The sequence below is a fragment of the Eucalyptus grandis genome, chromosome 8 (genome assembly GCF_016545825.1).
Source record: "Eucalyptus grandis isolate ANBG69807.140 chromosome 8, ASM1654582v1, whole genome shotgun sequence".
In the NCBI taxonomy this organism is placed as follows: Eukaryota; Viridiplantae; Streptophyta; class Magnoliopsida; order Myrtales; family Myrtaceae; genus Eucalyptus; species Eucalyptus grandis.
The window spans coordinates 8,905,132-8,966,079 of record NC_052619.1 but is presented as its reverse complement, the minus strand read 5'-3'; the positions used below and the strand labels follow the sequence as shown (position 1 = coordinate 8,966,079).

The window sequence follows — 60,948 nt, the reverse complement described above, 5'->3', positions numbered from 1 at the left end:
GCAACCTTTAGTTTTTGGCCTAAAGAACATTGCATAACAGAGAAGCCTTGACCTACTTCAAAGTTATAGAAAAGAACGAGTGAGAGCAAGAGCTCTGCCATACGCAACACGATTCATTTCGGCGAGGACAAGTAGGATGCACCAATCCCCCACTGCGTGAAGGGTGCGTTTGGAGATATGTCGACGACCAAAGTTACTTGCACTCTATCTCCTTATTATTCTGCATTGATTTATGTAGTTCACGTTTTGCTCTCGCGTTCTCTATCTCCAACAACTTTTGCAATGTTCAGTTGATTTCATGTGCTTGATTGCTCATTGACAGAAGCGGACATTCATGGACTTTGGAGATGTTGTTTTCCACAAGTTGGGCATACGAAGTTGTTATACAAACCCGTGCGGCAACGATCATTCATCACGTGCTACAAGGTCAACATCAAGCTGTACCAGTCATTGTCTGTTTTGCATTCACACGAAAACTCCTGAAGTTTTCTATCACCAGCATCATGATAACCTTTTATTTGACTTGAGTAATTGACTGTTGGTTTGGAATATAGCGAATCCTAATCCGAATAGGATTGTCTTCCTTTCATATTAAACTTGTGGACCATGCCTAGCATCCTATGGATGAAACCTTAATTGATACATGTGGAAGTGGGTAGTTTGCCTAAATTTGTAGGGATTATTAATCCACCTATGAGCTAAGGATAGTTCGTGTCCAAAGAAATATATACATTTGATACATTGCTGATGCTTTGAGGCAAACTAATAACTTTTAGGGTTAATACTACAAAAAAACTTTAAATTTGTGTATTTGTGATAATTTTTGGATCGATAGAAACTCCAAACTGGTACGCTAGCGACATATTTATCCTTTGTTAGCTTCCATAAAAATTTAATCAAGAAATGTTGAGTTAGATAACATGTAATAATAACTCAATTCACATGAAAATCCATATTAGTTTGGGATAATGACAAGTGTATTATTTTGAGATTTTTTTATGATAGGTGTATCAATTTGGGGCTTTCGGTAACCCAAAAATTAATTCGGGGTAAATTTATCGTAGACATATTAGTTTGAGGTTATTTGTGGTATTAATCCTAACTTCTACGTTATCCATGAAAATTAACTTTGTGTTTTACTTTTGACATGTGAATGTGTACATCACACATGACGTGTATTGACATGCAAGTTTTATCAACTAGAAAATATAATACTGTATTTTTTTCGATTGGAGGCATTAATCAATACCGTCACCAACTTGGCGAACGATTCTGGGCATTATCTGGTAGAGACAAACACTTAATTAAGAGGGTTTGAAGACCTGAGTAAGGCACTCATACCTTATAAAATTCCCCAAGATTATTTTCTCACTTAAACTATCTAGCTTTTCCTTTTTTTTTGGTTGGAAAGGGCGAGTGCTCAAGAATTCTCACTAAATTTATCTACGCATATCAGCTAGCAAGAAACGTATAACATGTCCTGATAGTGCCTGCTGACCCTTTGATTTTTTTTTTTTTTTCCAGTTCATGATTTGGTTTAGAAGTCACACAAGCGATTTTGATCACTCAGAGACACATACAGGTAGCGTAACTTGTTCATTAAACTCCGATTTAGCAGTTCTATAAGCCTTGATTAATCTTTGGAGTTATCGCATTTTTTCTATATATAAAAGAACCATTTTTTGTGTAAATATGTGAAAATCATTAATTAGATGAGGTACAAAAGCTTAGGGGAATCCCTAGCATTTCAAAAAGACTAATTATGTGAGAAGATGAAGGAAGGAAGCCTCCATATAGTAGCCAATAAAATATTTATCTAGGAAGGCCTACACTTTGGTAAGGGGATACCTTACCTCTTACAACCTTTTGAATCTTAACCAACAAAAGACGAGGCTCAATCGACTTGTTTTGAAACTATCTATGGTTGCAATATATCCATATGCAATAGATTGTCACTAAGAAAGACAGCTTAAGGAGTCTCACTGCCAAGCTTTTGCCCTTGGTGGCCTAATCAACCATTGAAGTTCTAAGTTCCATCCTCTTACCTAATGCCAAATTCCATTTTGTGCCAAAATACTATGCTATACACTACTTGTCCAAGTGCGCTCAAAGAATAAGTGATTTATATCTTCTATACCAATCATACAAAAATTACACTTAGTATCTATTGAAGACAACCACTGTGATATGACTATTGCTGTCAATAGTCTATCTCTACAAAGAAACCAGCTGATAATATTATGCTTGCTAATATTGCCAATCCAAATTAATCAATACTAGTCCACAACCACTCCCTATTGTCTAAATTCCTTGTATATCTCTTTGCAACAATATGTTTGACTAAAGATAATATGTGTCAAGGTAAGTCTTAGTTTGATAATATATCGCCAACTCCAAGCCATATTGCCCTTTATGTTGAGTTGCATAATATGAGTACCTTTGTATATAATATGATGAACCCAAACTCCACAAGGAAGTGGACAGAAGATTGATGAGACTCCGAAGCATGCGACCCATCAACACTTTATTCTAGAGTTTCAGATCAAGCTATACCAGTCCTCCCTCCTTTTTTGGTGAATATACTACATTCCATGCAACTTTGTGGGATTCATGCATTTTAGCATTTCCTACCCGTAAGAATTGCCTAATTTTCTTTTCAATCTCGTAGATAATTTGCTTTAGGAGGAGAGACATTTGCATCCAATAACTGCAAATAGATAAAAGTACCAATTAGGCTAATTGAAGTCTTCCTACGTAGCTAATAAGATTTTTGCCCTATCCATCTATTTTCTGGAATATCTTTTCCGTTAGGACCTACTATCCACATGCATGAGCCTTCATGTAACAAGTGAGACACCGAGGTATCTAATGGGGGTGCCCATGGATAAAGGTGTGTGATCCAATATAAGGAGTTTTTCATCCTCAACAACCCAAAGAAAAGGATATGGCATTTGTTTGGGTTAAACCTAAGCCTAGTAAGAGCCGCAGAATCATCAAGTGCATCAACACGGCAAAGGACAGAGTTCACATCCCCATGAGGAAATATGAATAGGTCATCAACAATGCATAAATGAGTAATTCTTTGCGATTCACAATGCCAATAAATATTAAAAGATGGGGTACAATTTTCCCTATGATAATTTATTAAGGATTTCCTTAACCATAATAAAGAGGTGGAGAGACAAAGGGTCACCTTGTTGGAGCCCATTTGTGCTTGCAAAGTACCCAACCTATTCACCATTGAAATTAACTGAGAACCTTGGGGTAGTAATGCATTGATTTATCGGATCAATCCAGTATTGAAGGGTATTAACAGCTTTTAGAACCTCGAGAATAGCAACTCATTTTACCATATCATAAAGCCTTCATGTGATCAATTTTGATTGCCACCTGTTTTCCTGTATTGCCCTTATGGTAGTCATGCAAGAGTTCTTGGCACAATAGAATATTCTCTGCAATCTATCTTCCCGTGATGAAAGCAATTTGGTTGAGGCCAACAACCGAATGGAGAATACAAGTTATTCTATCTGCAAGTAGCTTTGATATGATTTTATATATGACATTGCAGCATGAAATGGGTCTATACTCCTTAAGGCAGCATGGATTCGAAACCTTAAGTACAAGAGAGTTCGGTGTAGAATTTATCGATTTCAGCATTCTCCTTGAAGAGAAGAATTCCATGATAGTATATTCAATGTTCTATGATGGGCTAAGCTTTTTTGTAGAATAAATTGTTATACTCGTCTGGATTGGGACCTTTGAAATTGTTGAAACCCCTAATGACTTTGCGAATATATGCTCTTCCAATAAACAATGTAGTGACTAGAGCACTAACATCTTCATGGAATAGAGAAGCAAGCCTGTCATATGAGACGCGACTATGACTGCAGTTTCCAATTAAGTAGCGGTAATAGGATAGTACTGTATCCTTGAGAGACCTCTCATCAATAATAATAGAACCATTGTCAAGTAAAAGTTGATTAATCCTACTTTGAGCACTTCCACACATCATGAAGATGAAGAAAATCTTGTTGTTTCTATCACCCTCTTTAAGACATAGATTTCTAGATTTATATTTGAGAAGGGACTTCTTCAGGTTTGTTGAGAGCAAGGAGCTATTCTAGTTGTGCTTTTTCTTTGAACTAAGTGTTGGGGTTGTAGGTGTCTACAACGAGCTCTCATTGAATTCGCTAAAGGCTTTCCATAGCCTTAATGACCTTCAAATGTAAGTCACCAAATCGAGATTTGTTCATGTGCTTTAGGTGTTGCTTCAAAGCTTTGAGTTTCTTCACCACTATAAACATTATGGATCCTCTGATTTTCTATTGTCAGCAAGTGTGTATCATGCACAAGAAGCCCAGGCTTAGGCTTTGTTTGTATATTATACTCTCTGTTTCATTTTCATTCAATCATGTCCTTTGAGTATCACTTGAATATCCAAAAATGACACTCGAGAGTGAAGGAATATATACAATTTTGAATATTCAAGTGATTTATATATTAATGTATTCTAGTACACTGCCTACCTAGATTTATAACTAGGGGTGAGCATGGTTTGGGCTAGGCCGGTCCAATACCAAATTTAGGAATTAATTCGCATAGTGTTGGTCCTCCATTTTTTAGAGTGAAGACTAACCCTGTTGAGCCTAGGATCGAGGACCAGTCCGGTTCCGAGGTCAACTTGTGACCAATCAATAATTTTTTTGTTTCATTTTTTGTATTTCTTGAAAAGACAAACTTACTATTTGAAATTACATATCCATTAACAATGCGGCATTGATCAACTAAACTATAAACATTAGTATATATCCAACATAAATTTAAGATAATGTAACAATAGAAATTTAACAATTGCTAAAAGAAACAAAGCATAAAAATGACCAAGATTGCCTATGGAGATAAAGTGTTTCTACTGCTGGAGCCTGTTATAATTCCCTTGCTTTTGATTTGTCTTTAAATCATTTTTCTGCTTGGGAAATGGGATTAGATGGGAAGTTTAAGAGAAGAGAATTCTAGACTACAATGCAAATGAAACTTACCAGTGGAATATAATTAAACAATAAGAAGTTCACAATACTTTATATAAACCACGAATATACAACTTCGTGTCTTGTTAATCAAGAGTGGGCATGGTATATGTTGGACTAGTCCCACATGGGGCGAGGGGCAAGTAGTGAGCTGTGAGGTGAAGGGCGAGCGGTGCTACAAGGGGTGAGCAGTGCTGCAAAGGCCGAGTGGCAGGTTGCAAGGCGAGCATCGAGTGGTGCTCACGAAGAGGGCTTTGTTCTTTTTTATTTACTTGGCAAAGATTAAGAAAAAAGAAAGAAAGAAAGAAAGAAAGAAAGAAAGAAAGAAAGAAGAGGATAGAAAAGAAGAAAGAAGACAAAACATAATGTTGGATAGGTAAGATAATATTATATATAACATATTAAATATATAATATATATAATATATATGTATACCATAAAGGGGTTATGATCGGAGTACTATATGAGAGAACAAGGAAGTATAAGAGATTAACAGATCTATATGAAAGCATGAAATGATGTATCTAAAAGGAAATGATGTATAAAACAAGGAAGTAAATAACTTAAATAAAATCGCGAGAATTAAAAATAATGTAAAGAGCAAAGGCAATATATAAAATATAAAGTAAGAGTATGCATAAACAAAAACCAACCATAAAGGTGGTATGAACTTGTATTATAAAGCTGAAAAGCTGAAATTACATGTATTGAAAGATGCAGAAACTAAAGCATCAAGTCATCCACTAGGGCGGTAATCTGCACTCCAGGGAGTATTGATGTTTGTATTACAAGAAATGGTTAACTAACTATCATGTAAGTTGGTAACCCTGTATAAAACTATGTATATGAAAAACTAACTTACTTTGGAACCAGGGGATACAAGGTAAGAAAGCTTGGAGATGGAAGAGATGAGGATGAAGATGGAAGGGATGATGGTTTACAAGTGAGAGAGAGAGGAAGGAGAGAGAGAAATCTGAAAATTTCGGGTCCCTTTCTTCTATGTCGAGTGGGTGTATTTATAGAGGGTGCTACGGTGAAAGTGCTACGGTCTGCTGAACAAAGTGTAAAGTGAACAAGATCGAGTGAACAAAGTGTAAAGTGAATAGTGAACAATGAACAAGTGTATGTCTACTACGCTCCGGTGTGTAGCCTTTGCGCCGTTTGTAAAAAGATCTCGCATGTGATGTCTTTGAATTTTAATCTCTGTCCAGATTGATCCCATAGCAGTCGTCTTCATTAGTGTTTCCACTGTGATGTGACTGGGAGGATCCGTCTTGACTGTATTGAGATTTGGAAGATCCACATTGTGATTCTTCTGCTTTTGAGAGCATCGTCCTGAGGATGTTGCAGTATTCCTCCCTGTTTTGGACTGCTGCAAGTGCTGCACTTGCCATGGATTTTTCCTGTAAAAACGATGTATTTGATGGGGATGCGATTATTTGGGTTTTCTGGCTATTTAGCCATGTTTTAACCGCAGCTTCGGATCCTTGATCAAGAAATCTGAATCCATCCCACCATTTTGTTTTGTATTTTGGGACAAGTACTGGTACACCCGGTTTATTGGATGTATTGTATTCAAATTCCCATCTTTGTTACCCAAGAGATTCTGAATATTATAAAGAAATGCATAAGGCATGGGAACCTTATATCATGAGGTGTTGGTATGAAGTGTTCACTGAAAATCTTGTATCCTTGTTTGACTGTGGGGTGTAATATTATGTCCAAAGGACCAAAGAGATCCCACCAGGAGTCAAACCAGTTTGGTAAGCTTTGTCTTGGGAAGTTGTCTTTGAAGAATAATAACCAGGTGTGTTGGAAATTTGTATTCTGTCTGAAAAAGACGTTCCACCAAGCTTGTTGGTAGTCCCAGTATGTATATGAGGAGGAGTATGGCAGGCTTTGGGTAAGTCTGGTTTGGAATTTTCTGGGTTTATAGGGTGAGGCTCCCCAGTGTGAGGGGTGTATGACTTACTTGATGGATATAGTGGAATAAAGGATATTTTCTGTATTGTTTTTATCAGCAAAGTGAGTGAACCTTGCCGATTCTGTTTCCACTAAAATTTGCTCATAATAAGCAAGGGTTTTGTTTGTATTGTGAGGTTTGAAAAGCCAATTTTTGGAAATATGTTTTCTGCAAATTTGATTGGATCTTTATCGAAGAATCCATCTTCCACGATCAATATTTTTGAAAAGATGTTTTGGGGAAAATTTTTGATCTTTGAGAAGGAGGGGTTGCCTGAGGCTTAATAACCACCTCATTCGAAATTCTTTTGTATTCCGCTTGTTTGTGTTACTTACCTCTATGGCACTGGATGGCTCTTTCTTTACGTTTTGTAAAGACTGGGCAAGTAACAATATTGTTTCTTTTGGTAGTATGTTGGCTAACTGATTAAAGGCTAGCATGGGTTCAGCTGATATGGGTTCTATTTTTAAAGGTGTTTGTTGTAAGTATGTCTGGTTGTTTTTTGCCATTTGTAGCCATGTCTTGACGGATGTTAAGTCTTTTGGCTTTGGTGATGTATTGGAGGGTTCAGCAGTGGCTTTGCCTTTGCCTTTATCTTTGTCTTTTTTGGATCTTGGCATGATTGTATCCCCTATAAAAATTCTCTTTTGAGAAAATCAGGTAATGAATTTGAAGAACCATTTATAAATTCAATGTCAAAATCGAATACTGAAAGTATGGCTTGCCATCTGGCAAAAATCTGTTTTGATGCAATGTTTAAAATGTCTTTTTGTAAAACGTCTTTGGTTGATTTGCAATCAATCCTCAAGAGGAATTTTTGATTTAATAAATCTCCTTGGAATTTTGATATAGACAAAACTATAGCAAGTATTTCTTTTTTGATTGTCGAATAATTTTGTTGAGTGGAATTCCAATGTTTTGAAATGAACTGAACAACTTGTTCTTTGTTGTTATTGATTTGTTTTAGAATACCACCATATCCTAATTCTGAGGCATCTGTTTCAACTATTTTGAAAGTGGAAGGGTCAGCAAGGTATAAGCATGGTATATCTTTTACATGCATTTTTATTTGTTTGACAATGTCTGTATGGACAGAGGTCCAGGGTGGAGGATCCTTACGTAACATTTGGTGTAAAGGTTTACAAAGGATTTTTATATTAGGAAAGAAATCTAAAATATAATTGAGACTTCCCAAAAACCTTTGTAATTGAGTTTTGTCTTTAATCTCATCTGGGAATTTTTCAGTAAAAGAGATTGATCTTTCTATGGGAGTGATGGTGTTTAAATGGATGTAATGACCTAAAAATCTAACCTTGGTCTTGCAGAGTGCAATTTTAGTAGGAGAGACTACAAGACCGTTTTGTATGATTATTTTTATGAAAGTAGATAAATGTTTGAAATGCTCTTCTATATTGGAAGAAAATATTAGAACATCATCTATATAAACTATGATGTATTTTGAATAAGGATTGAAAATCTCGTTCATAATTCTTTGGAATTCTGAAGGAGCATTTTTTAGGCCGAATGGCATAACATTCCATTCATATTGGCCAAAAGGGACTGTAAAGGCCGTCTTGTATTTATCCTTTTCACTGACTTGTATTTGCCAAAATCCTGATTTCATGTCAAATTTAGAAAATATTTTTGATCTACAAAGCCTGTTTAGCAAATCTTTTTTTATTGGGTATAGGGTATCTTATCCATCTAAGGCTATATTAAGAGGTTTATAATTAATAACTAACCTGGGAACTCCTCTTTCTAGTTCAACATTTTTATTGACATAGAAAGCAGAACAACTCCAAGGTGATTGGCTTTCTCTTATGAGCTTTTTATTCAAGAGATCTTGTATTTCTGCTTGACAAAATTTCAAAACTTCTTGGTTCATCTGTGTTGGGCGGGCTTTGGTAGGAATTTTGTTTTCAGAAAAGTCATGTTCATAAGGTAAATCAACGATATGCTTTTTTCTTTCCCAAAAGGCGTTGGGTAGAGTAGAGCATATAGTTTTTTCTATGTGTTTTTGTAGGGAAGCTATTTTTTCTATGATGTTTGGTTTTATAAGATTTTCTTCTATTCTTTTGAATTCTAAATCTTCTTTTAAGAATTCAAGTTGATTTTCTTTGTCTTTTATAAGGCAATTTATTTCTGAAATAGAATGTTCTTGTAAAATATTTAGGCTTCTCTTTTGTGGTTTTGTTATGAAGTTGAAGGTGATTTTTCTGTTTAGAGCATGGGTTTCAATACCTTCGTTAGTAACTGTAAAAGGTTGTATTAGTTGTATGAAAGGAGTTCCAAGAATTACTTGTTGCCTCATATTTTTAACTAAAAGAAAAGAGGTTTTATAAGACATTTGGTCTTTTATTATTAGAGCTTCGGGTAACTTGTATTGTATATTTAGTTTGTCTCCTGAGGCTGATTTTAAGGATTCAGATATTTTATCAAAGTATCTTGTTGGAACAAGACCTTCCTTGATACAATTGAGGTCAGCCCCTGTATCAAAGAGTGCCGTTGTTTCAATAATATACTCATTATTGATTTTTATCTTAATATTTATTATCCATTTCCTAGATGTGATTTCTGTTAACAACATAAGAAAGGCTGGATCAGAGGTATCTGGGGTACTAGTGATTTCATTTTGGTCATCAAGTTTTGTTTTTCCTTTTATGACAAGAGACTTTATATCATAAATTTCTTGTTTCATTTCTGATTGGGTTTCTTTTAAGGCTCGTATTTCTAATTTTTGTTGTTTTATTTCGTTTTGAAGGTCATTAATATTTATGGGTCTAGACTGTGGTTTTTTGTTTCTATTTAGAATGTCTTTAAGATTGTAGGAAGTACTAGGCTTGGTAGTAATATTCATAGAAGAGTGTAGTCTATCTAAATATTCTTTTTTGGCTTCAGGGTCAAGTATTTTGTCAAGCGGTCGAGAAGGAATTCCTCTTCTTTTGTTAAGACGTTTACTTCAGGAATGGGTTTTCCTGGTGAAGCGTCTTCATATTCGGAATTTGAAGAGGATTCTATCTCATTAATCTGAAGACCTTCTTCCTCAAGAAGTTCATGAGAAGAAGTATCATCATTTTCTATGAAGATGTTATTTAACTGATTAAGAGTATCGTCATCTAAAGAAAGTTCATTCAATTTTTTATTAATCCTACAATATTTTGAAATATGACATTTTCTACCACAAGAATAGCATTTAATGTCTTTAAATTTTTCTATCAGAATGAGGTCTATTTTGGTTATTCTGGTGTCTTTGTTTATTCCTACGAAGTGGAGGTTTGTTGTGATGTTTCTTTGTTTCTTTTTCAGGAGGACAAGTTCCCTTACATTTTGGTTTTGTTTTTTCATTATAAGAGGGGTCGTATTGAGCACAAAAGTCTCCTAAACTCCTATTGGTAAGGGATTGTTCTTCCTTGAGTTGTCTTTGTAATTTGATTGTATTACACATTTGTGTTCCTTGTCTATAAACATAAGAGACTATTTATCCATAAGAAAGGAGATCATAAGGAATTTGACCGCTGTAATCTTCCCTAATTTTATCTCTAACTTGGTCACCTATAATCTGAGGTAAACCGGCTAAGAATTTTTCTTTCCAAAAGGGTTGATTGCAGTCGGGTCTAATAAGAACCCTTTGAAAGAAAAGCTCTTTGTATTCTCTAAATCTTCCTAAGGATTTGCAACGCATATTGGAAAGGAGATCTTGGTTTCTATCCCTAATATGTGAAGGGTCTCCTACAAAATGTTGTGAAATGGAATAGATAAGGGTATTGACCGCATCTTGGATGTGATGTCCTTGATCATCATCCATGCGTTGGCCAAAATCATCTACCTTAGAAGCAGTTAAAATTTGTGTTTTTTGTTCATCTGTTAAGTAGTTATCCCACCAACCTTTTAGTTGTCCAGTAAATCCGGCTACTAAAAGATTAGCAACAGCATGGTCAGAAACATCTTGCTGTGTTTTGTAGGCATTAGCAAGCATTACCATGTTGTTAAGAATGTTCATAATATTGGTTTCCGCAACACCATCAATGTTCCATTCATAGATGGCGTCAGGAGAGTATTTATTATGTATTTTTTGTGATGATTCTTCTTGGGCAATGTCTGGTGGGGTAGCTCTACTATAATAAAGTTTCTGAGGTTGTCTCCAATTGAGTCTGTTAATCTGATTGACTGACTCATTATTGGAATTATCAGAGTGTTTGGTCAGGGTATTAATGGTGGGTTGGTCTGGAGTGTCTCTAATGATAAGATTCTGGAATTTAGGAGTGTCTAGTATAGGATCAGGTTCTACCTTGGATTTTCCTAAGAGTTTTTTCTTTTGTTCTATAGCTTTGGCAAACTCTGAGCTAAGATTTTTTGGAAATTCAAAGGCTTTAAAAATGAGTTTTTTGAGTGTGTCAACTTGAGGTGTAATACGGTGAGTAGGATTCTGGATGGTGGATTCTATCCTATTCAACTGTTTTCCTAGGGTTACTAAATGTTGATTAGTAAAATTGTTTTGTTCAATAACTTTGTGGGTGTATAGAGAGTCTCCTTTGTCTGGAAGCCTAAAGGGAGTGGCTGTAACCTCGCTATCTCCATGCTGGATTTTTATTCTCCTAAGGGGTGGATGATTGGATTTTATGGTTTCACCATTATCAAGTTTCCATTTGTAATGATGATCTAAAAAAAAATATTTCTTTTGGTTCAAGGAATTGTTCTTCTAACCAATCAAAGAAAAATATATGGACTTCATATTCATATATGTAGTCGTAATATTTTTGTTTGATGTCTTTTGCTTTATCAGCAAAGGTTTTGAAGAACCATTCTTTGATTTGTTTGTTGTTTTCAGAATTAAATTCTTTATTAAGAAAATTTTTGTTTGGTTCAAAATGTTTTTCTAAAACATTAAGCTCGGCATCTATCATTTGTGAATAAGTAGGAGAATGATGAGGAGAATCTGTATTTTCTAAGGCTGGTTCGGCTGATTCAGGCTGATTTTGTTGATAAACTGGCCTGGAAATTCTTGATCTATTATCTAAACCACTAATTTCTGGTTCAAGAGGTGTCTCCTGATTACTTCTACTGGTGGAAGGAGGTAAATGTGTTGTATCCCTTGTGGGAGTATCTCTATGTATACTAGGAGGAGGAGTGTTTCTATGCGTACTAGGGGGAATGGTGATTATAGGAGGAAGATTATGATTAAGATCTATGGACCTTGTATAAGAATTATGAAAAGAAGGACTAGATCTTGAATCGAAAGATATTCTAGGAAATCTAATGGTCACTCTTCCTTCTGGGTGTTGAATGATATTAGCAGGGTCTGTATTTTGAACAACTTGTTGGGGAATTTGGTTTTCTAATTCCCATTGTTCTGGTAAAGTAACTTGATTCCAATTAATAGACCTAAGAATTGTTGTATTTGCTCTAGAAATGTCAGTTTGGAGAAGAAGTGTTTCTCCTCGAGGGCTATGTTTGAAAGCATTTTCTCCAAAAGCGGAGGACATGGCTTTATAATGAATTCTATAGACAAGGGCTAAAGGAATAGATCCATCTGCTACTTTGTAATTATGGGTTTTGATTTGGAGTGTTAGAGCTCTAAGAATGTTCTTATCTTTAAGAGAAACTGAGAAATTAGGGTAACAGTCAAAATGTATAGGTCTTTTGTAGAGACTTGTCTCCACGGTACCTAGTATGGACTCATCATAGTTTAAGAGACGTGAATCCCGTAAAACTAAAAGAATAGATGTGTTAAGACCTTCTTTTGTAAGAGGTTTGACTCCTACTTGGACTAATCCTATATGAATGTAATTGTATTTTTGTTTATGCTTTTGGATGGACTCTTTGTTTAAAAGATGTATTTTTTCATAAGAATTAGAAAGAGGAACATCTCTTTCTTCGGTGGATATGACATAGTCTGATTTTTTGAAAAATTTCATCTTTGACTGTTTGTATATTTCTTTAAGCTATATTTTAGGAATTTCCCAATTTTCTATAGATTTGTTGAAATCTTCTATCCTTACTTCTTCTCTATGTATAGGACTGGGATCTGAGTCCATTTGTGATAGAGAACTAGAGGAAGATGTAGATCTTCTATGTAAACTCATACTTAAGATCGAAACTATTCCTTCTTCAGAACCGTTACAGAGCTAAACCAACGGTCTAACAGCCACTCAGGGACTTACGGCCTAGACCACTCTGTAGAAACAAGAAGGATGCCAACGAATGGCTCTTGATCTAAGAGTATGTTCTTACAAAGACTATCTATACCTTCCCACTGGCTCTGATACCATAAATATTAATGACCTTCAAAACGAAATAAAACAACAAAAATTAGAAATACAAGCCTTTAAAGAAACCCAATTAGAAATGAAACAAGAAATTTATGATATAAAGTCTCTTGTCATAAAAGGAAAAACAAAACTTGATGACCAAAATGAAATCACTAGTACCCCAGATACTTCTGATCCAACCTTTCTTATGTTGTTAACAGAAATCACATCTAGGAAATGGATAATAAATATTAAGATAAAAATCAATAATGATTATATTATTGAAACAATGGCACTTCTTGATACATGGGCTGACCTCAATTGTATCAAGGAAGGCCTTGTTCCAACAAGATACTTTGAGAAAACATCTGAATCCTTAAAATCAGCCTCAGGAGACAAACTAAATATACAATACAAGTTACCCGAAGCTCTAATAATAAAAGACCAAATGTCTTATAAAACCTCTTTTCTTTTAGTTAAAAATATGAGGCAACAAGTAATTCTTGGAACTCCTTTCATACAACTAATACAACCTTTTACAGTTACTAACGAAGGTATTGAAACCCATGCTCTAAACAGAAAAATCACCTTCAACTTCATAACAAAACCACAAAAAGAGAAGCCTAAATATTTTACAAGAACATTCTATTTCAGAAATAAATTGCCTTATAAAAGACAAAGAAAATCAACTTGAATTCTTAAAAGAAGATTTAGAATTCAAAAGAATAGAAGAAAATCTTATAAAACCAAACATCATAGAAAAAATAGCTTCCCTAAAAAAACACATAGAAAAAACTATATGCTCTACTCTACCCAACGCCTTTTGGGAAAGAAAAAGCATATCGTTGATTTACCTTATGAACATGACTTTTCTGAAAACAAAATTCCTACCAAAGCCCGCCCAACACAGATGAACCAAGAAGTTTTGAAATTTTGTCAAGCAGAAATACAAGATCTCTTGAATAAAAAGCTCATAAGAAAAAGCCAATCACCTTGGAGTTGTTCTGCTTTTTATGTCAATAAAAATGCTGAACTAGAAAGAGGAGTTCCCAGGTTAGTTATTAATTATAAACCTCTTAATACAGCCCTTAGATGGATAAGATACCCTATACCCAATAAAAAAGATTTGCTAAACAAGCTTTGTAGATCAAAAATATTTTCTAAATTTGACATGAAATCAGGATTTTGGCAAATACAAGTCAGTGAAAAGGATAAATACAAGACGGCCTTTACAGTCCCTTTTGGCCAATATGAATGGAATGTTATGCCATTCGGCCTAAAAAATGCTCCTTCAGAATTCCAAAGAATTATGAACGAGATTTTTAATCCTTATTCAGAATACATCATAGTTTATATAGATGATGTTCTAATATTTTCTTCCAATATAGAACATCATTTCAAACATTTATCTACTTTCATAAAAATAATCATACAAAACGGTCTTGTAGTCTCTCCTACTAAAATTGCACTCTTCAAGACCAAATTTAGATTTTTAGGTCATTACATCCATTTAAACACCATCACTCCCATAGAAAGATCAATCTCTTTTACTGAAAAATTCCCAGATGAGATTAAAGACAAAACTCAATTACAAAGGTTTTTGGGAAGTCTCAATTATATTTTAGATTTCTTTCCTAATATAAAAATCCTTTGTAAACCTTTACACCAAATGTTACGTAAGGATCCTCCACCCTGGACCTCTGTCCATACAGACATTGTCAAACAAATAAAAATATATGTAAAAGATATACCATGCTTATACCTTGCTGACCCTTCCACTTTCAAAATAGTTGAAACAGATGCCTCAGAATTAGGATATGGTGGTATTCTCAAACAAATCAATAACAACAAAGAACAAGTTGTTCAGTTAATTTCAAAACATTGGAATTCCACTCAACAAAATTATTCGACAATCAAAAAAGAAATACTTGCTATAGTTTTGTCTATATCAAAATTCCAAGGAGATTTATTAAATCAAAAATTCCTCTTGAGGATTGATTGCAAATCAACCAAAGACGTTTTACAAAAAGACATTTTAAACATTGCATCAAAACAGATTTTTGCCAGATGGCAAGCCATACTTTCAGTATTCGATTTTGACATTGAATTTAAAAATGGTTCTTCAAATTCATTACCTGATTTTCTCAAAAGAGAATTTTTACAGGGGATACAATCATGCCAAGATCCAAAACAGACAAAGATAAAGGCAAAGGCAAAGCCACTGCTGAACCCTCCAATACATCACCAAAGCCAAAAAGCTTAACATCCGTCAAGACATGGCTACAAATGGCAGAAAACAACCAGACATACTTACAACAAACACCTTTAAAAATAGAACCCATATCAGCTGAACCCATGCTAGCCTTTAATCAGTTAGCCAACATACTACCAAAAGAAACAATATTGTTACTTGCCCAGTCTTTACAAAACGTAAAGAAAGAGCCATCCAGTGCCATAGAGGTAAGTAACAATCCTTCCCCGCTTGCTACACAAAAACAAGCGGAATACAAAAGAATTTCGAATGAGGTGGTTATTAAGCCTCAGGCAACCCCTCCTTCTCAAAGATCAAAATTTTTCCCCAAAACATCTTTTCAAAAAATATTGACTGTGGAAGATGGATTCTTCGATAAAGATCCAATCAAATTTGCAGAAAACATATTTCTAAAAAATTGGCTTTTCAAACCTCACAATACAAACAAAACCCTTGCTTATTATGAGCAAATTTTAGTGGAAACAGAATCAGCAAGGTTCACTCACTTTGCTGATAAAAACAATACAGAAAATATCCTTTATTCCACTATATCCATCAGTAAAGTCATACACCCCTCACACTGGGGAGCCTCACCCTATACACCCAGAAAATTCCAAACCAGACTTACCCAAAGCCTGCCATACTCCTCCTCATATACATACTGGGACTACCAACAAGCTTGGTGGAACGTCTTTTTCAGACAGAATACAAATTTCCAACACACTGGTTATTATTCTTCAAAGACAACTTCCCAAGACAAAGCTTACCAAACTGGTTTGACTCGGTGGGATCTCTTTGGTCCTTTGGACATAATATTACACCCCACAGTCAAACAAGGATACAAGATTTTCAGTGAACACTTCATACGAACACCTCATGATATAAGGTTCCTATGCCTTATGCATTTCTTTATAATATTCAGAATATCTTGGGTAACAGCATGGGAATTTGAATACAATACATCCAATAGACCGGGTGTACCAGTACTTGTCCGAAAATACAAAACAAAATGGTGGGATGGATTCAGATTTCTTGATCAAGGATCCGAAGCTGCGGTTAAAACATGGCTAAATAGCCAGAAAACCCAAATAATCGCATCCCCATCAAATACATCGTTTTTGGGGAAAAATCCATGGCAAGTGCAGCACTTGCAGCAGTCCAAAACAGGGAGGAATACTGCAACATCCTTAGGACGATGCTCTCAGAAGTGGAAGAATCACAATGTGGATCTTCCAAATCTCAATACAGTCAAGACGGATCCTCCCAGTCACATCACAGTGGAAACACTAATGAAGACGACTGCTACGGGATCAATCTGGACAGAGATTAAAATTCAAAGACATCACATGCAGATACTGTTACAAACGACGCAAAGGCTACACACCGGAGCGTAGTAGACATACACTGTTCATTGTTCACTATTCACTTTACACTGTTCACTCAGTATTGTTCACTTTACACTGTTCAGCACTGTAGCACTTTCACTGTAGCACCCTCTATAAATACACCCACTCGACATAGAAGAAAGGGACCTGAAATTTTCAGATTTCTCTCTCTCCTTCCTCTCTCTCTCACTTGTAAACCATCATCCCTTCCATCTTCATCCTCATCTCTTCCATCTCCAAGCTTTCTTACCTTGTATCCCCTAGTTCCAAAGTAAGTTAGTGTTTCATATACATAGTTTTATACAGGGTTACCAACTTACATGATAGTTGGTTAACCATTTCTTGTAATACAACCATCAATACTCCCTGGAGTGCGGATTACCGCCCTAGTGGATGACTTGATGCTTTAGTTTCTGCATCTTTCAATACATGTAATTTCAGCTTTTTAGCTTTATAATACAAGTTCATACCACCTTTATGGTTGGTTTTTGTTTATGCATACTCTTACTTTATATTTTATATATTGTCTTTGCTCTTTACATTATTTTTAATTCTCGCGATTTTATTTAAGTTATTTACTTCCTTGTTTTATACATCATTTCCTTTTAGATACATCATTTCCTGCTTTCATATAGATCTGTTAATCTCTTATACTTCCTTGTTCTCTCATATAGTACTCCGATCCTAACCCCTTTATGGATATATATTATATATAATACGTAATATCTATAGAGATGGTTTGGGTTGGATCAATCTTAAACTCACAAGATCGAGAACTAACTTGCACAGTACAGGGTCTAGGGATCCCAATATCAAGGACCAACTTAGTCCCATTGGGAACCAAACTAGGACCGGTAGGGTTGGACCGGTCTAGGGTTGGTCTAGGATCAACCTTGAACCGATGTTTACCCCAATTTATAACACAGTTTTTTATTTTTATTTTTTGAACACCATGATTTTCTGGACCTCATTGCCCTATCCAGCAGTGATTCCAAATATATATACTATAACTAAGTGTAACGCCCTTCGAACTTTTAGTTTTCATTTGGTTTCTCAATCGGTAACTTCTCAGTCTCTTTTAATGGGTATCCTTATCGAACAACTCTGTCATAATAATCCGCAACTAGATGCTATCTTGGATCGACAGTTGGTCCATGGCCATCGATATATATCAATATCGACCGTCATTCTTACGGCCATCGACAATAGTTCAGGTGAGTATTGATAGCCATTAATCCTTAAATCACCTGTCTGCTTACACCTAGAAGCTAGTTAATTTTTGGTGCAAACAAGACCTAACGTATATCGAACTCAAGTTCCTTTTGTTACAATAAATTTGATATTTCATTATGACCATCGTTTCTTATTAATTTCTGGTGCAAACAAAATCCAACGTATATCGAACTCAAGTTCCTTTCGTTACAATCAATTTGATATTTCATTATTACCAATTTTACCATTGACTCTTATTAACCTATTCATTCCCCATTCTATAGTTTTATGTTACATTCTGGATTAGATATTTTTGAATTCTTATATTATTCGAGCCCTCTGGAAACCCTCTATTTGGTCAACTGGTGGTCAAATAAGCATCTTTGTGTCTCCATCAAGTGCCAAACTTCAATAGCACCAATGAAGGGGAAAGTGCAAACAGTCCCCATTCATCGTTGCCTTAAGCTCGAATCTTTACCAACCACTTCTTCAATAATAAGCATAATTTGTACTCAAGCAAGACCTTAAAAAGCTCAAGAAAGAAATAATAAGGAAAGAACCCCTGAGGGGTGGGAGTCCCTACTGCACACTTTCATATTCCCTCTTTCCTGGGAAGAATATATATATATATATATAGACACACGGTTTATATATACGAGAGGAAATTGGGGAGGTGTTGAATATGTAGACATTGGCATATTAAAATAAGGAACATAGTTCTATCAGCCCATCCCAGGCAGGCATGGCGGCCCCAACATGGGACGTTAAACTCTTTGCTGAGAAACCAAGGATCCAGTTACCATCTTTGTGTCTCCATCAAGTGTCAAACTTTAGTAGTACCAATGAAAGGGAAAGTGCATACAATCCACATTTATCATCTCCTTAAGCTCAAATCTTTTACCAACCACTTCTTCAATAATAAGCATAGCTGATGAATATCACTAGTTTCAGTGACTGAATAAAAATATTTGAGAAAATTCACTTCTAAGAAAAGGTTTGAAAAAATCAATTAGGAGTAATTATCAAATTTTCACCTAAACATAATATATAATCCCGTTAGAGCTGATTGTCTAATTAATTCCACCGTCTAAATGAGTTCCGGCACTTAACACGGAGTGTGCGGTTCGGACCTTTTGTTTTCCGTTTTCCTTTTTTTGGGGTCAAAGTTCAGACCTTTTGTTCACCATTGGTATTTTTGTCCCAGTCAGTAAAACGACAGACCGTCGTCCAACCAACCAAAATAAATTAACTTTTGACTTTTGAACTTCTGGATTTTCGACTTAAATTAGGTTTCTAGATTAGTTCCTGCATTGAAACAAGTAAGGATTCGAAAGGCAATAACATCTAAAATCCTTCATGGAATATGAAGTTCAAAGTCTCGATAGAACTATGCAATATAGGTAAACGACACAATAGTCTCTTTAAGTTATCCAGCTATAGAAAACTTGCTTTGACCGGTCATACAGACAACTACAAAGCTAAATGCACACTTCTTCCAGGAATTGGCTTCAAGCGAAGAAAAGTTTAATCTTGAGTAAATTCGGAATGATGCTTGTGCATGAAAGCAAAGCAAAAGGATAATTAAGGTTCTGTGTCCTTCATAATCAACCTCGCCTATATTGGCAAAATCCCAAACGAATGCACTTATTTTGGAACATGGACAGGAAACTCGTGAATCTCGTCCATCCATGGATTCTTCTCCTTCGCCGGGTTGACAGTCCTTAGTGCCTGCCATACTGCTCTGTTGCATTTAAATCCGGACCTGGAGGCGATCTGCCATGTCCTATCGCCTTTCTTAATCCTTCCTTTGGCCTATGAATAGGCCAATTTGTACCACAATGAGTTACTCGACGTGTTCCCGGATCGGTATAGAGTCATTCGTGATGGCTCCGTGTGCCAATTGGTGAGCTCAAGGTTCTTCTGTACCTCTTCGAGAACAGCTCGGCCTCCAGCGTGGATGCAAAAATGCTCAAAGGCCATCTTGAAGTCGGAATGTACGGCCTAACCTTCATCTTCAACACTTGGTCGTGAAGAACAAGAACTGCTTCGACATCGGGAGCACTAATGGGCTGAGGGTCATGATGTTGGTCTTTAGGGCTTCCTTGGCGACCGCCATCAAGTCCTTGGAGATAGACAAGCCGATTTTCTTCTTCTCGTCCTCTCGCTGGAACGCACAGTTGTAGCTCTTGTCATCCAAGCCTTTGTGGGTGCGTACAGTGTGGACGAGTTGGTTTTTGGAGTGGCAGCGGTCGGAGGACCGATTGGAGAGGAGGATCGCTGCACCACCCATTCGAAAGAGGCAGTTCGAGACGAGCATCAATTGGTCATTGCCGAAGTACCAGTTGAGGGTGATGTTCTCAATGCTCACCACTAGGGCATAAGAGTTACGGTGAACCTGGTGATTAATACACAAGAGAATTAATAAGATTAAGCAGAAGTTTCATTTTCATGAGACCAAAATTTTATTTCCCTACTAAGAAAACCTAGAAACTTTTGTACCTAGTAGATATAACAGATTGTAAATTGGTAATGTATTAAGTTATATTCTTGTTTGACGTCATCTAGGTTTCGAGGGTTCTGAGTTCAAAGCACTCACTACCTCCCACGTTCCAGCCAACCAAAAAGTAAACTAGGGAGAAAAGACACTTGAAGTTTTACTGTCGGCACAACCAAAAAAAGTTGTTTCTTTTTTTTGTGTGTGTCCTGATTCTAATTTTTATGAAATGTTTTTAAGTTACATAACACACTATCAACATAAAGTGGCCTGCTATTCAGTAATGAACCTGATAAAATTCCTGTTACCCAACTTATATTTAGCAATTCGTTTGTCAACGAAAGTTTTCATTCCACGTTTGATTGGATAGCACTGTGGGTGTTGTTCATAGAAGGTTCTAGTTATCAAACTTGTACTTTGAAGAATAGAAAAAGAGAGGAAAAAAGAAACCAAACCTATAACAACTACTTAGCAAGGTCAATAGAAATCGATCCAGCACTGCAATCCATCCCACCAAGATTGTAGCTTGACAAATTGACAAGAAACGAAGGAAAAAAAGGAGGAAATTTCTCTGTATATTAATCTCATACAAGTACATTAATTCATTTATAGTGCAAGAATGAAAAAGAAGAAAATGAAATAATATACAATGAATTATAAATTTCCTATTTACTAAAACTATCATATATTCACTAAATCAATCAGCTTGCAATTAGGATCGATGTCATGATCACAATCCACGATCACAATCTTCAATTGTATCTCCAACACTCCCCCTTAAGCTGGTGGCCTATATATATCAAGGACACCTAGCTTGCTCAGTAGGTAAGTATGTTGTCTTTGACATAGTGGCTTAGTGAAGATGTCTGCAGGTTGATCCATTGTTCCAATTCCTTTTGTTAGGAGGACTCCTTCTTTGATCGTCTCGTGTGCAGTGGCAATCAACTTCTATATGTTTCGTTCTTTCATGAAAGACTGGATTTGCTGCCAATTTGAGTGCAGCATCGTTATCACAAAATAATTCAGTTGGTCCACTAACTTGTAACCCAAGATTTGAGAGTAATCCTCGAATCCAAACCACTTCGCAAGTAGTTTTTGCCATGGCTCGATACTTTGATTTGGCTTATGATAATGACACAGTTGGTTGCTTCTTCAATTTCCACAAGATTAATGACTTTCCCAATTTGATGCAGAAACCAGTAATAGATCTTCTAGTCATCAGGTAAGTAGCATAATCTGTATCAAAGAAAGCTGTCATCTTCATATTGCAATCACGAGATAAGAAAATTCTAAGTCCTGGACATCTCTTCAAATATTTCACAACTTTTAGAGCTGCATTCATATGGGAATGTTTTGGACTATGCATGAATTGACTGAGTATCTGCACTGCATAATATATATCAGGTCTTGTCATAGTAAGATATATTAATTTACCAACAAGTCGTTGATATCCCGATGTATCTTTGAGCAGTGGATCCTCAATAAATGAAGAGGAGTTCAAATGATATTCATGAGTAGTCAACTTGGTATTCTATTCAATTGGTATGATAGCTAGTTTGCATCCAGATAATCCAGCTTTAGAAACAATTTCTAGGATGAACTTCCTCTGATTGAGATTGATACCTTTATTAGATCAGACAATTTCAATGTCAAGAAAATATTTAGGTGGTCCCAAATCCTTGATATGGAAAGTAGAATGCAAATATTCTTTAAATCTTGCAACATAAGAGTCATTGTTTCCCATAACAAGTATATCATCAACATATATCAGCAAATAGATTGATGAATTACCTTCATTCCATTTAAACAAGGCGTGGTCATACTTAGAATGCTGAAATCCTACATGAGTCAGCACAATAGTGAACTTGACGTACCATTGCCTAGATGCCTGTTTTAATCCATACAGGGATTTGCGTAGACGACATACCCGAGACTCCCCCTGTGCGCGTAATCCTTGTGGAAGCTCACTATAGATCTCTTCATCTAGATCGCCATGAAGAAAAGCATTGTGAACATCCATATGATGTAATGACCAATTTCGAATTGCTGCAATGGATAAGAAGGAACAAACAATGACTTCTTTGGCAACATGTGAGAAGGTCTCATGATAGTCAAAACCTTCTCTTTTAGTAAACCCCTTAGCCACTAGTCGAGCTTTATACCGTTTAATTGAACCATCTACCCAAAACTTGATATTATATACCCATTTACATTCGATTGGTTTCTGGTGTGGAGGTATTGGGATATATTTCAGGTATGATTCTCTATCAGGGCAGTAAGTTCCGATTCCATTGCGTGTTGCCACCGGGGATCACGTGATGGTTCATGGAAAGAAGAAGGTTCGTGCTCTTTCGGGAGGTGGCTAATGCAACACATATGTTCCGGTGATAGCTGATTAAAAGACACATATGAAGAGACAAAATACATCGTACTTGGAGAACGCAATGCAGAACAAATGTAGTCCTTTTTTCCATGTGGGTGGGCGAGTTTGCCATCCATAATGTCGAGGCTGCTCAACTACTATTGGTTTAGGTGTTGGGAAAGACTCAAAAGTAGTTACCGATGGAGCCAATGCAAAAGAAGAATCCTTAGATAACTCTGAAGGTAAACCGTCTTTAGAAATAGTGGTGTCCTTCAGGATATAAATGGATGGCTCTAGAGCAACGAATAGATATTGAGAAGCCATGGATACATCTTCTTCGCATAGAAAAGGCCTATGACTTTGGGGTGATGATGAAGTCAATGAAGATATCATATCCTTAAATGGAAATACATACTTGTAAAAAATGACGTCCCTACTTATGAAGAAATGCCCTGTAGAAATCTCCATAACTCGATAGCCTTTTTGAAGTGGCAGGTATCCCATAAATACACATTTAGTGGCACGGGGGCCCATTTTATTCATAGGACCCACATTTGTCGCATAATATAAACAACCAAATACTCAGAGATGATAATTGTTAGGCTGTCTATTATAAAGCATTTCAAAAGGAGTTTTCCTATCGTGGATACAAGTTGGCATGCGATTAATCAAATAGGTGGCAGTGACCACTCAATCTCCCTAGAAACCTTCAGGAATGGAGGCTTGATATTTTAATGCACGTGCTACTTCTAAGAGATGTCTGTGCTTACTGTGACATCCCGATTTTGCGATTCTGATTTCAATTGAATAAGTCGGGCATTTCACCTTTGCGCCTATAGCTCTTTTCTTTGAGTTGGCCACCCATGAGATAACTAATCTATCAGGTGAAGCCGTTAAGGAATCTAAACACAATAGACTTGAGAATACGGCCAAGAACCGACTGCTCGATCGTACTAATCTGCAAGGCTCATTACGACATAGATCGATTAGAGACCGGAGATAGGTCGATTCGATAGAACCATGTGATTAAATGTCCGTGATTCCACTTAATTGCAAAATTTTGATCGATCGGCACTATACCGATTTTTTTGTCGTTTTGGTACCCTGTGTCCGTATTTGAAACCTTGAGATTTTCACAACAACCGAGAGTTGCCAATGTGTCGAAGATGCACTTTGTGACTTGAAAATAATCAACCACATGTCAATTGCACTGAAATTCCTAAAATCTACTCGGTCGATTAGGACGCGCTAAAGTTGCGCCAGATTGAAATTAATCGTGAAATTGAACCCAATTATAGAAATTAGAAGTTCTGTCAAGTCACAATTCATTTTAGGAACGTCGACTCATTTTCAGAAGATTTTTCTACAAACTGAGATTTTTGATAGAAAAGCAAAGTAATGCCGTTTTTGTTCGAGATAATCAGAGGACTGCTTTTGATCGCAGCTTTGGTCATCAAGTTGGATCATTTGACAAGGAAAAGTCATAAGAATGATGAGGACATGGACGGATTTAATTGGGCTTTAATTGGATTTGTTTGGTTGAGAATTAAATGAAATTGAAAGAATGTGTTGTACAAGGTTTTGGAAATTTTATGCCACGGCGGAAAAAGAAATTTGACCCATTGATGATAGTTGTGGAAGCTTGGGTGAGTGGAAGGTGACATTACATGAGGTCATGGTGGGCCATGTGCTTGAGTGACCTAAGAGAGAGAGAGAGAGAGAGAGAGAGAGAGAGAGAGAGAAATAACCGGTTCCTCCCCCCTTTCTCCTTCTCTCCCATCGTTGCTTCTCTCTCCCCCATCTCTTCTGGTCGTGCGAAGAACCCAGCAAAACTGAAGAAGCCGTGAAGAAGCAACCAATAGCACCGTCTATCACAGTTCGTCCTAGCTGAATGTCGTCGCTACTCGCCGCTACTCCACACGCCTCCATTTCCTTCTCCCTCTCTCGTTGAAGCCTTCTCTCCTCCATCTCCCGTTGCTGCTCAACGTCCCAGCATATCTGGGAAGACGCTGGAGCACCCAGTAGTCTAGTCGGACCGCCATCATGCACCCCTTATGCGCTGTTCATTGCTTGCCATCTTGTACACCGCCACGGCTCCGCCTGTCTCTGTCTCCCTCTCTCCGTCATCCCTGCTTCAGTCGAGTTCCAGCAGCTTCCCCAAGCAGTTCAGGCCACCGCCGGAGCTCCCTCTGCCGCCGTACGCCGCCGCTTGGACCGTTGAAGCTCAGTCGGACCACCACCGGCCCTGTCCAGCTCAACCTAGCACCGGATCCGCCCTCAACTAGCAACGAGCAATGAGCAGCGAGCAGGAAAGTGGGTATCATAGTGACTATTTGGCCCGTTTTGGCTGGCTTCCCGACCCTGGAAGCTAGGCCCACCTTGGAGACTATTGACCCTCGCATCGTCTCCATCGTTTTGAGCCGTTCAGGTTGTTAATCGTGTGAGTTTATCCTCTACTCCTTGCTTAGTGAGTTAATTATACTTAAGGGGTGTTTAGATTAGTCTAATTAGGTTTATGTGGTTAAATTAGATTATTTTAATGTAAATTAGATTAGTTGTATGATTAGTTTAATGGATGTTTAGTTAGGGCTAATTGTATGTTTAAATTAGTGTAATATTGTTTAAGCCCTCATTAATTATTTATTTCGAATTTATAAATATTATTTTATTAAATTATATTATTTAATTATTTAATAATTTCGAAAATTTTGCCGGGATGACCGGTCGTTAGAATTTCGCGCTGATCTCAGCAATGTGGTCGGTTTGTGTTAATTGTATGTTGAAATTGAGAAATTGAGTGATTGATGATTATGGTTAATTATTCCAAAAGTGTGGATTTAAGTGATATTGATGAAGTTGTGGTATTTAACTTGAAAATACCCGGTGTTGGCTTTTAGCACCGTAATTGGTTTGTATGACTAGTTTGAATAGTTGGGTGTTATTGGATTGTATATCTAGTTCTATGGTTTATTATTAAATGATCAGCTTTGGCGAGTATTGGTTTATATATATATGTATCAGCTTAGGCGAACAATTATGACATACATACTTTTGGTGAGCTATAGTATACTATATTGAATATTGCGGCAACTTCTGGTGAGCTATAGTATACTATATATATTGCGGCAGCTTCTGGTGAGCTATAGTATACTATATTGAATATTGCGGTAGCTTCTGGTGAGCTATAGTATACTATATTGAATATTGCGACAGCTTTTGGTGAGCTATAGTATACTATATTGAATATGTTACAACTTCTGGAGAGCTATTATATTATCTATCAGTTACAGCTTTGGCGAGCTATTATACTATCTATCTATACAGCTTGAGCGAGCTATCGTCTATATATTTCAGCTTTGGAGAACATGTGTCGTATTAATGACTGGTTTGATAGATGGTATTGAATGATAGTTAGTAATGGTTGATAGATGGTACGAATTGAAATGGAAAGATTGATAGTATGATTGAATTGAATTGTACTGACGTGCAGGAAAGGACTGAGGCGAGGTAAGTCCTCTATCCTATTTGTGTGGCTAGAGCGCCCTGAGGTGTATTTTCTTCCTAATCGGGTCTTAGAGGGTATGACTCATTGAGATATTGTCTCATCCCGGTTGTGGGATAATATTTTTAGGTCCTTAGATGGCGGTCGTGGAGGACTTGAAGCCATGGACAATTGTGGAGGTGGAGACCGAAGGATCGGCGAGCGTGTCTGACTAGTTAGTCTTAGGACAGTTCCCTTTTTGTTGAGCTGGTTTATTTTGTAGACAATCCAGTGTTGTATATAAACCTATGTGTTTATAAGAAAGCTCGATTGGTTGTGGTTGATTGCTTGCTTTTCTATCCCAAGTTAAATGTTGTCAGGGGATTTGTTTCACTTCCGCATGCGTAATAAAATGAATGGGTCAGCGACGTGTCTTGAGAAGTCGCATTTCTATCGACCGCTGTGGGATGTGCACGTGCTCGAGGTTCGGTGTGTGTCTGTGGCACCCCTCGACGGCCCCCGATCCAATTAGGGTTGCCACAGTTCGCTTACCATTTACTTTTCCTAATAACATGTCACTCTGATACCATTTCAATTGTAGCGGGTCCATACAACATAGGGGTTTACACTTTTTTGTTTGTTTGTTTTGATAGGTCCCTTGCGCAATTCATATACGGAAGCACATCTAACAAACTCCCTTCCCTATATTCAGAAAACGATGCACACCTACCAAACATCTTATATAAGTTAAAGCCGTACACTTATATTTACATAAAGCAGATGGACATCTTTAGTCGGTACATCGAAATGCCATAGTTTCCTATACATGGCTATACTTCAAAAGATGACCGACATCCCCTCCAATAGTCGTACACTTAAAGTCCATCGATCAGTGTTGGCGTCTAAAAGCTCCTTCCTTTGCTATCCTCCTCCTCACGATCATCTCCAATCACTCGATCCGTCTACTAGTAGCAGTGGCTGCAGAGGCATCTTATCTAGTCTGAAATGTTAATCCCCAAAAGGGGTGAGTACAGCCACTCAGCAGGTAAATGACCAATAAACCACTCAATACATCATGCCATGCAATCATCACAATCGTAGCATCACGTGTCATACAAGCATCCATGCACAACATACCATGGCATTATGCACATGTCGTCATACCTCATGTACATCATCATCATATAGACATCACCATCATATCATACACTTACCATCATCACGTCACGTATGGCATCATCCTTACCATGCATCCTTGCGTATAACATCATCATCATATCACCATATCACATATACCATCATTATTACCATGCATCAATGCATGTAACATCATCATCATATCACATGTACCATCATCATTACCATGCATCCATGCATGTAACATCATCATCATATCATCATATCACATGTACCATCATCATTACCATGCATCCATGCACATCTCATCGTATCATGCATATATCATCATGCATAATTCAATTTCAATTTCATTTTGGACCGCCACATTTCTCTTTCCCGGGACCAATGTTTGCATCCCACATTCATCACTCGCGCCCAATCCTGACATTGTGAGGAACCTTCGGGCATGTATCCAAGATACAACCGGGCATCCGGCACCCCCACATTCCGGGCATCTCATATCCGGCACCCCCACATTCCGGGCATCTCATATCCCAACTGGCATCACGAGAAACCTCCGGGCATGTATTCAAAATACAACCGGGCATCTAAAGGGCATCGACTCATTCGAACCTCTGGGCATCTCACATCCCACCTGGCATCACAAGGAATCTCCGGGGCTCGCCATGAAAATGGTTACCCCAACCCTCCGAGCATGCATCATGATACAACCCCTCATCCTCCGAGCATGTATCATAATACAACCGGGCATCCCGACACTCCCGGGGAAAACCTCTGGGCATGTATTCATAATACAACCAGGCATCCAAAGGGCATCGACTCATTCAAACCTTTGGGCATCCCGACCCCCGGGGCATCCCGACCCCCGGGGCATCGTCGGCTCACACCTCCGACGGTATCATCATCACCACGATGCATGTTCTTATACGTCTCATTTTCAATTTCACATTCACAATTATGGCTCAATTTCAACATGTCATGCGATGTGATGGCAACCAAGATCATATTCATCATTGAATTCATACATGCATCTCAAATCATTATCGTACATGCAGCAAGACACCATCATCCATAACAATACACTTCATGGAGTCCATGCAATTTAAAATGGTCCATATTTCATGCCTTTTAAAAATTCCAGCATGTACCATTTTTGAAAATACTTAAATTAAATATCCATATGCTTCTCAAAAATCATGAAATCAAGGCATGTGATAGGCAAGACAATAAGATAATAATTTCATGAGAAATACATGCCCAATAGAGTTCCGCACAAAAGATATGATTTACACCAACACAGCATACAATTTCGGATAGAAACAGAATGTGCAGTTCTCGAATTAATTTGATTAAAATACCTGAAAGACCTCCGAAAATTATGAAATTTTACCATGTTATATTTAAGACACTAATTTATATTTTTATGAAGACTTCTAGGCCAGATTCGTTTTAGATAATTTTCTATAGTCATACGAAGCTTCTGGTTCCAACACCGAATCGTCCAGTGCATGCTTCTCCGAAATACTGAGTTTTCACCTACCTATTCTTCTTATTTTCCTCTGAAATTTGGATATGTTCTACATAAATATTTTCTCTACAAGTTTCATGAAGAGATCCAAGTAAAAAATCCAGAGTATAGTCGTCATTTAGGTCCATGAAGTCTCGGGTGTCCAACGGTACATCTCCAGATTTACCGTCTTCAAGAGTAAGTCGATTCACTAGGTTTTACTTGTTCATTTTACTTAAAATTTGAGTATGTTGTAGTTTAAGATGTTAGCTACAACTTTAATGAGGAAATAAAAGCCAAAATAAAACTCTAAACATGCATGCAAGCTCACACAAAGTTCTGACTCATACGGATTCAAGCGAAAACATTCCAGATCTAGCATCTCCGTAGGATGAGAGTTTGACCCCTCAAATCTCCATAATTTTACACAAAATTTGAGTATGTTGTAGTTTAAAATGTTAGATACAACTTTTATGAAGAAATCAAAGACAAAATCAAACTCTAAACATGCATGCAAGCTCACACAAAGTTCTGACTCATACGGATTCAAGCGAAAACATTCCAGATCTAGCATCTCCGTAGGATGAGAGTTTGACCCCTCAAATATCCATAATTTTACACCAAATTTGAGTATGTTGTATTTTAAGATGTTAGCTACAACTTTAAAGAAGGACTCAAAGTTAAAATAGAACTTAAAACATGCATGCAAGCCTTCACAAGATTCTTGGTCCAGCGGTTCATGCGAAAACAGCAAGCATCTCCAAGAACAAACCTCAAGTACTTCGATTTCTAACCTCTAAACATCCAAGAATTCAACCACACATGTAAGACACACATGCAAGAGTGGAAATCAATCCCAACTTGCCTCTAAGATTAAGCGGACGACAACAAACGAATGGCACACCGGCGATGGACGGACGGCGTGCGGGCAGCGACGGGTGAGCTCCTTCCTTTATCTCTTCCTCTCTTCCTCTCTTTCTCTCTTTCTCTCCTCTCTCTCGCAACTCTCTTGGACGACAGCCACTCCCTCTCCCTCTCTCTCTTCCTTTTTGGTTGTATTTATATTGCATGCATCCCCTCTTTGCATGGGGGACACTTGTCCCTAAGAAGGAGACAAGTGTCTCCTTTGTTGAAGACACTTGGAGGCCATGCGGCTCCTCCTTCTCCCCCTCCATGCGCCGACATGGGCCAGGCTTATGGCCCACTTTAGGCCCATCTCACTTGGGCCTAAAGCCCAAACTTAAATGGCCCAAGTTTATTTTTAATAATACATTTTAATTTTCATTTAAATAAACACCTAATTGCATAATAAAAAGGCCAAAAGACCTTGCAACATAGTTTAATAAAATCCAACTTATAAAATTCATGGCCAAATACATAATTTCCTCATCAAATAAAATCCTTGTTCTCACATGGACATAGGATGCGTTTCCAACAACAATAATTATCCATTTATATAAATACCAGATCATTCTTATTCACTTGGCCATAAATCTTGAAATCATAATTTAATAAACTCCTACTTATAAAATACATGGCCGCGAGTTATTTTTGGGATGCCACAGCATGGGATCACGTGAGGGCGTGTGACCACGCGTGGGGTGTGTGGCTGCGCGTGGGGCCTCCCTCGGCAATGCGCCACTCACGGTTTTGCCCGTCTCGACAAGCCCAGTATGAATTTATAATTAAATTTGATTTTTATTGAAGAATCATGAAAATCATGAAAAATAGAGCAAAAATTCTATGCATTTGAGTTCTAGGTTATGGTTGCTCTAATACCACATGTAAGATGCAAAACGTGCAATCCCATGATCTCATTAACCAGAACAAGAACACAGATTGAGTAGAAAGATTAACGCATTTGTTTTGGAATCCATCGTTCTTAATGCAGAAGCGGAAAAACAATGATCCAATGAGACAACCCCTTCACCCTTTAACGCTAGGTAAACACTCATTTTGTGAGGATACTTGTGAGAATTAGGTTTAAAGGAGATACTTGAGCACTATTTATAAATTTTCTAATCAGGCCCTCTCATTACGAGTCAAGTTTAACTTGGTCCACACTAGCCAGTCTCATATTATACTAATTAAGAAACCTTTTATGTCACCTTAGACCAATACCATAAAAACGATAAATTATAATATCAATTAACGTAGTCCATATTAGAAAAGCTTTTACACGTACCTCGTCAAAAATGGACTTCAAATCACAACTGATGATTGCACAAGCAAAGAAATGTTGTGGAACTCTTCACCGGCGATTATGAGTGTTGATAATGAAGTTTCGGCCAAGAACAGGACTTGTCGAACTTCATGACCAAATAATAGAGCGAAATCGAGTACCTCTTGCGCGATGATGAAGTGACTATCAACAGCGAGAGAGGGCACACAGTAGCAGTCGTGAAGATCTCAAGCTTCTGCGAACTTGGTGTGTTGAGCGTCTCAGAGTTCTTTTACTCTAATGGTCCCAAAGTTCCCGAAAGATGAATCTGAGAGAACAAGACAAAACCCGCACTCTTTAGCTATGATCGAGGCTTATGAAGTTGCCACGACGGAGGAAGGAGGGAGAGAGCTATAAACCCCAAAGATGAGAGGATTTTCTTGAGAAATTTCGCCGGGGCATTCTTCTTCTCCTCTACGTCACCCCCTTCCGTGAACGAGTTTTCCTTTTCCAGAATAAAAGGTCCTTTTTTTTTTCCCTCCGCAAAACCCTTACTAGTAAAAAAAAAAAGGTGCCACCTTTTTCTTTTCTTTGAGCTGCCACTTCCGGCTTATTTGGTCACTATCTTGTTTTTCTAATTTTCTATTTTTTGTTCTCAAGAACATAAAAAGAATAGAAATATGTTTGATAGCGTTAGTTAATTTTTTATTCTTCAAAATAGAATAACGATTAGATAATATATTTGGAAAAAAATAAAAAGTAAAAAAATCCACTTCTTTAAACTTGGGAGCAAGAAATAATGTAATATTTGCGAGAAGTATTTAGATTCTCTTTTATTTACTCAAATTTTCTTTATTTATGCAAAATAATGAGTTATGGAGACAAAAAGGAAAAAAAAATATGAGAAAGGCAGAAAAGAAGAATTTTGTGATTTAGGAATTCAAATTAGAAGCATTGGAAAGTAGATGCCAACCGAGGGATTTTAATGATTTATTCCCTAATTTATTGCAAAAAATAAGCAATTGTGCTGTGATAGGAGAGTCAATTTCCTGCAAGTATGCATCCCACAGTGGGCGAACAACCCCGTTCAAGCCCTTTAGGGACAGCCTTTTAGCAGAAAACTACTCAGTCCTTTAGTTCAGAGCCTAGAAACACTCAGAGATGCCAGAATGGAAATGCTTCTAACCTACCCAAGCTGCATTTCTTGAAGGATCCTACCAGGCTGGAGAAGAAGAGGAAATTAGAAAGCCATGGAGAGATTTTCACAAAGCACACACTTTACTTCAGGGGACTCTGCCCAAAACATTACACCCTCCTTGCCTTATATAGGCAATAAGAGGTCATAAGGACACACACAGGGACCTAGCTCACGGGTCCAGATACAAACAGGGGCACCGAAAACTTGCGGAAGGGAATTATTCGCACACCATGAACAGTAATTGTACTGTGAACAGTACCTTCCCTAGCCTAGTGCTAAAGTAAAAGTGAACAAGTGATTTGCTACAGTGAAATTGTACGGACTCGACGGTCTCGTCCGTCACGAGCATTGTAGCTACAAACTGAGTCATCTGAGCTGTCTTCTAGGAGATGGGCCTCGTATTTCTATTCAAGGGCTTCAAGATCTTCAGGTGAGAGGATTTGATTCAGCCTTCGTGATGAGGATGCTTGTTCACGAGCCCAATGTGATGCTTCTTCTTCAGCCCAGTTTGTATTTTCATCTTCTTGAGGGTCAGGAATTCTTGGTTGAAGCCAGTTGGATGGCTCTGCATAGAAATATGTGTCCATGCTTTGAAATTGTTCGTAGGGATCCTGGGACAGAGGTCCTCCAAAGCGTGCATAGGGGTCCTGGGTGGATTGAACAATGTCATCTTCGCTTGTCATTTCAGGCTCTTGGGACGATGAGGCTTGTCTGTATTGTCCGAGTGCTTCCTTAGCTTCTGGTGCTAGGTCATAATGATCCCACGTAGTGGGTGCATTATTCCAAACATCTTCGGGAATGGTCTTGTTTTCCTGGCACAGGATTCTCTGGAGTTCTCGATATTCATGTTCACAAAGTCGAACAGATCTAGAATAAAATTTGTAAATCCGGGCTTCTCGGCTGTTTAAGTTAGGTTTATAGGATGTGGTTCCTATTTCTAGTGGTGCATCGAGAATACTACCATTATTTCTGCAAAAATTCCAAGGATGTCGGAAAAACAGGATGGTATGGACCTCAGGATTTGGCGTCATGGATCTCAGTTCTTTTTCCAAGTCTTGTTTCCAACATGTAGGATGATAGAACCAATTTAGAAATTCTAAAAGATTTCTATCAGATTCTTTTTCGATGTTTCTTCCGAGCAGGAATATCCTTGTGAGGTTGGCAATGAATCTTCTGGTTGGAATTTCAAAAGCTATTAGATACTTATTGGTTAAGTACCATAATAACGTTTTGAGTTGTTCAGGGAAATCATCTTCCTTCCATATAAGAGGATGAATGAATGGATAATTCATATTTAACCCAAAAGGATAAAGAATCGAACCTCCATTGAATCTGAATAGGTCTGTGTGGCTTTGCCACATGAGGTTCTCCAGATTCTGAACAAGACTGTCGTTCTGTATTTGCTAAATAATCTCCTAGGGGTATTTCCAGCTTTGTGAGTCTCTGATGTTCTCAATTTTGTATTTCACTCCATGATTGAGCATATGGAAGGCAGGTCTCTTGATGTACATATTGATCTCGGCTGGTGCTTTTGGCCTTGATAAAAAGTCAGCAAGTACATTCTTCTTTCCAGGAATATGCTTAGTTTCAAAGGAGTATTTTGAAAACCATTCAGCCCATCGAAGCAGTTAGGAATTTGGAATCTGTTTCTGTTTAAACTTGGTCATCTGAGGGAAAGATGCCATGTCTATTTCCACCAGAAAGTGGTGGCCGATGAGGTGAAACTCAAACTTTTTGATTCCATTGTTGACTGCTAAGATTTCTTTGAAAGTGGAATGGTAATGCATTTCAGCTTGGGAAAACTTTCCACTTTTATGAGCACAGAGGAGTCTCTTACCATCAATTTCTTCAAAAAGAACAGCTGCCCAGTATTCGTCACTAGCGTCAGTTTGGAGAATCCTTTTGCCTGTTGATGGTATTTGTAATGGTGGGAGATTCTGCATAATCTCCTTTAGTTCAGCGACTGCTTTGGTCTAAGCTTTTCCCCAAGGTGGGGAATTCTTCTTTAGCATGGATTGCTAAGGAATCAAAAGCTTTGCAATGTTTGGGACAAAAACCCTGAGATAATTAATTATCCCAAGGAATTGCTGAACTTGCTTTGTTGTGAAGTTGTCTTGAGGAAACTTCAATAATTCTTGAACGATATGTGGCCCTGGGTAGTATGTACCTTTGTTAAGGTGCATACCAAGAAATTCGATTTCTGTTTGGGCAATATTCATCTTCCGTTGAGAAAGCATAATGCCATGTTTTTTCACAATTTCTGCAAACTGCTCAAGGAGTTGACAGTGTGACTGCTCATCAGGACTGTAGAGCAAAATATCGTCAATGTATACGGCTGCACTCGTTAAAATTGGTTGGAAGATGCGACACGTGGCCTTTTGGAAAAGGGATGGTGCTACCTTTAAGCCAAAAGGAAGGACTTTGCATTGGAAGTGTTGGTTCGGGATACAGAATCCTGTTTTGGATCTGTCTTCAGGATAGATGCCCAATTGCCAAAATCCGGCTTTGAGGTCGAACTTGGAATAGATGTGGGCCTTGGTTAAACCACTAAAGAGAGAGTCTGTAGATGGTAAAGGGAATTTATCATCTTGGAGGAAAAGATTGAGAGGTTGATAGTTGATTACCAATCTCATTTTTCCTCTGTTTTGTTTAGCACGCTTATTGACATAAAAGGCTTCACAAGCCCATTGTGAGTCGAAAACTTCAATGAGGCCTTGTTGCAAAAGTTCCGAGCATTCCCTTTGAGCTAGAACCAGATGTTCTGGCTTCATTCCCATGTGGCTCGCCCTGGTTGGGTTTATGTCTTCATTTTTCTTGAAAGGAAGGTGAACAAAAAACTCTGGGTTTTTCCATAAAGGATGGGAACACTTTTGAGCGAATTCTGCATAGGATTCTGAACAAGATTGTAACAACTTCTGCATAATCGGATCTAGTAGACTCATTTGGATGGAAAAGAGTATTTGGATATTGACAAACTCAGAGAATTGATCTTTATATCTAAGACCTTTTCCAGGAATGATGCGAAGCTGAGAGATTTGAGTCATTATGTCCCACCCAATTATCAGGTCTTTATTGGGAAGGTTAGATCCAAAAATCTTTGCAGTTATGGAGCACTGCGGGAAGAACTGGACAGTTACAGGAGTGGTTCTGACATTGGTGGAGAAAGTATCTCCTGACGCAGAATTGAAGTATCTGGTGTAAGGAGTCTAGAATTCTTCAGGAAGAACTTTGGTGTCTAGGATTGAACAACTTGCTCCTGTGTCAATGAGAGCAATAACAGTGATAGGTTTGGCAAACTTTGATGTGAGGATTTTTATGGGGAAGTGTGGACAGTGAGTTTGACTTGAAAATATGTCAAGGTTTGGTTTCAGGGATGATGGTGATATATGGAAAATATCTTTGGACTCGAGTCGACTCGTCTCACCGGAAGTTTGGTAAGAGGGAATGTCACAAAGAGTTTGTTCAGATGGTTCTTCATCAGCAGAGAATAAGGATTCAATATCATCATTTTCAAGAGAAATACCTATTTCATTCTGAATGTGATGGATTAGATGATTCGACCTTTTCTCGCTTGAGGACAATTTTGGCAAAATGTCCTTTCGATTGCAAATGTAGCAACGGTTTGATTTTTTGTGGCTTGTGCGATCCTTTCTTTTGCGTAGGTATCGCCATTTCTTCTTTTTCCGGAAATGCTTGGAGCCATGTTTGGATTTCTTTATCCAAAACTTCTTGTAGTGTTTCTTCTTTCGGGAATACTTGCCACATGTACCATCACAGTCTTTCTTGGAGCATTTAATTTTCAGCTCCTGACGGGAGCAGGCTGATTCGAGGCGTTTGTCATATGTGATGTATGTGCGAACCATCTAGCGTTTTAAGCATAATTCTTCTAGGCATAGATGGATTTCTTGCTGTATTTCTCCCAAGGGAATATCTTGTACTCGCCTTTGTTTTCCAAAGAACGATCCTTCAACCATCTGGGATAGTTCTTTCGGGATGGAAGTAAGGAAAACATGCTTCAGATTTGGATCTGCTCCGACTTGATAAAATGTTTGAAGCATTATTTTAAAATGCTTATCAAGATGTTTTTATCTCTATGAGATCACCGGGTTTTTCCACAAAGACATGATATAAGAGAGTGATGGCATGGCTGAAATTAGATGACGTCAGAAAATGGATCTGGTCTTGTTCTGAAAGTGATTGCCACCAGAGCTTCAAGCTTCCTGTGAATCTTGTAACAAAGTTGTACAAGACGTCATTCATATCATGGTTGGTGATAGACTGGGTATTTAGCTAGGTATGAAATTCTTCAAGCCTTATCGGCCATTTCTGATAAGGAATGTCATCAATGGTGAATAATTGTTTTGATGCGATGGACACATGCTGAGTAGGATTGCTTGTCTGATCCATTTCTAGGTCAGAATAATTTGATTCCATATCATCATCTGGGGGGTCAGCCATGAATATTGATGAAGTAACTGGTGCAATGGGGAGGGTATCAGCTGTAGGAATTGAGAAGGATGAGGAGGAGGAGAGGGATACTGAAGATTCTATTTCAGTATCATGAGAAGTTTGCTCTACTGGGAGCAAAGTCTGTTTTTCTGGATTGAGAGGATCGGGTTGTTGGATAACGAGTCGGGTTCTGAGTGCCTAAGTCCTTTAGAAAAGATTCTAATGGATTTGATAACATCATCTAATCTGGCCTTTCTCTTATAACAATGAAACTTGATCCTGTAGGTGGTATTTTTTCTTTCCCCTTTTCCTTCTGCAGGGCTTTGAGGCAATTTTGTATGTCTGCCATAACCGGCTCTCTTCTGTAAGGATCTGTCGGAATAGTGGCAAAAATGGATGTTTGTGGCGGTGGGGGTAAATACCCGGTTTTAACAGGACGTGCTAATGGGTCAAACGGTCTGAACCTTCCTTCTTCAAGAAGCTGGATTTGGTTTTTGAGCTTCTCTATTTCTGGCTTCGAATTTTCAAGATAATGGTACCCAAGATGTTGTCCTGATTCCAAGGCGTGAAGCCTTTTCTGGAATTTAGAAAGTATCTTTTTGGTACTTTCATCATACCTTCGGAGATCTTGTTGCACATTTCCAATTTTGGAGTCAATTGCCTTGAAGGCATTATTTTGTGCTAACAGAGTCTCTGATTGCCAATTTAAAACAGCTTCAGTAGCAGAGGTTTTTTTTCTGTCTCCCATGTTCATCCACATCAATGGGAGTAGAGACTTTAGGAACATGGCGGTATCTGCCATGGGGATCAATAAACTCTTCTGTAGCAGGGAATGAGAGTTTAGAACTTTCCTTGATAAGAGGAGGAAAGTCAGTATCCTGAAACATAGCGATAGAAGAAGTAGGTGGTGCTTCTTCCGGAACTTCGAGGGGGTAAGAATGCTTCTTAGCCCACTTAAGGATTGGCTTATAAAATGGAGAGAGGACTTGCTTTTTCGGGGGAGGAGATGGTGGTGGTGTTTTTGGTAGATCTGGTAAGGCTTGGAATGTAGTACTGGACTCTGGTGATGGAGGTGGTGCATAAGAAACCATGAATTGGTATTTGTCGCATTCACCAAGAGTATCAACGGAGGAATCTCCGTCTAAGTACCTTTGGAAGATCTTATCCTTTGGCCTTTTCCATCGAGGTGGAGATTTTGCAAAAGGGTCTACCTCGTCAGGAGAATTTATACAGGAGGAACATTGGCAGAAAGGATCCCAAAAACAATGACCATAATTGTCTTTATAGTAATGAACAGGATGTCCATCACCATCGAAGTGTCGAACATGCTTTTTTGGATCTGGCTCGGAAATGGATTGAGGAACACATGGTTCAATCATGAAGAAGGTTTGGAAGATAGAAGGACTTTCTTCCTTTTCCTTGCCAAATTTGATGGAAACAGTTCCATCCTTTTTTCTTACGAACTCTGAGTCCGTAGACTAGAAAGGCTTATTGTGCTGATGTAGCTTTTCGTAGTTGATAATCCAGGTCTCTAGAAGGAGCTTGGCCAACGTATCCTTTGGGATCTGTCTAGGAACATGGATACAAGATGCCTGGTCATTCTGCATGGAGATGAACAAGGCATCTTCAACAACGGTAATGAAGATGCCTTGGAAGAGTTTATTGATCCCCATGGCAGATACCGCCATGTTCCTAAAGTCCCTACTCCCACTGATGTGGATGAACATGGGAGACAGAAAAAAACCTCTGCTGCTGAAGTTGTTTTAAATTGGCAATCAGAGACTCTGTTAGCACAAAATAATGCCTTCAAGGCAATTGACTCCAAAATTGGAAATGTGCAACAAGATCTCCGAAGGTATGATGAAAGTACCAAAAAGATACTTTCGAATTCCAGAAAAGGCTTCACGCCTTGGAATCAGGACAACATCTTGGGTACCATTATCTTGAAAATCCGAAGCCAGAAATAGAGAAGCTCAAAAACCAAATCTAGCTTCTTGAAGAATGAAGGTTCAGACCGTTTGACCCATTAGCACCTCATGTTAAAATCGGGTATTTACCCCCACCGCCACAAACATCCATTTTTGCCACTATTCCAATAGATCCTTACAGAAGAGAGCCGGATATGGCAGACATACGAAATCGCCTCAAAGCCCTGCAGAAGGAAAAAGGGGAAAGAAAAAATACCACCTACAGGATCAAGTTTCATTGTTATAAGAGAAAGGCCAGATTAGATGATGTTATCAAATCCATTAGAATCTTTTCTAAAGGACTTAGGCACTCAGGAACCTGACTCTGTTATCCAACAACCTAATCCTCTCAATCCAGAAAAACAGACTTTGCTCCCAGTAGAGCAAACTTCTCATGATACTGAAATAGAATCTTCAGTATCCCTCTCCTCCTCCTCATCCTTCTCAATTCCTACAGCTGATACCCTCCCCATTGCACCATTTACTTCATCAATATTCATGGCTGACCCCCCTAGATGATGATATGGAATCAAATTATTCTGACCTAGAAATGGGTCAGACAAGCAATTCTACTCAGCATGTGTCCATTGCATCAAAACAATTCTTCACCATTGATGATATTCCTTATCAGAAATGGCCGATAAGGCTTGAAGAATTTCATACCTGGCTGAATACCTAGTCTATCCCCAACCATGATATGAATGACATCTTGTACAACTTTGTTACAAGATTCACAGGAAGCTTGAAGCTCTAGTGGCAATCACTTTCAGAACAAGACCAGATCCATTTTCTGACGTCACCTAATTTCAGCCATGCCATCACTCTCTTATATCATGTCTTTGTGGGAAAACCCGGTGATCTCATAGAGATAAAAAGAAGAGAGTTTTTTGAAAGACGATGCTGCTCCCTCCAGAAGAAACATCTTGATAAGCATTTTAAAATAATGCTTCAAACCTTTTATCAAGTCGGAGCAGATCCAAATCTGAAGCATGTTTTCCTTACTTCCATCCCGAAAGAACTATCCTAGATGGTTGAAAGATCGTTCTTTGGAAAACAAAGGCGAGTACAAGATATTCCCTTGGGAGAAATACAGCAAGAAATCCATCTATGCCTAGAAGAATTATGCTTAAAACGCCAGATGGTTCGCACATACATCACATATGACAAACACCTCGAATCAGCGTGCTCCCGTCAGGAGCTGAAAATTAAATGCTCCAAGAAAGACTGTGATGGTACATGTGGTAAGTATTCTCGGAAGAAGAAACACTACAAGAAGTTTTGGAAAAAGAAATCCAAACATGGCTCCAAGCATTTCCGGAAAAAGAAGAAATGGCGATACCTACGCAAAAGAAAGGATTGCACAAGCCACAAAAAATCAAACCGTTGCTACATTTGCAATCAAAAAGGACATTTTGCCAAAAATTGTCCTCAAGCGAGAAAAGGTCAAAATCATCTAATCCATCACATTCAGAATGAAATAGGTATTTCTCTCGAAAATGATGATATTGAATCCTTATTCTCTGCTGATGAAGAACCATCTGAACAAACTCTTTGTGCCATTCCCTCTTACCAAACTTCCAAAGGAGCGAGTCGGACTCGAGTCTGAAGATATTTTCCATATATCACCATCATCCCCAGAACCAAACCTTGACATATTTTCAAGTCAAACTCACTGTCCACACTTCCCCGTAAAAATCCTCACATCAAAGTTTGCCAAACCTATCACTGTTATTGCTCTCATTGACACAGGAGCAAGTTGTTCAATCCTAGACACCAAAGTTCTTCCTGAAGAATTCTGGACTCCTTACACTAGATACTTCAAGTCTGCGTCAGGAGATACTTTCTCCACCAATGTCAGAACCACTCCTGTAACTGTCCAGTTCTTCCCGCAGTGCTCCATAATTGCAAAGATTTTTGGATCTAACCTTCCCAATAAAGGCCTGATAATTGGGTGGGACATAATGACTCAAATCTCTCAGCTTCGCATCATTCCTGGAAAAGGTCTTAGATATAAAGATCAATTCTCTAAGTTTGTCAATATCCAAAGACTCTTTTCCATCCAAATGAGTCTACTAGATCCGATTATGCGGAAGTTGTTAGAATCTTGTTCAGAATCCCATGCAGAATTCGCTCAAAAGTGTTCCCATCCTTTATGGAAAAACCCAGAGTTTTTTGTTCGCTTTCATTTCAAGAAAAATGAAGACATAAACTTGACCAGGGCGAGCCACATGGGAATGAAGCCAGAACATCTGGTTCTAGCTCAAAGGGAATGCTCGGAACTTTTGCAACAATGCCTTATTGAAGTTTCCGACTCTAGGGTAACATTGAGAGCTTGGAGAGACATTTTGGTTTTTATTTTTAGATTTTTTTTCTATTATTTTGGGAGTATTTCAAGTATTTTGAAGTGAAGACAAAAGTGGTAATAGAATTTTTGTTTTTGATTCAAAATGTTGAGTTTAATTTATATTTTTGTTTCTTCTTCTATTATGTTCTAATTTTCTTTTGTTAGGGCTACAATGTAGCATGATGATGATGATATGAATTTCATAATTTTTATATTTTTCAAGTGATTTTATTCATGTGACTTATATATTATTTGGCTTAATGCTTTTAAGTGACTGACCACTATTTGATGATCTAATACGCATATTTGAAATTGAAAAGTAATAATATGCAATTACTATTTATAACATATAACGATGAATCAAATGTAGATAGAGATATACCATATCATATGTGTAACTTTCGACGATAAGGTGATCCAAAAGAGTCATTGTAAACCGGGAATGTTCACGTATTTTAATATTTAATTGATTTATTAATCACCAATCTTTATGGGAATTATATTATTTATTCGACACGTTTGTTTGCATTTAAAATTTTGCCAATAATAGTTGGTATGTATGTTGGCAATTTTTCATGAAAATTTGCTAGATTGACTGAATTGGCACAAGTATAATAGTTTATGACTTTTTTGATAATTTTCCGTTTGAGAGGTAATAACATCTAAAAGCCATAACCCACCCCGTTGTGAGTGAGTTGGTTATGGTGTACGTTGCCCCCCTGCTGGGCAGGATTCGATTCCCCAGCTCGTTCTGTTGCGCGACTTAAGTGGGATGCCATGGGAGGTGGGCAAGCGCTGTTGCACTTGAATCCGGACCCGAAAGCGATTTGCCATGTCCTATCGCATTTCCTAATCCTTCATTTGGCCTCCAAATAGGCCAATTCATACCACACTCAGCTACTTGACATGTTCTCAAATCGGTATAGAGTCATTCGTGATGGCTCTATGTGCCCCTGGTGGGCTCGAGGTTCTTCTTTATCTCGTTGAGAACAGCTTGGCCTCCAGCGTGGACGCAAAAATGCTCGAAGGCCAGCTTGAAGTCGGGAGTGCACGGCCTAATCTTCATCTTGAACACCTTCCTCACGACCAAGTTTATGAAGACAAGAGCTGCTCTGACATTGGGAGCACTAACGAGCCAAGGGTCGTGATGTTGGTCTTCAGGGCTTCTCTAGCAACGGTCATCAAATCCTTGGAGAGCGACACACCGATCTTCTTCTTCTCGTCCTCTCGCTGGAACACGCAATTGTAGTTCTTGTCATTTGAGCCTTTGTGGGTGCATACGGTGCGTTTGAGTTGGTACTTGGAGTGGCGGCAGTCGGAGGACCTGTTGGAGAGGAGGATTGTTGCACCGCCCATCCGGAAGAGGCAGTTCGAGACGAGCATCGACCGGTCATTGCCAAAGTACCAATTGAGGGTGAGGCTCTTGATGCTCACCATTAGGGCATAAAAGTCACGGTGTACTTGGCGATTGATTCATAGGAGAAGTAATAAGATTAGATTGGAAGTTTCATTTTCACGAGACCAAAATTTAATTTCCCTAGTAAGAAAACCAAGAAACTTTTGTACCTAGTAGATAACTTGAGAATATACAAAGCTTTTGTTCAATTCCACCATCATATATCGAATTCATAAATGTGAAAAGTCCTATTTCAACTTTAGCTATATTATGTGGCATAATGAATATTGGATTGACTTATCAATGGATAATTTTTTTTTATGTCATCTAGGTTTCAAGGGTTCTGAGTTTAAACCACTCACTAACTCCCACTTCCCAACCAACCAAAGCGTAAAATAAGGAAAGAATATACCTGAAGTTTCACTGTCGACACATTCTTAATAAGTTTTTTTTTTTTTTTGGTCATGATTCTAATTTTTATGAAATGCTTTTAAATTACATGACACACTATCTACATAAAATAGCCTGCTATTCACTAGTGAACCTAATAAAATTCTTGTCACCCAACTTATTTTTGGCATTTCATTTGTCGATCCAAGTTTTCATTCCTTGTTTTCTTGGATAACACTAAGGGTGTCATTCATAAAAATTTCCTATTATTAAACATATACTTTGAAGAATAAAAGAAGAGAGGAAAAAAGAAGGGATATGTCCATCAGAACTTCTAGAATTTGTCACGAAATGTCAGTTGTGTCCTAAAACTTATAAAATGTGCAATCAAGTTCTAAAACTTGTTAAATTGATACAATAGAGTCTTTATGTTGACTCCATCCATTTACATTATGATGTGGCTTTTTTATATAAAACTTTTCTCCTAACATGACAATGAAATTGATTAAATTCTAATTTTTTAACCCAAATATTAATTACATAAAAATAAATTAAAAGTATTGAGAAAAACACACAAAAGAAAGCCAAAGGCAAGGGCAGCAAGCTCTTGCCATCATTGCCTCCATTGTTGAAAAGGGTCGGCCCAACCCTTGCCAAGGGCCACCAGAGCTAGGCGAGGGCTGGCCACCCTCGCCCAAATCTAGGTGGAGGGTTGCTAGTGATATAGTTAGTATAAGTACCTAGAGGGGGGTGAATAGGTATATAAAGGATTTTTCTCAATAATTGCACAATACTAGACATTTGATAGATTTGAGACAAACAATAATCAAAGTAAGACTGAGAGAAGAGAAAATTGAACATGCGGTTTATAGTGGTTCGGCTTATTTCAAGCCTACGTCCACTTTTCTGCACTGACAGCCTATTGGCTGAATTCCACTATGAACAAAGAGATGTTACAGCGTTGTTCTCCCTTGATCTCTCAGTGTAGATGATCTACCACACTCGCTCAAGGTATCACTAAGTATAGACACTCTTTGTGTATACAATTTCGCTCAAAATGTATCGACTAATAATCAAGGTACTTCGACTGGAATTTCTTTATCGATCATGCACTAAAGCAACTAGAATGTCTTCCTTTTATACTCCTTTATGCCATCATACCCATTGGCACTTACCAAAGGAATTCCTCCAATCTACCCGTTGGACGGAATCAATCAAGAAGATCATTCGAGCTATTAAAGGAACCTGACGATAGCCCATCAATCCTGTTCGCCCATACAATCAGGATCTTGGTTTCCAAGAATATAACATTCTAAGAATATTTCGTCGACCATCGGATCTTCAAACGATCTTGATTACGAATAAAAGAATCCGTTATATTTATCCAGCCAAGAGATCTTCTCCAGAGGATAGGACTAAATCCTCAACCAAATACTTTGGCTGGATTGCCTTCACACTTTGGATTAGAAAACTGTCAATGAGAATAGTCTTGAGTCTTGAGTCTTGAGTCTCGGTGATCTGAAAGTCTTCGGACTCTAAACAAAAGGTCTATATTTATCCGGACTAGACGATAGAAACGTTTTGTCGGCTTCAAAATATCCTGGAAAGATTTCTCCAACAATCTCCCCCTTTTTATGGTAACAAAACTTTCCTGTAGATTTGAACAACTTTGACCTGCAAAACATTACTCAAGCAATATGGCTATCTCATAAAGATTAATAAATCAACCAGACTCTGCATCCACAGAAAATCGGTTAGTCTTTCATGGGTAAGACCATACAACAATACTTGATATAAATGCAAACAGTCAAACATCAAAATCCACACCTAAGTCAGTCAAATTCAAGTTCACACCCAAGTCATACTCAAATATTCAAACACGTCAAAGTTTAAAGAGTTTAAAGAGTTCAAAAGAGTTCAAATTGTAGTTCTCCCCCTTTTTGTCATCATTAAAAAGGTGAGAAAAGAGTCAATTCTGCTTGGGAACACGCACAATCTGGAAATCTCCCATCGACTGGACAATGCCTTCCAGCCTCTTCAAGTCTTCCCGTAGATGAGCCACCTCTTCTCCTTTGGCATTGGCTTGAATTTGAAGAGCGAGGTCTTTCATTTGATCTGCCAGGGTAACAGAAGATGCTTGTCCAGCATTCTTCATGACTTGAAGTTCACATTCTAGAGCATAGATTTGACCCTGCATTTCTAGAAGAACATCAAGGATACGACGAAAATCTGCGGTATTGTCCGTCTGTGTGCTCGCATTTGCTCTTTCGGATGGAGTGAAGGCGGACGATGGAACTTCGTGTAATCGAGCAGATTTGGTGTTGACGTATCATGTCCTTCCTCGGCATTTGAGAAGCCTGAAAATCTTCCGGATTTGCTGGTGAGCGATTCACACCTTCACTGTTGATAGCATGTGGTGTAGTCCTTCCTTGCTCGCCATTTCCCCCTGTCTCTAGGACCTCAATTGGGGAAGAGTGATGGTCATGCTCTTCAACGTCTTGATTCCCTTTCTCTCCGGCTTCATCTGCAGACTTTTCTTTTACAGCTTCTCCTTCTTCTTCAGCTTTTTTCTCTTCGTCTTCTTTCTCTTTCTCTTGTTGCTCCTCTCGCTTCTCTCGTTCTTTGCTTGTCCCTCTTCTTTCTCTCGTTCTTTTTCTTTCGCTTCTTTTCCTTTCTTCTGTCGTTCTGTTGATTCAGGTATAGAACGTTTGGTCCTTTTCAATGTAGAGATAGTGAGATCTTCCTCCTCATCTTCATCCTCCAAGATAAGAGTTCTCATCTTTTTGGATGGAGCACCCATGGGCTCCTTCCCTTTTCTCTTTGATGCAGAAGATACTGGAGTCTTCACTTTGAACTTCTCCATTGCCTTATTAAGCTCTTTCAAACGCATTTTTGTCAGCATTTTCAAACCCACCACCATTTTGTCGCATGGTCGAACACAAAGAGTATGTGGAGGTTCAATGTTCAAGTGTCTGAAGATCTTGGTCACAAGACCTGGATAAGGCAATTGGCCCTTGTCCTTCACCATTGCTCTATACATGTGAAAGAGAATGGTGTGAGGGAGAGAGAACTTTTTCCCTAAATTGATCGCGTACATCAATTTCTCCTCGGAGTTAGACACGTCAGTCTTGGATGTAGACTTTGGCTTGATACAGTTGATCATAATTTTGTGAAGCAAGATGTTGATGGCATGCATTCTTGAGTAGGTAACTCTTCCTTCTGTACTCCTGTCTTTGACAAGTTCCAGTGTGGTACGAGCGATTGAAACCTTGATTGGTTTATATCGTCCTCTTTCAACTCCAATTATGTCTGCCAACATGTCCACATCTACCTCATAGACTTGGTCTCGAACATTGAAGGATATTCTATTCGCATCTAAAAAGCTAAGATTCGAATAGAAGTATGCTGTCAATTGCGCATAACCGTCTGTGGTATCGGAGCAAAATTGCTCAAGTTAAAGCAGATTGAACTTCTCCCTTAAGTTCACATTAATGGCATCCAAGAAATCGAAATCAACACTCCTAGGGTTTATCACCCCTCGTTTCAACAGTCTGAAGAACAGATTCTCTTGTTCCTTCGATTTAAACAAATCCATCCTTTTTCCCTTCACCTTCGCAGCAACACCCATTCTAGGTTGAAATTTAGTGAACATTTTATCATCATCGTTCCCGTCAGTCGGATTCAGTCCCGATACACAAGGGTCACTTGGAATGTTCGCAAGTGCTTCCTCAGCCTTTCCTTTGGGAGCAATTCCCAAATCCTCCATTCGTCGCAAAAATATATACTCATTCCCATAATTCTTATCTTTAAGGAAATCATCTATATAGTTTAGCGGAGTCCCAATGCTCTTCAACGCACGATAGAGCTTGTAAATAAAAGAGGGTTTTTGGACTCTTACAGGGTTTGCGTCCTCGATTATTTCTTCCTCCGGTTGTTGACCCGCACCTTGTGGGGTAGATGGTGAAGAGTGATGAGGTGGAGAGAGAATCGGGCTCTGTTGCTGACTCGGTAAATCTTCCTCTTCGGTGAGATCGAAATGGGTAGGCCCCTCCCTCATTCTCTGTGGTCCCCTATTTGCGATTCTTGAAGACTTTCTCGAAGAAGACATCCTTTCTTGTCGTTGAAAGATTCCTTTACTCGCTTTCTCAAGAAAAGATGACAACTTTCTCGAAGATAAACACAAAGTAGAGACAGGATTGGGAGGAGAATGCCTTTTGAGGGTTTTGAAGTTTAAGCGAGGAAAACTGTATATATATATAACTCAGTTTAAAAAGGAAAAACCAATCGGCACAAAGGAAAATGAACAGACGTCTCTTTTGAAATCGATAACTGCCAAATAGAAGTTAATCTTTTTGAAAAGACAAGATTCAGTTTTTCACGGAAATTATAAATTAACCGAACTAATGATCGTACCTTTTCGAGATTGAATATAATAACAACTTACGAGTCTATAGCCATGAATGTCCGAGTTTGAGGGTTGGAGAGTCTCTAGACTTTAACTTCCTCAAGCTTCGAATGTTGAGTCTGGGAACGGATAAAATCGAATTGATTTTTCTCCAAAGGCTTTGTGAATATATCCACTAGTTGATTTTTTTGAATCAACAAATTGAATCGAGATTTCTCCATTTTGAACATGATCTCTAATGAAATGATGTCGAATCTCTATATGCTTTGCTCTTGAGTGAAGGATTGGATTTTTAGTGAGATTGATTGCGCTTATTTGGTGTTGTCACATCTAATCCCCTGTGCATGAGTCTTCAATTCCAAAGTCTTGTAGCTATTGTTTTATCCATAGAATTTGCGAACAACAACTTCCAAGAGCTACATACTCTGCTTCTGTTGTTGAGAGAGCCACAGTGCTTTGTTTCCTTGAAAACCAAGACACTGTCCTGCTTCCAAGCAACTGGAAAGTTCCCGAAGTGCTCTTTCTATCAACTCTGCAATCGGCCAGATCTGCGTCTGAATATCCCAGAAGATTAAAGTCTCCCTTCTTAGGATACCAAAGACCGATGCTTGAAGATGAAGCAACGTATTTAATAATACGTTTCAAAGACCGAGATGGGATTCTCTAGGATACGATTGAAACCTAGCACGAGATGCAAGGTCTAGAAGCGTAAGATAAAGAAGTGAACCAATAATGCTCTGTAAAGCTTTTGATAAACTTTCTTCCTTCTTCATCTTTGTCTATCTTCAAAGAACTTGACATCGGTATGTCGGTCTTTTTGCACTTTTCCAGTCCAAACCTTTTGACAAGATCATTAGCATATTTTTCTTGATAAATAAAAGTTCCTTCCTTCAATTGTTTTACTTGAAGACCAAGAAAGAATGTTAACTCTCCCATCATACTCATTTCAAACTTGTCTTGCATAGACTTAGCAAATTTCTTGCACAGACTTTCATTAGAGGATCCAAAAATAATATCATCCACATATATTTGAACAAGTAAAAAACTTTTGTTTTCCTTTTTGATAAATAAAGTAGTATCTACTTTACCTTTGACAAAACCATTATGTATTAAGAACTTACTTAGTCTGTTGTACCAAGCTCGAGGTGCTGAGCTCTTCTTGCATAGCTTCAATCCAGCTTTCATTAGATAAAGCTTCTTCTATGCTCTTTGGTTCAATTTCAGAAATGAGAGCCACAGCACTAGACTCTTCACGCCTTTTGGATCTGGTGCGAATTCCTTCATTAATTTCGCCGATAATGAGATCTTTGGGATGACCGGACTTATGCTTCCGATTCTTGGTTGATTTGTCTCGGTTGATGATCTCTTTCTTTATTTGAATCTTCACGAACAACTTGATGCTGGTCTTCCAAAGTCTGAGATGCTTCTTGAGTTGTAAGCTTTGGAGGGTCTGGAGCAGGTTCAGACTCTTCATGATGAGTCTAACTGGATTCATCTTGCGTAGAGTCTTGAAATTTGACATTCATTGACTTTTCCATAGACTGGCTCTTCTTGTTATAGACTCCATAGGCTTTGCTTGATGTAGAATATCCAAGGAAGATGCCTTCATCTGATCTTTCTTCAAACTTACCAACTCGATCTTTTGCATTTTTCAATATAAAGCATTTGCAATCGAATACATGAAAGTATGAAACAATAGGTTTCTTATCTTTGAATAACTCATAAGGGGTTTTCTCTAGAATAGGTCTTAAGAAGACTCTATTGATGATATAGCATGCTGTTGAAACAACTTCAGCCCAAAATCGTGAAGAAATCTTACTTTCAATTAAAAGAGTTCTAGCCATTTCTTGAAGAGATCTATTCTTTCTTTCCACAACTCCATTTTGCTGAGGAGTATATGGAGAGGAGAACACATGCTTAAAGCCAGATTCATCACAAAATTTTGTAAAATCTTGATTTTCAAATTCACCTCCATGATCTGTTCTTATACTTGAGATAACACATCCTTTTTCATTTTGAACCTTTTTAGCAAATTTTTCAAAATACGAGAAGGTTTCGGACTTACTTGCAAGGAAATATACCCAAGTAAAGCGGGAGTAATCATCCACAATTACTAGGCAATATTTCTTACCTCTAATGCTCTGGGTTCTAGTTGGTCCGAAGATATTCATATGCAGCAACTGTAGTACATGATTAGTAGAGACATGATTTATTGGCTTAAATGAATTTCTTACCTGCTTTCCTAGAATACATGGAGTGCATGGATCGGTCTTTTGGTATGGTAATTTGGGTAGACCTCGAACAAGCTGCTTTGATGAGATTTTGGCTAATTGCTTCATATTGACATGACCAAGCTTTCTATGCCATAAGCTTGCTTCGTCTTGAATTGAGATTAGGCATTGCGATTCATTTGGTTTTACATCCAGAAGATAGATATTTCCATGTCTTCGACCCATGAAAGACTGAGTAGAGTCTTTATTGGTTCCAGAACATGTTCCTTCTTGAAAGAAGATCTTAAAACCAGTATCACATAATTGGCTAATGCTGAGAAGATTGTAATTGAGTCCTTCTACTAGGGAAACATTACTTATTGTGAGATTTCCAATTTTTACAGTTCCAAATCCCACAATACTTCCTTTGCTGTTTCCTCCAAATGAAACTTTTCCACCATTTACTTGAACAAGCTTTATGAAGCAATTTGAGTCTCATGTCATGTGTCTTGAGCATCCACTGTCAAGATACCACTTTACCTTTTTCTTGACGGAGACCTGCAATTAAAAGAGAGTCTCAAGCTTTCTTTGGTACCCAAATTTTCTTGGGTCCTTTGGTGTTAGTAAGATAAACAGTATTAGCCCATACTTTCTTAACAGGTTTCCAAACCATAGGACACTCTTTTTCAAAGTGATCCGAACTGTTACACTTTGAACACCTGAGGGCATTTCGACCTACAGACTTTACAAAAACTTTCTTGAAATGATTTTTGTAAGCCTCTCTCGAGGGTCTTTCCTTAATTCTTTGTTTTACTTTAGGAAAATCAATCAAGGGAATTGTTTCTGCTGTCATACCTAGACCGGACTTATTAAAGTAAGGTCTTTGAGCTGAAAGAATTTTTTCAAGTTTTTCGGACCCTATTGAAAATTTCTTTGAAAGATTTGATAAGTCAGTTTTTAAAAGGGCATTTTCTTTCAAAATATTATCTTCATTTTCTTTAAGAGTGGAAACATTCAAGTCTAAACTTTTAACTCTTTCTTCTAAAACATTTTCCTTTTGTTTTAGAGTTGAGTTTTCCTTTTTAAGTTCGGAAATTCTTTTGAGAGAAGTCTTAAGACTAAAACACAGTTCATCAATGTATTTAGAAACTTTGACAGGAATTTTAAAATTACTTGCCTCAAATTCACTGTCTGAGTTTGATCCAGAATCTGAGTCTGATTGTGCCATCAGACATAGGTTGACATATTCATTATCACTTTCTTCACACTCTGTATCACTCCAAGTTTCGGCTTTGAGAGCTTTTCGAAACTTTTCAGCTTTTCCTCTCTTCTTCTTCAGAAGAGGACAGTTGGGTCTGATGCGTCCCTTTTTCTTACATTCAAAGCAAACTACATCTTTGTTTGGTTCTCATCATCAACGGACTTGGTCTCCGCTGTCTTTGAAAACTTTGTTTCTTTGAGTTGAACCTTCTTCCTTTTCTATTCAGTTTTCTGAATCTTCTTATCATGAGAGCAAGCTCCTCATCGTCCATATCATCTTTAATCTGTATCATCGAATTATCATTTGATTTTAATGCAATGGATTTCTTACCTTTTGGATCTTCATCTTCATTAATTCGTTCCACTTCATAAGATGAAGAGTTCCAATCAGCTCGTCGACGAGATAGTGGCATAATTCTTTGTGTCTCTCTTATTGAAGTCTTTATGTGATTCCAATCCTTGGAGAGTCCACGCAGTAGCTTGTTTACCTTCATGGGATCAGAAATTGTTTGTCCTTGATTCTCAAGACCATTGACAATATCTCGTAAAACGGCTAAACATGTCGTTATAGATTCTCCTGGTTTCATTTTGAAGGCTTCATATTGACCGAGGAGAATGTTAATTCGGTTTCCTTCACTCGATCTGTTCCTTCATAGGTGATATGTAATCTGTCCCAAACTTCTTTTGTAACACAAGAAGATATTCTGTTATATTCAGTTGGTGACAAAGCACAATATAAAGAGTAAATTGCTTTTGCATCGAGTGCTTGTCTCTTGATTATCTCTTCCTGAGTCATTCCGCTGGTCTCAACAGTTTCTTTCCCTCTTTCAGAAACTGATGCAGCTGTAGGAGTAATTCCTTTTTCTACAACGTCCCATTCCAGAGGATCCTTTGATCGTAGGGAAGCTTTCATCTTGTTCTTCCAGATGTTGTAATTCTTTCCATCAAAGTAGGGTGGTCTGGTATTGCTTTGCCCTTCCATCAGCCCTGGTGCTAGCATACTAGCCATGGATCTTTTACTCTGAAGTAAAACACTTCAAATAGAGTGAGTACACGAGCTCTGATACCAATTGATATAGCTAGTATAAGTACCTAGAGGGGGGTGAATAGGTATATAAAGGATTTTTCTCGATAATTGCACAATACTAGACAGTTGATAGATTTGAGACAAACAATAATCAAAGTAAGGCGAGAGAAGAGAAAATTGAATACGCGGTTTATAGTGGTTCGGCTTATTTCAAGCCTACGTCCACTCTTCTGCACTGACAGCCTATTGGCTGGATTCCACTATGAACAAAGAGATGTTACAGTGTTGTTCTCCCTTGATCTCTCGGTGTAGATGATCTACCACACTCGCTCAAGGTATCACTAAGTATAGACACTCTTTGTGTATACAATTTCGCTCAAAATGTATCGACTAATAATCAAGGTGCTTCAGACTCTGGAATTTCTCTATCGATCATGCACTAAAGCAACTAGAATGTCTTCCTTTTATACTCCTTTATGCCATCATACCCATTGGCACTTACCAAAGGAATTCCTCCAATCTACCCGTTGGACGGAATCAATCAAGAAGATCATTCGAGCTATTAAAGGAACCTGACGATAGCCCATCAATCCTGTTCGCCCATACAATCAAGATCTTGGTTTCCAAGAATATAACCTTCTAAGAATATTTCGTCGACCATCGGATCTTCAAACGATCTTGATTACGAATAAAAGAATCCGTTATATTTATCCAGCCAAGAGATCTTCTCCAGAGGATAGGACTAAATCCTCAACCAGATACTTTGGCTCTAGATTGCCTTCGTTATTGGATTAGAAAAACTGTCAGTGAGAATAGTCTTGAGTCTTGAGTCTTGAGTCCGGTGATCGAAAGTCTTGGACTCTAAACAAAAGGTCTGTATTTATCCAGACTAGACTGATAGAAACGTTTTGTCAGCTTCAAAATATTATGGAAAGATTTCTCTAACAGCTAGCCCTAGACAAGCCCTCACCAAGCCCCCGCTAGGCCCTTTCTAGCAATAGGCCCTTGGCTCTTCTTTTGTATTTTTAAAAATAACTTTTATTTTATTTAATTAAGATTTTGGTTTTTTTTGGTCAATTAAGATTTTGGTTTAAAAAATTGGAATTTAATTTGAAACGACATCATTTTAACCTTGTGTTCCATGTTTTGTTCATGTCATCGCCACGAGTGAGAGAGAAAATATTTTAAAAATCATGCTAGCATTTTCCAATTTAAATGAATGGATTTAAAAAAATGATTTGATTGTATGAATTTGACAAGTTTTAAGATTTAATTATTCTTTTAATAAGTTTTACGATTTAATTGTACTTTCGTTAGAAGTTTTAGGACTTCTAAAACACACGTCTTAATTGCTCTTTTCATAAGTTTTACAATTCAATTGTACTTTCGTTAGAAGTTTTAGGACTTCTAAAACACACGTCTCAATAAAAAAATCAAACCTGTAATTACTGTTTAGTAAGGTCAATAGAAATCAATCCAGCGCTGCAACCAATCCCACTAAGATTGTAGCTCAACACATTCTCTCTGAGCTTGTAGTAGTTCACGATAGTCGCTGACAAGGACGGTGCCGGGTTGAACAGGCTACAGTTCACGATGAGGACCCCTATGTCCTTAGCCTTCACCCTGGTCTTGGTCAAAAGCTGGTCGACGGCCCCGAACATCAAGGCCTCAGCCTCTGCCGGTGCTTCTGCCACGCACTGGTTCGGTGGCCTTGGGCACGTATGTCTGCTGCCCAAGCTCAGACTTCTCGAGGATCTGCCGCTGTAAAGCGAGGTTCTCCTTGGTGAAGGCGGTTGTGAGCTCCGACCGCTCCATGAAGGTCTCGCTGGTGCATATCTGGGCTGGCTTGGGCTTGTAGCTGGCGAAGTCGACAAGGTAGACTTTTCTGGGCTGGGTCATGAAGTAGAGAGTGACCAGAAACATGACGAGAGTTGAGAAGATTACAACGGTGACGAGGTTGAACCTGAGTTGGTCCCAGAGTTGGGCCAGGTCTCAGGCCGTGAGGGTCGAGAGGTGGGCCATGGAAATGCCAAGGACTGGCACGAAGAGTAAATACATGGCGGAGGACATGAGGTAGTGGTAGCCGAGCTTCGCGTACTTGGGCCTCACTGACGAGGGGAAGTTTGGGACGTCATGGTTCGATGGTCTATACGAGTCTCGGCTTCGAGGTTCGACTGAGACGGCGACGGTTTGATCTGGGTTTTGTAGACTTATCTGCTCTTGTTGCTCGGCCATTTCTGCGGAAAAGACAAGATTTTTGCAGCTTCGGAGGTTTCTTGTGCGTTTCTTCAGAGGGGTTTCCTGAAGAATAACAAAGGACGAGAGCTTGGAGTTCCAAAAGCAAACGGAGGGAAATAGCGGAGAGAGAGAGAGAGAGTCTTAGCAATGCACGAGGAACATTGGGGAGTGTTACAGTGGATTTATAGAGAGCGTGAAGAGCATAGAGGAGTTATTATACGCCTATTGCTAAGATAAGGAGAAGATTTCAAATAAGGATTTAAAGTGAGTCAATTTTTCAAAAGAGGTCATATGGTGAACTTTTTTTTTTTTTTCATATAAAGGTATAAAGTGACCAATTTAATCTCAAATAAAGATATGAGACTATAGAGGTCAGATCTTATATATGCTCGGGGGTATTTTCCATCCAGGTATATTTAAAAATCTTATTTTTTTCTCTCTTTTTGTTTTGTTTTCTTTCTTTTCCTCGTTTTCTTCATTGTCTTCCTCATGCCTCCATCTTACTCTTTCCTCCTCCAAAGTCCCTTACCATCTCCTCTTCAACCTCTACAAGATGCCCTCAACCTCATTCGCCACTGCCCTTGACTACAACTCCAGTGCCTTCGTCATCAGATGAAGGTCGATTTGAGCCCTAGATCAAGCACGATCAATCCAAGATTTGACGCATGCTTGATTTGAGACCTAGATCTCGTGCTTGTGGTCAAGCATGGCGACAGTGGAAGACGAAGCTCGGAGGTGTAAGCCATTAGCTCGTTGCCCTCCCCTCTGTCATCCTCAATGCTTGAACTTTAATTTGACCTCGAACAAGGTCTCATCGGTCTGGACAATGAGACTAGATTTATTAGAGGTTCTTGTGGACAGATTCTTCTCTTCATGTTGTAATTGTGGAGCGCTAATGGATCAATGAAAGTAAGCAAAATGAGACGCGTCTCCTCAGTTCATGTATCTCTTGAGCCCATGTATTTCTTTAATTCGTACATTTCTTGAGTTCATGTTTCTCAACAATTCATATATTTCTTCAGTAAATGACTTTTCAAACTCTATAAATTGATTTGACCTATTCTTCATTCATACATTAACAAAACTCTTATCTCTTCACTTTAATTTTCTCTAAGTGTACCAATTTCAAGAAGTGTTAGATAGAGTGTTCTTTATATAGTGATAATTCAAACGGGGTTGAGATGTTTTATCTGGGGAGGCATAGTTCGTGAAGTTTTTTTAGAACAGCTCGTAGGAACTAATCGCCTTAAGTTGATTCGATTAGCCATACCTCACCTTCTATTCTATTTTGTTACAATTTTATAGTAATTTTGCTAATCTCTATTGGGTTTGCATTGGTGTGCTCTTCACTTGCATTCATGTACCATTGACTTAATCATTATTAAAGTTGTTATCTTCTCTAAGTTATTATTTTTCTGGTTACAACAAATAATGTTTTTTTTTTAATACGTTATTTTCCAACACTTGGATCTCTTCAAACTGATCATAACCCTAGATTGAGTACGAGTGATCGGAGACCTGACGCTCGTGCTCAAATTGAGACCTAGATCTTGTGTTTATGGTCGAGCATGGTGGCGGTGGAAGACGAAACTTGGAGGTGTAAGCCATTAGCTCATCGTCCTCGTCGTTGTCGTCCTCAATGCTCGAATTTAGATTCGTCCTCGAGCAAGCTCTCCTCGGTCTCGACAATGAGACTAGATTTATTAGAGGTTTTTGTGGCCAAATTGTTCTCTTCTATACCGAACTCATATTCGTCCTTGAGCAAGCTCTACTCAGTCTCGTCTATGACACTGGATTTATTAGGGGTTTTTGTGGCCGAATCATTATGTTTATTCCCTTCAATCATTTAAACATCCTTCTTCAACCATCAGCTGCGTCCTTCTCTCCTACTCCTCTGCCACTAAAATTGCTAATTATGCCATTTATCCAACCTGATGCTTTTCGAAAGCTGATAAATCACCCCTAGATATCAACAATTCCCTTATTTACTCATGTTCATAATTCTCAATTTATGGGATGTCTGATGATTTTGATTACTGATAAATCACCCCTAAATATCAGCAATTGCCTTATTTACTCATGTTCATAATTCTCAATTTATGGGATTTTTGATGATTTGGATCACATTACAAGCTGGTGTGTGTTGATTCGTTCTGTGAGTAGACAATAGGTGTGCGTTACACAATTGCACCCTCTCAAGAAGCCACATATTCCACCTTAGTGCCACTGCATCTATGAATGTCATGAATCATATAACCCAAACCCATCAAAGCATTCTTAAGAAACTATAAATTGAAGACCGACTGAAGGTGATAGCAGCTGGTTTGTGGAGATGAGAGAGATATTGAGAATTTTTTTTTTTCACTCAGGGTTTGTGTTGCAATAAGGCGAGCGATCGAACAATAATATAGACGAAAGAAGAAAATAAATCGGACACTAGATTTACGTGGTTCAGTCGTAAAGACCTATGTCCATGGGGATAACAGCAGTGAATTTCACTATAGATCAAGCGATACAATGAGATTACACACTCAAGTCACTCAAACACTCTCTCGGTGTTTCCCAAGCCCCAATTACACCCAATAACACACACAGTGTTTAGCCCAAAAATTCCTCAAGAAATAATCTCTCAATCTCACGAAAGAATTACACGCAAATCTTACCACAAGATTTAATTGGCTTCAACACTAAACCTTCTTGGATGTAATTCACGACAAAGAAAATCCCTCCTAGGCACTCGACAACGAGGCGGCACTTCAAGACCAATTCTTCACGATCAACGGCGGAACACCAAGCACTCACGCGGCGCTTCAAGACAATTTGTGATCCACCTGTATCACCCATGGCCTCAAGTCTATATATAAGTAAAACCCTTATTCTTTTGCCAACTTCTCATAGGATTTTGTTTCCTATCCAAAACATATCTTTGTATATTTTAAACAAAATCCAAGTCCTAGTCAGAGTTGGACTTTCTTATTTTAGTAGCCAGACTCTCCAACGCAGATTCAAACTTTGGGAAGTTGATCTTTGGATCTTCTTTGTTCAATTTCGAACATCCGCAACATATCCAATTTGGAATATTCGAAATTTCACATTGGACTCAAACTCGAGACATAATTTAACAATCTCCACCTTGGCTCGACGTTTGAGCTAAGTCGCAATCGCTTTGCAAAAATTCAAACTCTGCTGCTACTTTCCCAAAGCCCCCGATGGGCTCAACCGCTATAGATATTGTCCAAGTCCAAGCCTCGCTTGAATTTCGCTATAACTGAGGACCTCATCAGAATACCAACTCCACATGCACCTTTAACTGCTCCGTAAGAATTTTCCGACATAACCTCCTTAACTGCAGATAAAGCAAAATCATTGTTGCAGCCATATCTGTCATGAGATCGAATACATACCTTGTTAATTTCAGCAATTACAACAACCATTGGCTCTATAGGCTCTACCTTACTATGAGCATCATCTGTGTCGATTACTTTGCTAGTACTTGTACTCGCTACCTCAGGAGTTTCTGTTCGCAACTCCACCTCAAGTTGAACACCGTTCAGATCCGTTTGAACACTGCTATAATCTCTCATAGCCAGAAGTACTGGAGACTCGTCAAAAGTAACTTCTCTGTTGTTAACATGTGAATTTATATCTAGGCACCACAACCGATCGCCTCGCTCACCTTGTGCATAGCCATGGAATATGCACATTGCCCTCCCATCGAGCTTACCATCACTCACTTGAAAATAATATGGGCAACATAACATTCTAATGATAGAATAACCAGCAATGTTACCTGACCACACTTCTTCAGGAGTCCGCCATTCAATAGCAATTGATGAGGATCTATTCACCAGGCAGCTTATCGTACTAAGCACATCAGCTAGGATTCTCCTAGCAATACCAGCACTAGAGATAATTTTTCGGCCCGTCCTCAGTAATGTTCTGCTCATCAATTCTGCAAATTGTTGTGATTTATTGGCACTAGAGCGATGTTTCACTATGCTCTCTTTCATGCAAAATTTATTTGTCAGCTCGAGCATAACTCCATGCTATTGTTAGTCTGCACATGCTTGATCGACTTACCAGTCTCCGTCTCGATCAAAGCTCTTGACTGCGTGATCTTGACACTAGCATCAAACTTGTGCCTTGGCACAAACATCCAGGTCTTCCTCGAGCAGTTAATAGACTCTTGAACAGATGCATCCGACGTCTCTGCAGCGAAATTTGTCACTATCTCACCTTGAAGTTTATACATGCCTCCGTGCTTGATTCCTTTCATTATTACCAGGGCACCTCGAACAACCTTCAGAACTCCACCTTCTGAAGAATACCTGCAACTAGCTAAATCTAGGGCACCCAAGGAAATTAAATTCTTCTTCAACTTTGGAACATGCCTCACTCCAGTCAATGTCCTCTTAATGCCATCACGCATTCTGATTTTAACATTACCAACACCCACAATATCGCACTTAGCATTGTTCCCTAATTGAACTTTACCACTACCTGTGCACTGATAAGTGATAAACCAGTTTCTATTTAGTGTGACATGAAAAGAACAACCAGAATCCATAATCCATCCATCAAACGATGAATCATTAGTGACAGACAAGATATAATCGGCATTATCTGCTATAGCTACAACATTATCTGTAGAATCAACTACAATTTCCTTACCCTTCTCATTCTTCAGCTTAAGGCAATCCCTTCTAAGATGCCCCCTCTTACCACAGCTCCAACAGACAACATTAGCAGTCATAGATTGACTACATTTGTTCATATTGGTACTACTTTTACCCACACGTGTTACGTATCTTCCTCTATTTTCACCTAGTAAAGCAGTAGAAACAGAATGGCCAGATTCTCTTCTACGAATATCCTCGCTCAGAATCAAATCTCGAACCCCATCAAGCGTCAAACTTGTTGACCCAGAGGAATTACTAACAGTAGTAACAGTAGTATTTCAACTATCAGGTAATAAGGATAACAGAATCAAATCACGTACTTTATCTTCAAAGTCAATATCAACTGAACTCAATTGACTAACAATCACATTAAATTCATTAATATGATCAGCAATTGACGCACCTTCGCATCTTCAAATTAAACAGAAGTTGCATCAAACAGACCTTGTTGATCGCAGAGGGCTTCTCGTACATATCCGACAGGGCATGCATCAAATCAGCAATGGTCTTCTCATTCAGGATGTTAAACGCAACGTTACAAGCCAACATCAACCGAATAACACCCATAGCTTGTCTATCTAGCAAATCCCCAATCAGCTTGCTTCATCGTCTTTGGTTTCTCCCCAGTCAAGGGCAAGTGCAGTTTCATCTGATAAAGATAATCTTCAATTTGCATCTTCCAGAAACTAAAATCCTTCCCATCAAATCTGTCAATTCTCACTTTTACTTCTTCTGTCGCCATCGATTTGCTTCAATTTAGCCAAGCCTGGCTCTGATACCACTTGTTGCAATAAGGCGAGCGATTGAACAATAATATAGACGGAAGAAGAAAATAAATCGAATACCAGATTTACGTAGTTCAGTCGTAAAGACCTACGTCCATGAGGAGAGCAACATCGAATTTCACTATAGATCAAGCGATATAAGGAGATTACACACTCAAGTCACTCAAACACTCTCTCGGTGTTTCCCAAGCCCCAATTACACCAAATAATACACACAGTGTTTAGCCTCAAAATTTCTCAAGAAATAATCTCTCAATTTCATGAAAGAATTACATGCAAATCTTACCACAAGATTTAATTGGCTTCAACACTAAACCTTCTTGGATGTAATTCACGACAAAGAAAATCCCTCCCAAGCACTCGACAACGAGGCGGCACTTCAAGACCAATTCTTCACGATCAACGGCGGAACACCAAGCACTCACGCGGCGCTTCAAGACAATTTGTGATCCACCTCTATCACCCATGGCCTCAAGTCTATATATATAAGTAAAACCCTTATTCTTTTGCCAACTTTTCATAGGATTTTGTTTCCTATCCAAAACATATCTTTGTATATTTTAAACAAAATCCAAGTCCTAGTCAAAGTTGGACTTTCCTATTTTAGTAGCCAGACTCTCCAACGCAAATTCAAACTTTGGGAAGTTGATCTTTGGATCTTCTTTGTTCAATTTCGAACATCCGCAACATATCCAATTTGGAATATTCAAAATTTCACATTGGACTCAAACTCGAGACATATTTTAACAATTGGGTTTGAGTGATTGTAATTTCTATGTTTTTGGTGCTTAGTATGTTTTATAAATTTTTATTGATCGGATCTCTGCTTATGTATCAACCATTTAGAGATTACAAATTAAGATGGAGGTGATGCGGTGCCAAGAAAAATGAGGAAGATGAAAGAAAACGAGGAAAGAAAAAAAAGAATATAAAAAAGAAAAGGGGAGAAAAAAAGAAAAATGAAAGAAAACATAAAAATCCTTGAATAAAAATACCCCTTGCATTATATAAGATTTGATTGGTCAAAGAGTCCAATCCTTATTTGAAACTAAATTTGTACTTCTGACCTTTAATTGAGATTAAGTTGACCACTTCATGTCTTTATTTGGCATGAGGTCCACTATAGACCAACTATTGAGAAAACGCATTCATTTTAAGTCATTATTTAGAATTTTCCCTTAAATAAATTTAGGTCAAACACTTGTTAAGAGATGCAAAGTCGGTACACATGTCCAACTAGTCTATGGCAATCGTTGGATGACAAGTGCTACTTGTTGATTAAGTGGAATGATTGAGATTATAAGAATAATCATCTACTTCAAAAGTTTTAATTATTAGATGATAAAATGAAAAAAAAATGGTTTTATGT

General features: G+C 38.2%; 1 pseudogene; it reads right to left on the bottom strand.

Moving 5' to 3' along the window:
• Positions 1 to 19,730: 19,730 nt before the first annotated feature.
• On the bottom strand, positions 19,731 to 54,112 carry LOC104416209 (annotated as a pseudogene).
• Positions 54,113 to 60,948: the final 6,836 nt, after the last annotated feature.